The 72,089-nt window shown below is 40.6% G+C and overlaps 2 long non-coding RNA genes across 2 annotated transcripts in view, besides 2 other annotated features; both read left to right on the top strand.

Annotated features, from left to right (window-relative positions):
- LOC105374262 (uncharacterized) overlaps positions 1-3,897 on the top strand; it is a 13,165-nt gene extending 9,268 nt beyond the window's left edge. The window contains exon 6 of the long non-coding RNA XR_007096211.1: positions 3,726-3,897. This is a non-coding gene — a long non-coding RNA (uncharacterized LOC105374262). The remainder of the gene's footprint in view (positions 1-3,725) is intronic.
- Positions 6,718-7,462: an enhancer, noted in NCBI's record as "OCT4-NANOG-H3K27ac hESC enhancer chr3:187237003-187237747 (GRCh37/hg19 assembly coordinates)". NCBI's record gives its function as "activates a minimal SCP1, AML or CMV promoter by ChIP-STARR-seq in primed H9 embryonic stem cells {active_cell/tissue: H9 hESC(primed)}" and the evidence as "EXISTENCE:reporter gene assay evidence [ECO:0000049][PMID:30033119]".
- LOC124909471 (uncharacterized) lies at positions 18,801-49,193 on the top strand. The gene is made up of 2 exons (XR_007096210.1): positions 18,801-18,911; positions 48,259-49,193. It is a non-coding gene; the product is annotated as an uncharacterized LOC124909471 (long non-coding RNA).
- Positions 59,584-60,424: an enhancer, noted in NCBI's record as "OCT4-NANOG-H3K27ac hESC enhancer chr3:187184041-187184881 (GRCh37/hg19 assembly coordinates)". NCBI's record gives its function as "activates a minimal SCP1, AML or CMV promoter by ChIP-STARR-seq in naive and primed H9 embryonic stem cells {active_cell/tissue: H9 hESC(naive and primed)}" and the evidence as "EXISTENCE:reporter gene assay evidence [ECO:0000049][PMID:30033119]".

Raw genomic sequence — 72,089 nt, 5'->3', positions numbered from 1 at the left:
ATGGCTATGTTCCAATAAAACTTTGTTTACAAAAACAGGTGATGGGCTGGATCTGGCTTGTTGGCTGTCTTTTGCCAACCTCTGCTACAGACCATGAAGTTATGTCAAAAAGACAGATCCACTAAACAAATGAAAATGGTAAACAAGGCCAGGTGCAATGGCTCACTCCTGTAATTCCAGCACTTTAGGAGGCTCAGACAGAAGGATCACTTGAGCCCAAGTGTTCAAGACCAGTCTGGGCAACAGGGCAAGACCTCGTTTCTACAGAGAATTTAAAAATTAGCCAGGCATGGTGGTGCATGCCTGTAGTACCAGCTACTTGGATGGCCGAGGTAGGGAGATTGACTGAGCCCAGGAGATCAAGGCTGCAGTGAGCTGTGATTGTGCCACTGTGCTCCTGCTTGGGCAGTAAACAACAGAGCAAGACCAAAAAAAAAGAAAGAACGAAAAGAAAAACAATAACTTAATAATCAAAATCAGCTAAAAGAAAAAAGAATGAGTCAAGTCTGTAAATTTAATCTGTAAATATAGTGGGCATGGAGAAATGTCAGGAGAACTGATAATCTTAGGCTATAAAACATCCTCAATAAATTTCAAGGAAGAGAAAAAATAGAAACAGTACTCTCTGACCATAATACATTAAAGGTGAAAATTTAATTTAAAGGAAAGATCCTTCTACTGATGAATTTTTAATGCTATTAAATAATTCCTGGTTCCAAGAAAAGATAAAAAAACAAACTATAGACTTTCTGGAAAAATTACTAATGTGACCACAATACAAGTCAGAATCTATGAAATATAGCTAAAGCAGTTACCAGAGGAAGTCTAATAGTATTTAATATCCATATGAATAAAAATTAAAGAATAAAATAAATAAGCTAAATACTCAAGAATTTAGAAAAAGAATAAGACAGTAAGCCAAAGGAAAGAATCAATGCAGATCAAAGTAGAAATCAATGAAACATAAAACAGAAAACCAGTAGAAGTAATGAATAAAGGTAAAATCTGGCTCTTTGAAAAAAAAACAACAACAACAAAATGTTTAAACCGCTAGCTAACTCTAACCCAGGTTTTACAAAAATGGGAGTATAAATATACAAACTTAGAAATGATAAGATAAATAATCAAAAGGCCAGAAAAATATTACAAATTTATGAAACTAATCATGACTTATAAAAATGTACCCCAGTAAAAATAGAAAGACTAGAAAGACCAAATACCACAAGAGAAATAAAGCATTTAAAGAACACAAAAGGCCCGGCATGGTAGCTCAGGCCTGTAATCCCAGCACTTTGGGAAGCCGAGGCAGGTGGATCACGAGGTCAAGAGATTGAGACAATCCTGGCCAACGTGGTGAAACCCCGTCTCTACTAAAAATATAAAAATTAGCTGGGCGTGGTGGCACATGCCTGTAGTCTCAGCTACTCGAGAGGCTGAGGCAGGAGAATCGCTTGAACCGGGGAGGCGGAGGTTGCAGCAAGCCAAGATCACGTCACAGGTCACTGCACTCCAGCCTGGCAACAGAGCTAGACTCCGTCTAAAAAAAAAAAAAAAAAGAACACAAAAGCACCAAGACCAGGTGGTTTCTGTTTCTGTCAATAGACTATGTTCTCCTTGAAAGGCATGTTTGCTTCCATTGTATACCCCTCAAAGTTTCTAGGAAGATCTTTTATACAAAAGATCTCTGTTCACTCACATTCTACGCGTATTTACTCGAGCACTTATTAAGTGCATTTTTGTGAAATTGACGCTAGCTGGGGGGTGGTTACAAGCAGCAGTGGTGGTAGCAGTTGGGGTCTGCGGTGGCATGGTAAAAACAAAAAAGCTGCATCAACCAAGAGAGCAGACACCTGCAACTAAAAGGAGCATCATCACTGGGCAACTATGGGCTGGGCAGACCTAGCTTTGAATTCCGATTCTTTCAGTTTATAGCTTTATGACCTCGGGCAAGTTATTTAATTTCTCCAAGTGTTACTCCTCTTACCTCTATGATGAGAATAATAAAAGTACTGACCTTATGTAATTGGTGTGAAGATGAAATGAAATAAAGTGTATAAAGTGCTGGGCTATGCAGTGCCATGAAGTACCCACTCAGTGGATGTTGGCTGCTGTCATCATGACAGGTGTGAGAGTGATAATAATGTGGTGTCTTGAATCGTGTTTCAAGGTTCACAAATGGGAAAAGCAAATTGAAATATGCATTTACTTTCAAAATCCAATCCCTTCAAGCTAGAAGAAACATTGCAATCTGAAACCTTCTCTTCTTGCCCACAGTCTTCCCAATTCAAGACATCTTCCTTAGGGAACACTGGGTAAAAATGATGAGTTGAAATGGACACATTCTTTTGCTCCATTCCTGAACCCCACTAAAACAATAGTAAAGATACATATTTTTAAAGGATATAATTCATAATTAGAGAAACTGAGAAGAGACACAAATTTACAAGAAATAAAATTTTGAAGGGTAAAATGCAAATGAATGAATGCTAACTAATTTAGCTGTACAGGAAAAGTTGAATCTTAAACCAGCACTGGTAAATGTTAAACAAAAAAACTATTTACATGCAGAACCCCTCAAAATTTTACTAATTTGCACTAAGTACCTTAGGAATTGTGAGTGAACAGGCTAGCTTAAAAAGTCTGCTTTTGACAATTATATCCTCTCTACCTTGCAGCCAGGTGAACACCCACCTGGTAGAAGACTAGAAATGTGGTCTCTGAACAGGGTAAATGGATGTTCCCTAAACTAGAGGGCACCAGGCACAATTGAGAGTGGGCTACCATCCTGAAGGACAATAAGAAAATATAAGTGCTCCAAACATTGAGGTCTCAGCTGACACTGCCAACACAGTTACAAAAATGCCAACGCAAGACCAGAGGATCCTTCCCCAGAAATAAAATCAGCCTAAGGGGAAAGATTTACAGATATTGATAAAAATTGGCCCAAACTCACCATTAGAGCCCACAGTCAACCTGTCCCACCCCATGAATCCAGAGCTTCCAATAAACTTTTCTTGTGACCTAGTCTAGTTAGTTTTTGTGGTTCCCCAAGGATCACTATTTGTAACTTGAAATACAGAGACCAAAACAAACACAAGGCACATTAGAGAAAAAAGAAAACATACAGGGAGAAGACAACTGAAAAATAATATATCTTTGGAGAGTTAAGAGATGATATTGCATCCATGCAAAAAGAAGAAGATGCAATTAAAAAGCATACTCAGAGACAAATAAAAGAACACCTAGAAATTGAAAATATAACAGCAGATAAATGAAAATTTAATAGAAGAAACAGAAGTTAAGGTTGAAGACATATATGATAAAATAGAAAAAAATGGCAAACAGAGAGATAGAAGAAACAACAGCCCTCAAAGTCTAAGGTCTAAATAACAGGGCTTCCAAAAGAAGGGAAGAGAAGAAATGGAAGGGAGAAAATCACCAACCAAATAAGTCAGGAAAAGGTCCTCTAACTAAATGACACTAGTTTCCAGATTGAGAGGGCCTGGCACCATGGATAAAATCGCCATAATGGGGGAAAGAGAGGGGAAGAGGGAGAGGGTGAGGCAAGGCCCTGATAGAGACAGAGAGAGAGAGAGAAAGAGAAAGAGGAAAAAGATGGAGAAGTGGGGAGAGAGGAGAGGAAAGAAGGGGAGGAAAGAGAGGGAAAAAACCCAATAACATACAAAGACTCATGAATTTGAATAATTTCAGACTTCTCTCAACAGACATGTTAGAAGCTAGAAGATTATGGAAGGGAGACTTCAACATTCTGAATGAAATGATTCCTGATGTGGAATGTCATAACCAATGAAATCATCAGTCAGGTGTGAGAATTAAATAAAGACAACTTCAGAGATGAATGTTCTCAAAATTTTACCTGCCCTATATTCTTTTTCAGAGAGGTTTGCTCTGCCAAGGGATGTAGTTCCTTTAAAGAAGGGAGAAAACCAATAAAGAGGAAAATATGGATACAGAAAACTGGGAATCAAAGAGAGGTGAAGGGGATCCTAATGATGACTTGAAACAGGAATTAAAAGAAAATAAAGAACATGTAAGCAAAAACTCAGTTGTATGTAAGAAAACCCAATTCCCCCTTAAGAAGAGAAAGAGCTGGCGTCCTTTAAAATTAACTGCCTGTTTTTCTGTGGCTAGTGACCCTTATCTCTCCCTTTCCCAGGCATTATGAAGACTGTTTCTCTAGCTGTGCAGCTGCAAGGTCACCAGACAGATAATCTCAAGTCATAAACCATGTTGTTCCTTAAAAAGTAAGAAATGATGTAATGCACGTCTCAATTAAATAAGTGTCTTTGTTTCTCCCTTCTGTAATATGCTTCCCCCTGCACAGATCTCCCCCCACCCCACAAAATGTTTAAAAGGTAGCTTGACTCTTGGTTTGGGGCTCAGTCGTTTGGATGTTAATCCGAGTGGGTCAGTGCACCTAAATAATTAAATAATTCCTCCTCAGCCCCTCGGTCTCTCTGATTCCTTAATTATCCCCCACCACAGACTGACCAGGCAGATCCAATGATGCAGCTATGCACCCAGCAAAAAGGTTAAAATCAGCACTCTGGAATCCAACAGAAGGCCCCCAAAAAATTCTTCAGAAAGTTATCATTGATAGAATAACTGATACTTTTGAACATTTTGAGAGAAAACCTGAATAGGTGGCAGAACTTTGGATGAATTAGGTTACCTACATTGAAAAAAATAAGCAAATTAAAAACTATAAGACCATCATTGGCTCTAAAAAATAATAAAAAGTTATTCAGAAAAAAGAATCAGTTGAAAGTACATGTTTCACTGTTTAAACAGTGTTTGCGCAGTCAAAATCATAAAGAGGATTTAAACCCCTGGCTAACCCTAACCCAATTTTTTACAAAAGAGGAAGTATAATATATAAACTTAGAAATGACAAGATAATCAGCGAACCAGAAAAAAATGAAACCTTATGAAACTAACTTATGAACTCTGTGCAGACACATTTAAATCTAGCCCAGGTTAGGACATAATTGTCATGAGAAGATTTGGATAGTATGAAAGGATGTGCATATGTGATAATGGAAGAGGGAGAAAACTGAAAAAAACATAAGTATCTCTATCCTGAATCAAATACCAAAAAGTAGTGGCTAAAATAGGTGAAAGTGGTGTGTTGGAGAGGTGGACATGAAAGAAAGGGGGAGAAGGGCGCTACTGCTTTCTGAAACGAATCTTGTGGACTTGTCAACCATCAGCGTATGTATAATCCTTATTAAAACAAGTACACAAACAAAAACTGAAAAACTGAAGTAAATCTCAATTGGGGCATAAGCTCTCTGCTTGTGAACTTCACTTCTGATTCTGAAGGGTTTCTAAGCAAGCCTAACACACGGTATATTTTCCCCACCAATCTTTTTTTTTTTTTTTTTTTTGATGGAGTCTCACTCTGTCACCCAGGCTGGAGTGCAGTGGCGTGATCTCGGCTCACTGCAATCTTCACCTCCCGGGTTCACGCCATTCTCCTGCATCAGCCTCCCGAGTAGCTGGGATTACAGGCGCCCACCACCACGCCCAGCTATTTTTTTTTATTTTTAGTAGAGACGGGGTTTCACCGTGTTAGCCAGGATGGTCTCAATCTCCTGACCTCATGATCTGCCCGCCTCAGCCTCCCAACGTGCTGGGATTACAGGCATGAGCCACCGCGCCCGGCCCCCACCAATCATCTTTTAAGCAAAAGAACGTGAGGGAGGATGTGTTTGTGAATGTGGTACACCTACGTAGCCGTATGACAGTGACTGGTGTTTGAAAACAACCAGTTTTTATATGTGCAAACGCCACATAATGTTTTCTAAGCAGTTATCCCTTATTGCCTACACTCAGATTTCTAGGCAGCTGCCCTGCGGGTGGAGGGCGGAAAGGAAAAGACTCTAACAGAGGGGAGTGGCCACGAGAAGCATCTAGACAACCCACCAGATAGCAGTTAACAAGGTGGTAACTGCCAGTGGTCAGAATAATATAAACAACAGCAATGACAACATTCATGGGAGTGTAGACATCTAGTTTACAAAAGACTCATATCCTTAAAAAAAAAAGTCCTAATTGAGGCAAGCATCGTTGTGTCTGTAAGACAGCTAAAGCATGGGTAATCTGGGTCAGCAATTCCATGTGGGCTCCCAGCCAATGGCCAGGATCATCTGCCAGCTGTGTGAGTGAACTGTCTTGGATGTCCACCCCATTTGGCTAGGTGATACCAAACCCAGCTTCTCTCTGACTATAACTCCAGAGAACTTCATGTGAGACTCTCCAGGCTGAGCCTATCAGTGCAGAGAACCATGAGAAGTAATAAGAAATTTCTGTTTTAAGCAACTAAATTTTGGAATGGTTTCATGCAGCAAAAAATACACAGAACAAGGATGATCTACACTAGTCCCCTCATTTTACCACCAGGACAATCAAATCCAGAATAGAGGGCGGCCTTCCCAGGGTCTCAGAATAGCAGGGTGGAGGTTGAGTCTGGAACAGATTCAGGCCTCCATGGCTTTAGGCCATGCGTTCATTGTCCAAGGCTATTTAATCTACACTAAATACTGCCAGTATTTTTTCCCCTTTCCCTTCCTTCTCCTTCTCCTCCTCCTCTCTCTCCTCTTCCTCCTTCTTCCTCTTATAACTCTTTATTTTGATACGTCAAAATTAAGAAAAGTTTCAGCAATAATGCAAGAAACTCCCATACACTCTTTACCCAAATTCACCAATTGTTGGCATTTAGTCTCCTTTGCCAATGTTCTTTTAAAGAGAACATTTTTCCATAGGAAGGCTGCCCACAAAATGAATTCCCACTGAGTGGTTAGTCACCAATCAGATAGATCATCCCAGCAGGAATGGGAGCAAGAATAGGCACCCAGGAATGCAAGGCACGTAGGAGGGAAAGCTATGGAGAAAAGAGGAATGTTAATCAGGAAGAAAGAGCATAAAAGGGAGACCAGAATCACCATAGACAAATTTGTCTGCAAGACATAGTCCCCAGGAGTTTCCTGAACTAGCCTGCCTTCCTGAATACACCACGAACCTGAAGTCTGCAGGCACACTCTTGAATCTTACCACTAGCTGCATGGCCTCGGGCGAGTTTCCTTCCTATCCGGGAGCCTCGGTTTTACCTCTCTTTATAGGCCATATTAAATAAGTCGACGTTACGTGGAAAGGCTTTATGAATAGTGCTGAGTAAAGGAATTTTAATCATTTGCATCTGATAGAATCACTTCACTTGGGGAGGCATTTGTTTGGTTGGTTGTTTGGTTGGTTTTTTGAGACAAGGCCATACTCTGTCACCCAGGCTGGAGTGCAGTGGCATGATCTCAGCTCACTACAGACTCAACTTCCTAGGCTCAAGCAATCTTCCCACCTCAGCCTCCCAAGTAGCTAGGACTACAGGCGCACCAACACACCCGGCTAATTTTTGTACCTTTTGGAGAGATAGAGTTTTGCCGTGTTGCCCGGGTTCACCTGGGGAGCTTGTGAAAACTTTTGGTTCTATATCCCCATCTTTGGAAATTCTTATTTAAGTGGCATGGGGTGGAGTCCAGGCACTACTGTTTGTTTGTTTTTTTAAGCTCCTGAATAGTTTTAAATTTTCTGCCAAATTTGAGAGATGGCTGAGATAGTCAATATGACTATCATCCAGTATCTGCCTAGACTCCCAGAACTCTTGCAGACTGGGCTAGATGTCCTCTGCCCTTTGCCCACTTCTGTTGCCACCCTCATCACAAAAGTGAAACATGATAGTTAGATGGGCTTCCTATTTCATTTCTGCATCCTCTGATAATTTGCATCAGAAAGATTGCTTCCTGGAAGTGCCTTGCAGATTGTCAGTCTCTCTGTAACTAGTCAGTTTAATCCTTGCGCAGAGGTTTTTTGTTTCCGCCACAGTTTAACAGCTGTCACTCTTCCCCTCCAGCAGTTTATAAACCTAATTGCTACTGTACAGATCTATGTAATTTGGGATTGACGGGAACTGACTCACATGCAAATACCTCTGTAAAGAAGTGTGGGAGGGATTTTATATTCCTTGGTGGTCTTAGGAAGGCAGAATAATAATTTCTCAGATGAATATCACTTTTTTTAGTTACAAAAATATCCTTTCTGATGCATTTATTTCCCTCTTTTTTTTTAACTACAAATATCTTTGAGATGAACTACTCATACATTTTGAAGTTGAATCCTTCCCTTTCTCCCTCCCTCTCTCCCTCCGTCCCTCCCTCCCTTCCTTCCTTCCTTCCTAGCATTTCTTGAGCTCCTGCTTTGTTAGGCATAGAGGATGCAAAGATGAATAAGAATGTATTCTACCTTCCGTGAGACTCATAGTCTAAGGATAGAGAGAGACAAACACAACACAATTTGAAAGATGTTATAATAGAGGTACACAGACTTCTGTAGGACCATCCTTTGATTAGGATATTTACAGGAGAGAGGAGATATTTTATTTGAATTTGGAAGGGTGAACTTAAGACTTCTTCAGGCAGACATCTGAGGAACGATATTCTGAGCAAAAGAACAGTATGTGCAAAACTCCTGGGCATTAACTAACAGAGTGTGTTAGGACAATTGTCATGGCAGTCCAGAGAACAGAAGGGTTTTCTTGGGAGAAGAGATATGATGAATGAGGATTATTGCCTAGCACTTGCTACTGAAGGAAATTCTTAAGGGAAACATCCATCTTAATCCAATTTATCTCGAGGTCTGGTTGGTCCCCCATTTCTCAGGTCCCCAAACTATTTTCTTGGCATCCATAGAGGCTCTCTGATTTGGATTTCTCCAACCTCACCTCATACTGCTCACCCGTATACTCACTGTGGTCCAAGCACACAGGCCTTCTTTTTCTTCCTGACTGTCCACTCATTCCTGCCTCTAGGCCTTGGCTCTTGATAATCCTTTTGTCTAGAATTTGGTTCTTCACATGGTTGCCTCCTTCTTGTCATTCAGGTCTCAACTCAAATATCACCATCTCCAGGAAGCCTTTCCAGAAGACTCCATCTACAGTTACCCTTCCCCATCCACTCACTTTCTGTGAACCTGCCCATAAAACTTTTTCTAAAGAGGTCATCATTATTTAAACTAATTTTGTTTACTTGTTCATATGTTACTGTCCATCTCCTTCTTAGAGAATATACACTCCATGAAAGGATGCTCTTTGTCTTATTTTCCTGCTGAATCCCCAGCCCTTAGCGAGTCCATGACACTTGGTAAGTGTTCAACAAATTTGCTGAATAAAACAGCTGACCCATATTTTTTATTGAAGCTATCTCTTCCCAGGGGCCAGAATACCCATTCTTCTACCCTCATTTTCTAGTATCAAGGTATCTCAGAAGTAAGATCAGAATTGTTATTGATGAGCATGGAAAGAAAACAAAGAAATTGAGAGCCCTAAGAATTATGCTCTGGCTAAATGAGGCCTGAGGAAATGTCCCTACCTTACCACAGGAACAACCCAGAGTACTGGTATCTCCCATCCTCTGCCTCTCTTCCTCCAGGCAGTGCTGGGGGCTCATCTGCCTCTGTGTCCTCATTTTCTAGTTTACTGCATCACTTCTGGTAGATTGGCTCCTTCACTCTGTCAGTTCTACAGTTGCATTGCTATGATTGTGACTCTGAAAGGCGCCACCTCTTCATACTCTCAGGATTCATGCCATGTGCACAACGTGACCCACGTGAAGGGAGAGGGAGCACGTTCCATGCCATATGGGGATGCGGGTGACACAGAGTCACAGGAGGCTGGAGTGAGGAGGGGAAGCCAAGGACGTCTATCACCCTGAGTGACTTGACTGTCTCATTAGTTGTTCATTTCTAACAAATTTTGAGGGTTTTAAGACTGTCCTTTTTTTATATACTTACAATTTAAGTAAATCCTATGAGTGAAAGCACTTTCCAAATTCATTTTCTTTGGTTAAAATGGAAATCAATTCAAAAAGCATATTTTAAAAAGAAAAAAGCAAAATAATCTAAGGAATGTGTTTATTTTATCTTGCATCCAAGGAAGGAAACCTTGCATCAGCTAAAGACAGAGTCTTCTCTTTCTCGGCCTTGGGTACTCAGGAGTGAATCCCGTAGCTAAAGGCAAACTTTGATTTCAGCCTCCTAGATGGCCTTAGTTACCTGGTGAAAATCATGGAAGGTGATGCCAAGTGGTATTTGAACTTGTCAGTTTCTTTTACTGCTTTGGGGATATAGATATTTTCCACTCTAATGTGGCAAAATATTCAATCAGCTTAAATTATGCATGCATTCCAGATCAAGCCAGCTAGATGTCAGGAGCAATTCAATATTTTTTTTGAATTTGGAAGCCTGAAAGCCAGCAAGATAAAAGTTTAGGAGAGCTAGACACAAATTAACCCTGCAAAATGAAGAAAAACAAGTACAGAAGTGAAAAAACTTTTACTCCCTGGCTGTGCCAATTAGTCACCGGGTACTAATGACAGTGGTAATACCACCACAGTGACAGTGGTATTAGTACTAATGACAGTGGTATAGTGGGATCACTAGTGGGTATTAGTACTAATGACAGTGGCACAGTGGGATCATTCTAGTAATATTGAACAGCCAGTTTTAATTTCCAGTGCCTGCCTCAAATTTCTGAGTCTTCTTCATTTTTAAAAATAGATGTCAGGTACATGTTACATTGTCACTTGCTTTGTGATTGTCACAATGATGTCACTTCTCTGTGTCAATGCATTCATTTTTCAGTGGAGGACACTTTATCAGGGTCAATTTAGCTATATAGAGGTGGGCACTGGTGTTTCTGGTTACCTTAAGTGGCATAATTTATTAATTCTGGGAATTCAGGAAACATTTATAAAACATCTACTGTGTGACAAGAAACTGAACTAGTGTGGACATAGATGAGACATTGGCCCTGCATGCAAGCCATCTCTAAACTCTTGATATATAGCCCAGTAATGCTGGTGCAAAGTAGAGTGGGGTAAGTCTTATGGAGGCAATGCAAACTAGGGGCTTGTGGTTGGGGCATGAGGAAAGGAAATTCATTATAAGTCGAGGATCCAAAGACAGTTTGGATTTTAGCTGAGATTGTTAAGAATATGTTAAATTTCAACAACATATAATGGCAGGGGAGAGTGTTCCAGAGAGAAGAAACTGCTTGAGCAAAGACATGGGACTGTACAAAAACCAAGTATCTTGTGATAACAGTGAATGTGGTTGGAGACCAGGATGTTAATGACACCAGGAGAGGCATTGAATGAGGGAAAGAGAGATGAGCAGAACATAGTGAACTGCTAAAGGGTTATAAAAAGCATTGAATGGTAGACTGAAGCATTCGGTCAATGTTTAGTAGGTACGAGAGTCTCCTAAGGCTCCTGTTTTAGACTATATGCTTGCGTCCTGTGATGTTTAGTACTGAGTGCCCACTCAACTGGATTGAAGAATACAAAGTATTGATCCTGGGTGTGTTTGTGAGGCTGTTGCCAAAAGACATGAACATTTGAGTCAGTGGGCTGGGGTAGGCAGATCCACCCTTAATCTGGTGAGCACAATCTAATCAGCTGCCAGCGAATATAGAGCAGGCAGAAAAACGTGAAAAAGAGAGACTGTCTTAGCCTCCCAGCCTACATCTTTCTCCCATGCTGGATGCTTCCTGCCCTCAAACATCAGACTCCAAGTTCTTTAGTTTTGGAACTCGGACTGGCTCTCCTTATTCCTCAGCTTGCAGACAGCCTATTGTGGGACGTTGTGATCATGCAAGTTAATACTTAATAAACTCCCCTATTTATAGTTCCTCTCTATATATACAGTTAGTTCTGCTCCTCTTTTAATTGGAACATTTAGCCCATTTACATTTAAGGTTAATATTGTTATGTGTGAATTTGATCCTGTCATTATGATGTTAGCTGGTTATTTTGCTCATTAGTTGATGCAGTTTCTTCCTAGCATAGATGGTCTTTACAATTTGGCATGTTTTTGCACTGGCTGGTACTGGTTTTTGCTTTCCATGTCTAGTGCTTCCTTCAGGAGCTCTTGTAAGGCAGGCCTGGTAGTGACAAAATCTCTCAGCATTTGTTTGTCTGTAAAGGATTTTATTTCTCCTACACTTATGAAGCTTAATTTGGCTGGATATGAAATCCTGGCTTGAAAATTCTTTTCTTTAAGAGTGTTGAATATTGGCCCCCACTCTCTTCTGGCTTGTAGAGTTTCTGCCAAGAGATCCACTGTTAGTCTGATGGGCTTCCCTTTGTGGGTAACCCGACCTTTCTCTCTGGCTGCCCTTAATATTTTTTCCTTCATTTCAACTTTGGTGAATCTGACAATTATGTGTCTTGGAGTTGCTCTTCTCAAGGAGTATCTTTGTGGTGTTCTCTGTATTTCCTGAATTTGAATGTTGGCCTGCCTTGCTAGGTTGGGGAAGTTCTCCTGGATAATATCCTGAAGAGTGTTTTCCAGCTGGGTTCCATTCTCCCCGTCACTTTCAGGTACACCAATCAGACATAGATTTGGTCTTTTCACATAGTCCCATATTTCTTGGAGGCTTTGTTCGTTTCTTTTTACTCTTTTTTCTCTAAACTTCTCTTCTCGCTTCATTTCATTCATTTGATCTTCAATCACTGATACCCTTTCTTCCACTTGATCAAATCAGCTACTGCAGCTTGTGCATGTGTCACGTAGTTCTCGTGCCATGGTTTTCAGCTCCGTCAGGTCATTTAAGGACTTCCCTACACTGCTTATTCTAGTTAGCCATTCGTCTAATCTTTTTTCTAGGTTTTTAGCTTCTTTGCGATGGGTTCGAACATCCTCCTTGAGCTCGGAGAAGTTTGTTATTACTGATCATCTGAAGCCTTCTTCTCTCAACTCATCAAAGTCATTCTCCATCCAGCTTTGTTCCATTGCTGGCAAGGAGCTGTGTTCCTTTGGAGGAGAAGAGGTGCTCTGATTTTTAGAATTTTCAACTTTTCTGCTCTGGTTTCTCCCCATCTTTGTGTTTTTATCTACCTTTGGTTTTTGATGATGGTGACATACAGATGGGGTTTTGGTGTGGATGTCCTTTCGGTTTGTTAGTTTTCCTTCTAACAGTCAGGACCCTCAGCTGCAGGTCTGTTGGAGTTTGCTAGAGGTCCACTCCAGACCCTGTTTGCCTGGGTATCACCAGCGGAGGCTGCAGAACAGGAAATATTGCAGAATGGCAGATGTTGCTGCCTGATCCTTCCTTTGGAAGCTTCCTCTCAGAGGGGCACCCGGCTGTATGAGGTGTCAGTCGGCCCCTACTGGGAGGTGTCTCCCAGTTAGGCTACTCAGGGGTCACGGACCCACTTGAGGAGGCAGTCTGTCCGTTCTCAGCTCTCAAACTCCATGCTGGGAGAACCACTACTCTTTTCAAAGCTGTCAGACAGGGACATTTAAGTCTGCAGGAGTTTCTGCTGCCTTTTGTTTGGCTATGCCCTGCCCCCAGAGGGGGAGTCTACAGAGGCAGGCAGTCAGGCCTCCTTGAGCTGCAGTGGGCTCCACCCAGTTCAAGCTTCCCAGCCACTTTGTTTACCTACTCAAGCCTCAGCAATGGCGGACGCCCCTCCCCCAGCCTCGCTGCTGCCTTGCAGTTCGATCTCAGACTGCTGTGCTAGCAGTGAGTGAGGATCTGTGGGTGTGGGACCCTCTGAGCCAGGCGCAGGATATAATCTCCTGGTGTGCCATTTGCTAAGCCCATTGGAAAAGCACAGTATTAGGGTGGGAGTGTCCCTATTTTCCAGGTACAATCTGTCATGGTTTCCCTTGGCTAGGAAAGGGAATTCCCCCAACCCCTTGCACTTCCCAGGTGAGGTGACGCCCAGCCCTGCTCAGTGTGCTGCATCCACTGTCCAACAAGCCCCAGTGAGATGAATCTGGTACCTCAGTTGGAAATACAGAAATCACCTGTCTTCTGCATTGCTCACCCTGGGAGCTGTAGACTGGAGCTGTTCCTATTCGGCCATCTTGGAACCTCCCCCATTAGTTCTGTTCCTCTAGAGAACCCTAATACATGTCCCTTCAAAATTCACATGTTGAAATCCTAACCTCTAGTGTTGTGATATTAAGAGGTGGGGCCTTTGGGAAGAAATTAGATAATGAGTGTGGGGCCCTCTTGAATTGGATTAGTGCCCTCATAAGAAGACACATGAGTGCCTCCTCTTTCCCTCTCTGCCCTCTGCCACCTGAGGATACAATGAGAGATGGCTATCTACAAACTAGGAAGAGTGCCCTCACCAGACACCAGATCTGCCAGCACCTTGATATTGGACTTCCCAGGCTTCAAACCTGAGAAATAAATGTTTGCTGTTCAAGTCACCCAGTCTATGGTGGTTTTGCTATAGCAGTCTGAACTAAGTTTCTGAGCCAAAGAATGACAGAATTGCTTTTGGAAAATAATTTAAGCTGCAAGGTCACAAGGGCTTGGGCTAAGGGAGTGGCAGTCAGAAAGGCATGGAGGACTGACAGCTCTTATTGCTGACCCCGTTTTCATCTGTGAGGACTAAGTGCAGGACACTAGGAACATGAGATAAATAATAAAAAGTTTAGCTTCACGATGTTTGCAGTCGACTAATATAATGTCCAACCAGCGTTGTTTCCAAGGACTCCTGCTCCTATAACTGAGGACCTTCTGATTGTATCTCTAGAGCTAATAACGAATGCTTAAACAAAAAGTGAAAATTTCGAACGTTCACCCAGAACTAGTATTTGCTAAAAACACATAGTTTGATATTTTGAACATGACCAAAAAGGAGATTGTGATTATTCTTTTTATTCAAGTATTTGCTAAAAATGAACACCAAAACCCAATAAAAAGAAGGCTAAATCTCCTTTATCTCCAATAACTTGGATTCAGGAAACCTGTGTTCTAATTGTATAATTTACCCACTGTGGACTTCATTTTTCTTGTTTGTAAATTAATGATAATACTTGGTCTTTCTGCTTCAAATAGGATGATGGATATTGTGTCAACTGTGAATATTAAAGAATGATCATAAGTGGTCAAATTTTTGGTAAAATCAAAGCTCCATTTTAAAATGTCTACAGAAAAAGATGAGCTGAGTTCCCCATTCCTTATCACACTGTTTAGGAGCTTGGATACTCCTGATCAACCTTCTATTTCCAAGTTGTATCCCCCTAAACAGACAGTAAGGTCTACGCTGCTAAGAATCAAGCCTGTTATTCACAAATATATCACACAACATCTAGAACAATTTTTGGCACATAGTACGCACTCAATAGAGGTTGATGGAGTGAAATAAAATGATGACTATGAGTGCCTTTTTCTTCACATTAGATGCAGGCTTTTTATTTCTGGCTTTTTAACCATTCAGTTATCAACCTGCATTCACATTATCTTTATTTTCATTCAAAAAAAAATTGTTGAATATCTACTATGTGCTGGTTACTATGAAAGTGGTAAAAAAAAAAAAAAAAGGCTTGGTGTCTGCCTTAATGGAGTTTTTAATAATTACATTTTTATTATAACCAGACTTATGAATCCTATCTTTTCTAAATTAATTCTATATATTATAATTTCTATGAAAATTACTTAAAATTAAGTTACATTTATGTCCTTTGAGATCATCTGAACCATCTTGGGATATCCCAAGCCCAAACTGAGAAAAGAAAAGAAATTTTATCCAAGGAATGCAAAGCTTTTAAATGATCAGGCCCAGAGAGTCATTAAAACAATCACATCCTGCCTCCCACTTGAGCTACATATTCATCTCTTGACTGCTTGCTATTGCCATGAATATAAATTAACCTAATAATGCCACACAGACACTAATCCACTATAACCTTGTAGCTTAACAATGTATATAGCCGATCACTAATCATTGTTATTTCTGTAAACCAATGAGAATTCCTGACAAATAACTTTGTATCAACCCACTCCATTTTTCCCTTTTAAAACCCACTTGTTACAAAGGCAAAACATTCTTCACATCCAAGGTTATTTAGATCTGAGTCGTCAGGGCAGCTGTCCTTATTTTGGCTCAAGTACACTCTTTAACTTTTTTTTTTTTTTTTTTTTTTTTTGATATGGAGTCTCACTCTGTAGCCCAGGCTGGAGCTGGAGTGCAGTGGTGCGATCTTGGTTCACTGTAACCTTCACCTCCCAGGTGTCCGTTCAAGCAATTCTTCTGCCTCAGCCTCCTAAGTAGCTGGAATTACAGGCATGTGCCACCATGCCCAGCTAAGTTTTGTATTTTTAGTAGAGCCGGGGTTTCACCATGTTGGCCAGGCTGGTTTTGAACTCCTGACCTTGTGATCTGCCCTCCTCGGCCTCCCAAAGTGAAACTCTTTAAATTATATTTTGTATCTCAGCCTCTTCCTGTTAAGTCAATAAAGTTTTTTTAAAAAGCAAAATAACTCTGTCATAATGATTAATAACCATAGGTTTTTTAAATTACCATAATCAATACACTACTGATACTTAAAACATAATTACATAAAAGTTTTTTTTTGGTTGAGGCTTTTTAAAAATGGATTTTAATTATTGACAGAGTCCTTTATGCCCAGGCTAACACTAAAAACCGATTTTTTGAATTTAGCTTCTTTTTAAAATTGAATTCTATCAAACAACCAAAGAGTGAGTGTGCACATACGCATGCTATATGGCACTTGAGAATCAATTTATGAAACACTGACGCTTCAACCAAATATTTTGGTTCAAGAAAATAAAACATAAAGCAGAGTGTTCCAGAAAATGATGAGATATAAATTTATCAAAATTGCCAATCAGCAAAACCTAAAATAAAGATTTGAAATACATGTGTGGATGAAATAAAAATATTTCACCCCCAAACATACTTCTTTGACATATTTTGAGATGACCCTTCAGAGGGCCAGCAAACAGCAGTAGCCCTGCAAAGCTGTCTTCTGTGGTGGAGATTTGCACCTGTAGACAATCTGCACTGATGCAGCTGGGCTTTCTTTGGAGCCCTCCCTTGTCCAGGTAAAAAAAAATTAATTTAGAGTCTGAAACCTTTAAAATTCTGAAAGAAACGCTTACCATCGCTGCTACCTGCAAGGTTCTATCTCCGTAAGAAGACCACCTTTGCTAGCCAAGCCTCTCTCTCACCTCTCTCTCTCTCTCTTTCTCTCTGTCTCTGTCTTTCTCTCTCATAACCTGTACTGCCAAACCATAACCTGATTTTCCACCATAACCTGTTTTTGGCCATGCACTGAGTCCCCATTCTATCTGTAGCCTCAAGATGGTTTATAAGCTTCTGTACCCCACTGGGAGACTGGGATAATCACTGATTTCCCCTCTTTGCATGTTAATAAATTTGTATGCCATTTATCCTGTGAAAGGAAAATAAGTCTCAGCACCCCAAAATCACTAAGTCAAAGGGAAAAGTGGAGCTGGGAATTGTGTGGGGCAAACCTCCCATTATGCCTCCCATTCCTAAATAAGATAGGTGTAAAGATTGTAAAAAGCTACATACCTCCGTCACAATTTGCCCACTAGAAAATTCCTTGTGGGCCTCAAATCTTTACCCTAAAATGGTTCTGTTGAATTTTACCCTGACAATGTAAATTGATAGCTTATCTTCACAGGTGTGGGACAAAAGACAGAACTCTAAGTCATCTCTCTGCTCACCTGAGACAAAAGGGCATCTGATTGATTCCTATGATGTAAAAAAGCAGATTCACTGAGCCAGACTAAGGCGGAAGTGACTATTCCTCTACCCCCACTCACAGGAAAATTGTGTATTCAATAAAAGCCTGATCAAAGACTCAAAAGAACACAACCATTTGTCTCTTACCTACCCATACCTTTAAAAATTTCTTCCTCCTTCCCAATATCCACCGTTTCTCCTTTAAAGGTTGAAATATTTCTCCAAAGATGTTTGGTTTACACTTCTATTAATCTGCCTCTTTTCAGCTGATTTTTCAGTGAATCTTAGGGTGAAGGGGACATTTTCTCTTAGCCCTTACACATGTTGTTAGAAGAATTTCTGCTTCCAAAAATCCACTTTCTTAATATAGATGTCAAACTTATTTGCACTGTGATCAGAGAATGTAACCCAAAAACTCATGAGAATTGTATTGAGACCTCTCTGGTCTAACATGAGGCCAATTTTCTGCAAGATTCTATGTGAGATCAAAAACAAGTACTTTCCTGTTGCTGGATGTTGAATACATGTTTTTCAATGCTTAAAAGGTCAGAATTATCTTTGTGGAGATCTGTAGTTTTCAAAATATTTAAGAAACCTCTTTATCTCTGGCAATACTTTTAATATAAAGTCTACCGTTTTGACATTTCCCTAGAATTTATTTTTCCATCTGCTTATTTTAATGTCTTTATGCCTTTGTGTTTTAGTTATGTCTTTTGTAAACACCATATAGCTAAGTTTGTAAGTTTGCTTTTAAATCCACTCTGAATATTCCTGTCTTCTAACTGGAGTTTATTTCACTCTCATTGATTGTGATAACTGATATGTGTAAGTTAATGCAACTGAGCTTTTATTATAAAGGTCATAAGATGTTTGTTTTACTTATTTTCCTTTTTCCTTGCCCTCTTCTTCCTCCATGCATGATTGCTTGCACGTAGTCACATTGGTAGAGGGTAGTCACTGGTCATTGATTAACTTCATATTCTGACTCCTTGCGCTGCCCACAAGATTGATGAACTTGTTTTTCTTTACAAGAACAACGATCCTTAGGTCATGCAGACCTCCTTGATAGCATCCAGAAATTTAATCAGGACCGATGAAATCTAGAGTCCAAGGGATGCAAACAACTTTGGTCATCAGGGGGTCCCATTTCCCGTATCCCTATCTTACTCATAAAAGCCTTCAGTTATGTTGAAAGGCAGATCAGATTTGAAAGACTGCTTCTCCTGCCTTCTCACTTTGGCCAAATCAAACAAACCTTTCTCTGCTCCTGAGCGCTGATCTGCCAGTGTTTGGCTTACCATGTATCAGGTACATGAACCTAAATTTGGGGGTTCAATAACGTTGATTTCTTTCATCTTGTTTCATAATTTCCATTTGTTCTTCTTTTTACTGTTTCTTTTAATTCTTTTTTCATGTTTTGGATTGATTGTGTCCCTGGTTCCCACTCCATTCAACTTATTTTCCTCCACCAGTTTAGGAGTTTTACATTCCACTATTCCAGCTACCCTTAAAATTTTACATGTCCATTTAACATAATATTGTCCAAAGTAAATGGTCTTAGCATATTTGTCTTCTGAACAACAAAAGGAAAGTGAAATGGCCTGAGGCAATCACCCTGTTTACTTTACATGCCATTGCTGTTTAAGATATGAGTTTTGTCTTGATTTTTTTTAACACTACAAATTGAACGACATTGTTAATTTCTTTTACAGTCAATATCTGTTTAGTTTTAGCCACACAAGTCTACACTTTGTTTGGTATTCCTTTCATTTCTCAGAACTTAATTCTGGGATTCTTTTTTTTTTTTTCTCTGAAGAACATTACCTAGATTTTCTTCTATGAGAGTTTGCTGGAAGTAAATTCAGTTTTTGTTTGTTGAAAATGTCTCTATTTCTCAATTGTTCTTGATGGATGATGTCGTTACACATACAAAATTATTTTGACAATTATTTTCTCTCAGTACTTTGAAGACATGTCTTCTGATTTCAACTGTTGCAGTTGAAAAGTAAATTACCAGTTTTGTAGGTAATATTTTTTTCTCAACTGCTTTTAAGATTTGTTTGTGTTCTACAGTTTCTCTACAGTGTGTTTCAGTGTGAATTTCTTTTCATTTATTCTGCTTGGGATTTATTAGGCTTTCTGAATCTAAGTCCTTATTAATTCCAGAAAATTTCAGCCATTACCCTCTCAAATATTTTCTGTCTTCCATTCTATCCATTCTCTTGAAATTCTGCTAAGTACATTAGAGACATGTACTCCAGCCTCTGTGTGTCTACATTTTTTTAAATGTTAATTTTTTTGCCTCTCTATTCTTTCTATCACTTCATCAAGTCTGTCTTACAGTTTAGTAACTCTTCCTTCTGCTGTGCCTAATACACTATTTAACCCATCCATTAATCTTCTAATGCCAATTTTATATTTTTAATAAATAAAATTCATAATTAAGATCTTCAATTCCACCTGGTCAAACTTCATAATCTTTACTTTTCTTATTTTAATTACGCTTTTTTTACTTTAGGAATTTTAATGATATCTATTTTATATTCTGTTTCCGGTAACTCTAATATCTGCCATTCTCATGGATAAGACGTGGGAGCTTGTTGGTTTTGCTAATTCCCATATAAACTAACCCATGTGGACAGTGCTTTCTGCATGTGAGGTCATTTTCCTTGAGGATTCTGTGTAGAAATTCTTTGCTGCCTGAGTTTAAAATGCTTTTCTTCAGAAGACTTGTATTTGCTCCTTCTAGCCATCAAGAGGCCCTGTCACCCTAGGACCACACTTTAAACTCAGTTTTTGGCTTGGATTTTTTTGGTGCCACATGGTAGGGTAAACTCAGGCCTCCAACTCATTTGAACACTGCCCAGGTTTAGGAATTGTGAGAAGAAACTTTTGTTTTCTTTTCTGTATTTTCTGCTCTACCCAGAATCAAGCCTGTTGTCCATTACTTCCCTCTGCAAGTTGTGGAGATCTTCCCCATCGGAGAATTTAGGTTTGTGTGGTCGTCTGCAACCCCAGTCCCCACTCTGCTCAGGCTCCAGCTTTGGCTCCAGTTAGGAGCCCAATCTTAGGTCACCCATGGTGAGAGGTCACACAATGACAAAACTGTCCCGGAAGATCCACACCGTCTTTCACGTCTGGCCTTCTTTACTTTCCAATCTCATCCATACATTGAATTTTAGGTGGGTTATACCATGAGAGGTTTATCTAAACATCTATTTTACCAAAGGTTGGTCCTCAACCTTTCCCTTAAAACCCTCTTCTTGGCCGGGCGCAGTGGCTCACGCCTGTAATCCTAGCACTTTGGGAGGCCGGGGAGGGCGTATCACCTGAGGTCGAGAGTTTGAGACTAACCTGACCAACATGGAGAAACCCAGTCTTTACTAAAAATACAAAATTAGCCGGGCATGGTGGTGGGCGCCTGTCCCAGCTACTCAGGAGGCTGAGGCAGAAGAATGGAGAATCGCTTGAACATGGGAGGCGGAAGTTGCAGTGAGCCAAGGTCGTGCCACTGCACTGCACTCCAGCCTGAGCAACAGGAACAAAACTCTATCTAAAACAAACAAACAAACAAACAAACAAACAAAACACCTCTTCACTTTTTTCCCTCTCTGCAAAGACATCATTAAGGAAAAATAAAATGCAGTTTATCTTGCCATAACACAGTTTTAATTTGCTTGCCGCTTGTTTGAAGGAAATTGTCTACCATATGCATGTTTGTAAATTGCTGTTCTACTGTTTTTCCAGTCCACTGTTTGTGGTGAGGATGTGCTTGTTGGCTGCTCTCAAGCCACTTTTGTGTCTGCTGCACCTGTGTCCACAGATCTAACCCATCTCTTCTTTTTCATCAACCTCTGGTGGACCTGCCACCAAATTTTTGTAAAAACCCTTACAAGAAAGACGATCACTCTCCTAGGTTAACACTATCTTTTCAATGTCTACTGACGTATTTACCCTACAAGCTATTTTGGGGGGTTAACCTCAATAAGTGAATACATGTCATAATGCCATGTACCTAAAAGGCATTTGCTGTTTAAGACAAACAATAATGGCTTATGGTAAATATGTAGCCCGTGGATATACACAGCCACTGTCAATATTAGTTCTAAATTCCATGTCCCTACAACTTCTAGATGCCTTTGCTAATATCATTTTTCTACTTTCTAGAAGATTCCAAACACTAATTATGTTCTAGGTGGCTGAGCATGGTAGCTCATGCCTGCAATCCCAGCACTTTGAGAGGGTGAGGTGGGAGGATCACCTGAGCCCGGAAGTTTGAGACCAGCCTGAACAACATAGTGAAACCCCATTTCTTAAAAGAAAGAGAAATAATAATAATGTTTTAGGAGTGGAAAGTGAGACCAGAAGAGGGGCCAACAAGCATTTATGGAATGACTACTCTAAGCAGGGAATTATGCTTCATGTTGTCAGCATCAGGGATGAGTAATAGTCTCTGCTCTTAACTAACTTACAGAGATAAGGACTAGCAAACACGGTATCTAAAAACCTCTAGGATCCATTTTTATTCATCTCACAGTCTCTGTAGGAGGAAAGACGTAAGAGATGGATGTTGAGTGGGAAATCAGCAATGCCTACTACCAGGGATTGCAAATGGTATATCTGACAGGTTGGAGGAGATTCTGGAAAAAGCTAAATTGCAGTGATGGACAACGGGCTCATGGAATACAGAAAACTCACTGTTACATAAAATCTAGCAAGGAGGCTCCTACTCAGTAGTAGGCCCCAAAGAGAAGGAACATAGACATCTGGGGAAAACAAAAGAAAACAAAACACAGATGTTGTAGTTTAAATCCTTGCTGCTCAAAATGTGGCCCTATCCCAGACCCATTCTATTAGAATCTGCATATTAACAAGATTCCCCTACAGTCCAGAGCAAACCAAGGTAATTGTTCACCCTACAACAGTTTCTCAAATTTTAATGGGCTTAATGAACTCTGGGGATCCTGTTAATATGAAGATTCTAATAGAATGGATCTGGGGAAAGTCAGTGCTAAAACTGGATAGTCTCAGGCAAACTGGGACCTTGGTCACCCTAGAAGTACTACTTTACACTGCCTCATCCTGTTTCCCAGGATGCCTATACACTGGGTGAGAGATAACTACATGTGAAAATATAGAATTTTCTCGCTGTGAATCCAAGTGGCACACAGGAAGGAGAAAGTGTATTGTGAAGGGAACCAAAATATTTCATCCCAAAATATACTTTTGATATATTTTGAGATGGCTGTTCATAGGGCCTGCAGACAGAAGTAGTCCTGCAAAGCTGTCTTTTGTCAGGAGATCTACACCTGTAGAAGAGATAAAGTGAAGTCAACAGCAGATACAACAAACTTTCTTGGAAGCACCCCCCTAGTCTGGACTTAGGAGAAATTAACTGAGAGTCCGGTTAAGAGATGGTAAAGAAACATTTACTGTCTATTCTCTCTCGGTGCTGCTACCTTTGAGGATTAATCTGTATAATAAGACCACCTTTGTTAGTCAGGCCTCCTTTTCTCTTCCTCCCACAAACTATGTTGCAAGTTGAAATTTAAAAAATAAAAATAAAAAAACCAAACACCTATCTTCCAGCCTGAGCAACATGGCAAGACCCCATCTATACTAAAAATAGAAAAATTAGCCAGGTGTGGTGGCATGTACCTGTGGTCCCAGCTACTCAGGAGGCTGAGATGGGAGGGTCACTTGAGCCCACAGGCCAGAGGTTGTGGTGAGCTGAGATTGCACCACTGCACTCCAGCCTGGGCAACAGAGTGAGACCCTGTCTCAAACAAAACAAAACAAAACACCTATCTTGCCACCATAAACTGGTTTACCACCATAATGAGTTTTTTTCCATGCTCTGAGCCCCTATTCTTTCTGTAACCTCAAGGTGGCATAGAGGGAGTTAGCTCCCCTATCTCCCAGTTCCTGTGGGAGGGTAAGAGCCTAATTTCAGTGGAGACTTTCTTACAATCTGCAAAACTACCTCTTGTCATAAAGATATAGGAAGTGTGGTTTCTTCTTCAGATAAAGCCAATTAGACAACGCAGGTGGTCTTCTCAATGACCATGGTAAAGTTAGAATGAACCATGTGTGACAAAAGGTCCTGTCAAGTTTTCTTACTTGAGAAATAATGATAGTTTATCTTGACCATGTGTATGTAATGGGTTGTGTGTGCTTGACTATATAGGGGGATGAGCTTTCTTTCCGTCTTTGCAGTCCTTTAGCAAACTGCCTGCGATGTCCATCACATTCTGGTTGAATGCTTGTTCAATAATAAAAAGTGTTTTCTTTCTCTTCTATTTCTGTGGAATTGTTATCTGGATTGAGAGGCGATTTTGTTTTTAATTATATTTCCCCAACACCTTTAAGAAGGTGGGTGTCCCCACCCAAATCTCATGTCAAATTATAATCCCCATGTGTCAGGGGAGGGGCCTGGTGGGGGCAGATTTCCCCTTGCTGTTCTTGTGATAGTGAGTGAGTTCTCATGAGATCTGACGGTTCAAAAGTGTGGCATTTCCCACTTCGCACTCTCTCTCTCCTGCTGCCATGTGAAGGTGTGTCTTGTTTCCCCTTCACTTCTGCCATGATTGTTAGTATGCTGAGATCCTCCCAGCCATTTAGAACTGTGAGTCAATTAAACCTCTTTTCTTCATAAATTACACAGTCTCAGGTAGCATCTTTATAACAGTGTGAGAATGGACTAATACACCCAAATAAACTCCTTAAACATGCCTGGACTTCTTGGTTTCTTTCACTGAGCTTTAATGTCCAGGTGCATGGCTTCTTGACAGTAAAGTTCCCTGTTAGCAATGCCTTGCAGGGGGGTGTAAGCACTTTTCTCTATCCCAAGATGCCTTTCAGAGGCTAAAGCAGAGACAGAATTTGAGCTGATAACCAAATGGCATCCCATCACAGGATTTTATTCAACAAAAACTTACTGTCTTTTGTGTACCCGCCAGTGTGCTAAAACTCAAATATGGTCCAATCTACAAGCTTACTGATTTTTTTTTTTTGAGACAAGGTCTTGCTCTGTCACCCAGGGTGGAGCACAGTGGCACAATCTTGGCTTACTGCAGTCTTGACCCCCTGGGCTCAAGCAATACTACTACCTCAGCCTCCAAAGTAGCTGGGACTACCGGTGCACACCACCATGTCTGGCTAATTTTTGTATTTTTGTACAGATGAGGTTTGACCATGTTGTCCAGGCTGGTCTCGAACTCCTGAGCTCAAGCAATCTGCCAGCGTTGGCTTTCCAAAGTTCTAGGATTACAGGTATGAGCCACTGCACCTGTCCAGGCTTGCTGATTCTTAACCCAACATAATTTTTTTCTTTTGCTATTTAACAAAGCTATAATAAACGTTTGTGTCTTTTGGTCTACATAAACAACATACCACATTAAGCAGATTAACCATCAGCTCTATTTTGACATTTATACCGTGTTTTTTTTTTTTTTTTTTTTTTTGACAGAGTCTTGCTCTGTCACCCAGTCTGGAGTACGATCTCGGCTCACTGCAACATTTGCCTCATGGGTTCAATCAATTCTCCGGCTTCAGCCTCCCAGATAGCTGGGATTACAAGTGTGTGCCACCATGCCTGGCTAATTTTTTGTATTTTTGATGGAGACAGGGTTTCACCATATTGGCCATCCTCGTCTTGAGCTCCTGACCTCAGGTGATCCACCCACCTCCCAAAGTGCTGGGATTAAAGTGAACCACCACTCCCGGCTTATACAGTGATTTTTTTTCTTTCTTTTATTTTTGAAACAGAGTGTCACTCTGCCACTCAGGCTGAGTGCAGAGGTGTGATCACAGCTCACCACAGCCTAGGCCTCCTGGGTTCAAGCAATCCTCCTGCCCCAGCCTCCCAAGTAGCTGGGACTATAGATGCCACCACACCCAGCTGATTTTTTTTATTTTTTTTGTACAGAGAGGGTCCTGCTCTGTTGCCCAGGCTGGTCTCAAACTTCTGGCGTCCAGCAATCCCCCAACTCCAGCCTCCTAAAGTGCCCAGATTACAGGCATGAGTCACCTCACCCAATTGATTTTTTACTTTTATCAAATTTATTCTGATGTATTATAACATTTGAGTGTCACAGAGCTTCAATAGGCAGGGTGGATGTTATTATCCCTGAGTGTTAGGTGAATGCACTGTTTCAAAGAGAATAACTTTCTCCAGGAAAAACAACGAGTTAATATTATAATAAAGCCCAACAAGCAGGTCTCTTGACTGATCTCAGGGCTCAGACTCATTCTGCAGAGCCAAAAGGCTCTAAGTTTTTTAACTCTTTAAAAGTAAGAAGTAACTTACTAATGAATGGGTGCATGTCTTCACAATGACAGATAAGAAGAATGGAAAATCCCAAGGCATTTGAACTCTTGACAAGATGAAACTTTGGCTCTCTAGTGGCAGGCAGTGATAGGTCTTTCAACAGTGCTGTGATAGGATCCACGGTGATGCTTTTATGTTTCCTTTATCTTCACTGAGACCTTGGGAAGAGGTTTGGAAGCCCGAGGAAGATTTGTTATTGAAAGAGGAGACTTTTCTGGAGAATCTGGCACACAACTTTGTTTTGCTAGGCTTTCAGGAAATTAATAGTCAGGCTGCATTCCAGCCTCAGGACCTGGGCTGGTGGCAGCTGCTAGATATTTGGTCTGGCAATTAAAAATGTCACTATTAGAAACCTTTTGCAAATTAAGACAAATACTAGGTTTGTTCCTGCTTGCTGGGGGACACACTTTTGCCTTTTCAGCTAGAGCTAATTATCTGCACCTGAGAAAATTGCTATCCAAGTGATGATCAGCCTGGGGGATCTGTGAACTGCCCTCCAGAACTTTCTGTTCTCAGCAGTCTTTATTACCTGAGAAAGCTAAAGAATTTCTACATTGCATGGAAGACCGTGTGAGAGAACGACTTTCCTCCTTATGTGTGTGTTAACTCATCTATCTGATTACACACTGAGTTAAGCTGATGATCTATACCACAGCTTTTGTGAAATGCTTGTCTGATGATGGGTGAGAGTAATTGATGGATATGGTGGACAGAGTTGATTATCTGAATCAAGGAAGTTTGTTTTGCCTCAGCAAAAACTGCTTTTGGGGGCCAGGCACGGTGGCTCACACCTGTAATCCCAGCACTTTGGGAGGCTGAGGCAGGCAGATCACTTGAGCCCAGGAGTTGGAAAGCAGCCTGGGCAACATGGCGAAACTCCAACTCTACTAAAAATACAAAAACTAGCCAGGCATGTGTAGTCCAAGCTACTCAGGAGGCTGCGATGGGAGGATTGCCTGAAGTTGAGGCTCCAGTGAGTCGAGACTGCGTCACTGGACTCCAGCCTGGATGGCAGAGTAAGACTCCATCTCAAAAAATAAAATAAAACAACCAAAAAAAACTGCTTTTGAATTCAACTTTAAAGTGAGAATTGACCTCCAAGGAGGTCATAAATGTTTGAACCTGAAAATAATTTGTCTCCTAAAAATAAAGACCACTTGGGCTTACTGAATGAGGGCAGGATCTCGGTATTATTTATTTCTGTATGCACAGCTCTGTTCTTGACACATGATATACTTCAGTATGTGTTCATTGCTGATTGTTTACAGACCTGGGGACATGTTCACCAAAGTTGGTATTGGGTACACAGAGCAGAGAACCCCTTGGCAAGGCTGGGACCACTGCAAGGCTCTTAGAGAAATGTCTGAGGACTCTGTCCACTTTTCAAATGTGACTTTCAAGAGGAAGAGGTGGGTGCCCGAGAGCCCTTAGGGTAACTGAGAATCAGAATGAGGGGACACAGAATGGAGTGGATCTTAGGAGTGGCATAGAAATTACTAATATCAATGTTCTTCCCCGGGTGCAGCAACTCGTTCTGAAACTGCTCAGACACTGGAGGCAAGGTAGTCTGCTTTAGTAATGATGGCCATCCATCTCCTCATGAGAAGCCTTGAAGAACTTCTACTTATTTATGCTTTTATCCAGTTTCACCAGAGAACTGTGCTAACAATGAAAGACTCACAATAGGCTGTGCTCAGGAAAATACTCAGTTTCCTGGCAAAGCTGCCTAGAGCCCCACCAGCAGCCTTGCCAGGCTGACCTATGATCTCAATGAGAAACCCTATGAGAATGCATGGAACACAAGGGAACCCATCACCACTTGTGAAAACAATGTACCCATTTAGAATCGAGGTATTGAGCAGCCTTCAGGTACAGGCCCAGGAAGGGTAGGGGTGAGAGATGGGCAAGGAGCTTATTACCTAGTAGGTAGTATGAGACAGGTATCTGATAAACACAAGACATGGTGGAAAGCATTGAGTACCATGAAAAATACACTAGAAAAATTACTGTGAGATGGTGGCAGAGAGAGAGAGTAACTGAGGATTCTTTGGAGATATCATATTTCACACAGGCTTTAAATGATTAGTAGAATTTGTACAAGCAGCTTTGGAAGTAAGAGGCAAGGGGATTCCAGACAGAGAAAAGAGAATGCGTCAAATTACTGAAGTGAAACAGCACAAACTGTGCTTTGGGATAAGCAAGCAGTTTCATTTGGCTGGAACATATGTCGGATGAGAGAGGGTATTGAGAGACAAGATTAGAAGGCTTTAAACATCAGAGGAAAGCAGTCAGCTCTTATTTGGAATCAAATTGAAAGGCACATGTGGGAATAGTCACAGGTCAGCATTTTTATCCATAGTAGAAATTTATCAGAGCTTCTACGGAGCTCACAGCTCTTTCCAATGAGATTTTCACCAGTCTCTCTGAATCTTTATAAAGAAGAACAGAGACTGTGATTAACCTTTTCTCATTTCAGGAGGAAAAGAAATAAGGTAAACTTTGAGCATGGAATATTAGATGCCAGTTATTTATCAGAGTGGATTCTGTTCTTAAGGGTATGTAGCCATCTTTTTCAGATATTCAGGCCACACAGGCAACCACTCTGTTCCCTAGGGTAAAACTAGCACTGGAATTCAAGTTCCATGTCTGACCTTTTTTTATGTCAAGCTCTTGAACAATGAAACTAGAACAGCCTCACCTAAGGCAGTGGCAGTGAAATTGGGGAAGAGGAAACAACTTCAAGAAAGAGTTTGAGGATAGACTCAATAGAACTTGGAATGAAGGAATGAAGAATGTGCATGTCAGTTCAAGTCCTCTAGAAAGTGGATGGATAAGACAGAGTTAGAAGTGCAACAGATTCATTAGCAGTAATGTCTATGAAAGACAAAACAGAGGGAACAGAAAGGGGTAGGAAAAGTCTTTAGACCATGAGGTAGGTCTGATATCTGTGAAAGGAGAGGAGAAAGGAAGGTTGATTAGATAGGAAGAGCCTCAGATTTTGGTGAAGCTCTGAGATTTGACCAACTTATTGGAGAGCTCTGATCCAAGGAATGTCAGGCAAGGAATCCTTCATTGGACAAAAATGGTGAGGCTCATTCATTGAGTAGGTGCTACAGGAAAGAGAATGACCTCAGCTCAAATGTTGTGATGGATGAAAAGGTGCTACAGGTGTAGGCTGTCAGCTAACTGCACTCCTTGCCGCAGACTTCTCTTGAGGGAAGATCTGGAAGGGTCTCTTCCATGGCTGCCACAGGGGTGAGAAGAGATAGGAATCAAAGATCAATCCAAAGCTCCTGGATAGATGGCTGGATAGTTCCTGATATTATGAACACATTTTAGAGAAATGGGCTGTGGAACACTGTCTTCTCCAAATGCCTCTGAAATAAACCTTGCTTGGAGGTAGAGAATGTGACAAGGTGACACTTTTAAGCCTGTGATTTAATATTCTTTTTTCTTGTACTCTGCACAGCATCATGTGTCATATTGCAGCTCATACTCTAAAACCACAGCTTAAGCCTCTTCTCAGATTACCTCTTCCATAAAGCTAATCCGAATGAACCCAGGATTTAAAAAAAGGTTGACACAATGCTATTGATTCAAAGCCCTTTTTAATAGATCATTGCTTTTTCTTGAATTCTCTTTCCACCAATTCCTCAATATCTTTCTTATATGCCTTTCTCACTGAGAATTCTGTCTAGCCCCCTGCCAAAAATTTGTCTCCCTTCCTTCCTTCTTTTGTTTGTTTTATAAAGGCATTTACAATTTTATTAAGGGATAAATATGTATGATAAACTGTATATATTTACTGTACAAAATTGGACAAATGTTGTAATATGTATAGACCCTGTAACCATGCCACAATTAAGATGAAAAAGATTTCCATTAACCCAGAAAGTCTTCTCATGCCATTTGGTAAAATATTTATCTCTCTTTCACCAGGAAAACATTGAATTGCTTTCTGTCACTGTAGATTAGTTTTCATTGTCTAGAATTTTATACAATGGAATCATATAATTGTACTTTTTGTCTGGCTTCTTGGACTTAGTATAATTACTTTCAACTTTATCCATCAATCAATAATCTTGTTGCCAAATACTGTTCCATTTTATGGATTTACCACAATTTGTTTACATTAAGCCATTGATAGACATTCAGTGGACTTCAATTTTTGGCTGATAAAAATAGTGCTGCCATAATTATTTAAGTGCACCTTTTCTATGAATGTATGTTTTCATAGCTCTTGGAAAAATATTTACTTAGGAATGGAATAGCTGGATTGTATGGTAAAAGAATGTTCAACTTTTTAAGAAAGTGCCAAACTGTTTTCCAAAATCGTTGTACCACTTTATATATTCAAACCAGTAGTATTTGAGAGTTCTAATTTCTCCACATCATGTTAACATTTGGAATTATCATTTTGTTTCATCATATTTTTAAATTTTGGCCATTCTAGTCAAAGTGTAGTTGTATCCCATTTCGGTTCAATTTGCATTTCACTAATAACTCATAATGTTCAGCTTTTTTTTGTATGCCATCTATGTGTCTTCTTTGGTAAAGTGCCAGTTGAAATCATTTGCCCATTTAAACAAATTATGTTCCTTGTCTTCTCATTTTACAGTTGTAACAATTCTTTATTCTGGATAAAAGTCCTTTGTTAGATATATATTATGCAAATATTTTCTCCCAAATCTGCAACTTAGATATTATTTTATTTTTTTATTTCAGTAGGTTTTGGGGAAACAGGTGGTTTTTGGTTACATGAATAAGTTCTTTACTGGTGATTTCTGAGTTTTCGGTGCACCCATGACCCGAGCAGTACACACTGTACCCAATGTGTAATATTTTATCTCTACCCTCCCATCCTTCCCCTCGAGTCCTCAAAGTCCATTATACCATTCTTATGCCTTTGCATCCTCATAGCTTAACTCCCACTTATAAGTGGGAACATACGATATTTGGTTTTCCACTCCTGAGTTACTTAGCTTAGAAAGTGGTCTCTAACTTCATCGAAGTTGCTACAAAAGCCATTATTTTGTTCCTTTTATAGTATTGCATGATGTACATATACGACATTTTCTTTATTCACTTGTTAGTTGATGGGCATTTAGGTTGGTTCCATATTTTATCACTTGTGAATTGTGCTGCTATAAACTTGTGTGTGCAAGTGTCTTTTTCATATAATGACTTCTTTTCCTTTGGGTAGATAACCAGCAGTGAGATTGCTGAGTCGAATGGTAGAAGTACTTTCAGTCCTTTAAGGAATCTCCATACTGTTTTCTACAGTGGTTGTACTAGTTTACATTCCCACCAGCAGTGTAAAGGTGTTCTCTTTTCACCACATCGATGCCAACAATTATTATTTTTTGATTTTTTAAATTATGGCCATTCTTGCAGGAGTTAGGTGGTATACTGAATTGTGGTTTTAATTTGTATTTCCCTGATAATGAGTAGGTGTTCTTTCCCTACTTCATGTTTTTGAATGCTTTGTCAATGATCAAGTTGGGTATAAATCTTTGGCTTTATTTCTGGGTTCTCTATTCTGTTCCATTGGTCTGCATGCTTATTTTTATACCAGAACCATGCTGTTTAGGTAAGGATAGTCTCGTAGTATAGTTTGAAGTCAGGTAATGTGATGCCTCCCAATTTGCTCTTTTTGCTTAGTCTTGCTTTGGCTATGCAGGCTTTTTTTTGGTGGGGGGGGTTCCATATAAATTTTAGAATTTTTTTTTTAGTTCTGCAAAGAATGATGATAGTATTTTGATGGGAATTGCATTGAATTTGTAGATTTATTTTGGCAGTATGGTCATTTTCACAATATTGATTCTATCAATCCATGAGCATGGGATGTGTTTCCATTTGTTCACGTCATCTATGATTGCTTTCAGCAGCTTTTTGTAGTTTTCCTTGTAGATGTCTTTTATCTCCTTGGTTAGGTATATTCCTAAGTTTTTGTTTGTTTGTTTGTTTTGTTTTTTGCAGCAATTGTAAAGGGGGTTAAGTTCTTGATTTGATTCTCAGCCTGGTCATTGTTGGTATGTAGCAGTGCTACTGATTTTTGTACATTGACTTTGTGTTCTGAAACATTATTGAATTCATTTATCAGATCTAGAAGCTTTTCAGATGAGTCTTTAGGGTTTTCTAGGTATACAATCATATCATCAATGAACAGCGACAGTTTGACTTCCTCTTTATCGACTTGGATGCCCTTCATTTCTTTCTTCTGCCTGATTGCTCTGGCTAGAATTTCCAGGACTACGTTGAATAGAAGTAATGAAAGTGGGCATCCTTGTCTTGTTCTACTTCTCAGGTGGAATGCTTTCAACTTTTTCCCATTCAGTATAATGTTGGCTGTGGGCTTGTAATATATGTCTTTTATTACCTTAAGCTATGTCCCTTCTATGCCAATTTTGCTGAGGGTTTTAATCATATAGGGATGCTGGATTTTGTCAAATGCTTTTTCTGTGTCTGTTGAGATGATCACGTGGTTTTTGTTTTTAATTCTGCTTATGTGGTGTATCACATGCATCAACTTGCGTATGTTAAACCATCCGTGCATCCTTTGTATGAAAGCCATTTGTTCATGGTGGATTATCTTTTTGATATGCTGTTGGATTTGGTTAGCTAGTATTTATTTGATTTTTGCATCTATGTTCATCAGGGATGTTGGTCTATAGTTTTCTCTTTTTGTTATATCCTTTTCTGATTTTGGTATTAATGTGATACTGGCTTCACAGAATGATTTCGAAGGATTCTGTCTTTCTCTATCTTTTGGAATTGTTTCAGTAGGATTGGTACCAATTCTTTGAATATCTACTAGAATGCAGCTGTGAATCCATCTGGTCCTGGATTTTTTTTGTTGTTGGCGATTTTTTTTATTACTGTCTCAATCTTGCTAATTGTTATTGGTCTGTTCAGAGTTTCTATTTCTTCCTGATTTAATATAGGAGGGTTGTATGTTTCCAAGAATTTATCCATCTCTCCATTTTTTTAGTTTGTGTGCATAAAAGTGTTAATAGTAGTTTTGTTGACTTTCTGTCTTGATGACCTGACTAGTGCTGTCAGTGGTGTATTGAAGTCCCCCACTATTATCTCAGCATCATTTGTCTGAAAAACTTGGTAGTGGAGAATTCTCTCAGCATTTGTTTGCCTGAAAAAGACAAAGGCCAGGGAAGTCGTCCTCAATTATTCCCTCAAATAAGTTTTCTAAAGTTTTAGATGTCTCTTCTTCCTCAGGAACACCAATTATTCTTACGTTTGGTCATTTAACATAATCCCAGCTTTCTTGAGAGCTTTGTTTACTTTTTTATTATTCTTTTTTGTTTGTCTCTGTCTAATTGGGTTAATTTGAAAGGCTTGTCTCTGAGCTCTGAAGCTCTTTCTTCGACTTGTTCTAGCCTATTGTTGAAATTTTCCATTGCATTTTGTATTTCCCTAAATGTTTCTTTCATTTCCAGAAGTTGTGATTGTTTTTCTAATGATATCTATTTTTCTTCAATATTATGCATCCGTATCCTGTATTTTTTTTAATTTCTTTAAGTTGGTTTTCACCTTTCTCTGATATCTCGTTGAGTAGCTTAATATTTAACCTTCTGAATTCTTTATATGGCAATTCAGAGGTTTCTTCCTGGTTTAAATCCATTGCTAGAGAGCTAGTGTGATCTTTTGGGGGTGTTATAGAACTATGTTTTTCATGTTACCAGAACTACTTTTCTGGTTCCTTCTCATTTGTGTAGACAATTTCTTCAAATTGTTCTTGAATTCTTTTTTGATTGGACTGTGTTTTGTAGATTTAATTTTCTTTTCTTTTTTGTGTTTTCCTCTTAAGAATCAGACTTCAATGTTTATTATAGTCTAATTTGATTCTTGGTGCTTGTAGGGGTAAAGACTCTGTATGAGTTCCTTAGTTATAGAGAGTCTTTGTGTGCTGGTTTTCCCCAATGTTGGTTGTAGTAGTTATATTCTTGGTGTGTGGGTGAGTTCGACGTCTCCTCTCAAGTTGAAATGGCAGGGATCTCTTGAAACTTATCTCGTTCCCTAGTGGTGTACAATTTATTTGTTTATTTATTTTTTCCCAGTGTTTTATTTACTGATTTGATGATTCAGGCTTCAGGTCAATAGGAGAGGTAAGCCTGGTTAGGCTCCAGGTGTGGCTAAGGCAGGTGGGAAGATATAATACCCAGTGGTGGGCCAAGGTCCAAGCCTTGATGAGTAACTGGGGGCACTCTCAATTAGACGAGCTGAGGTTTTACCTTGGTGAAGAGTGGGAGCTACCTCAGCTCTCTTGCCAGGTCAGCAGGAAAGCTCTTCACCTCAAAGCCTCACTCCTGTCCTAGTGTTGCAGCTCTTCAGATGAGACAGGCACCTCTTTTAATCTATAGGAATGTTGAGTTCCAAGTAGGAAGGAATTGTGACACTGCCGCTTGTATAGGCCTGAATCTGGGGGGGTGCTCCTCCTGTGGGGCTCCACTCAGCCTGGATTGTTCCAGAAATGCTGCCTACAGGTGCCTCCACACTGCATTCTTGTGGGGGAAGCCCCAGCTGCATTTGTGGTGGAGTGGCAGTAGGGAAGAAGGACCCCTTCTCCAAGGCCCTTCACAATCACAGAGGCAGCCTGCCTGTTGGTGTAGAGGTGCAGACTTTCCCTACTGTGCCCAGCACTGCAATTGTATCTCTTCTGTGAGAAACTACCCACCAGTGGAAGGATGTGGAATTCAAGGCCTGCTGTTCAGATTCTTTTGTCCCATGGGGTGATCCCTTGATGTGGTGCTCTCCCCCTTCCTCTAGAGATGGGGCTCCCTGAGAGTTGGACTGCAGTGATTGTTATTGCTTTTCTGAGACTAGTCACCCAGTGGGGCTATGGGGCTCCAGACTGCTGCTGATGAATGTCCACAAAGAGTTCAGTGATGTGATCATTTTTCAGCTCTCCCAGCTGTGGATACCAGCACCTGCTCTGGAGGAGGCATCAGAGGAGTGATGAGATTCTTTGGTTGTAGAGAGGTTTAGTGTGCTGGCTTTCTCAAATGCTGGTTATGCTAGCAGTGAAGTTGGCATGTGGACAAACTCAGGACCTCTAGTTAACTAGAATGCTGCAGGTGGTGGAATTAACTATTGTTTTCTCTTTCCTGAGAGCAGGATCATTCTGTCATGAGTTGCTATAATGGCCTGAGTTGTTTGGCCTCCAGCCAGGAGGTGGTTCTTTCAAGGCAGCACCAGTTGTGGTATTAGCAGTGGGATTTAAGCTTGCCCTAATTTGGCCAGGGGAGGTATTCTGACTTCTCAGGCACTCGGCAGGGCCATAAAGCTCCCAAGAGCTATAGTTTTTTGTTCAGCTACTAGGGTGGATAGAGAAAAGCCATCGGGTGGGGACAGGGTTAGGTGGGTCTGAGCTCAGACTCTCCTTGGGCAGGGCTTGCTGTGGCCACTGTGGAGCATGGGGGTGGTTCTCAGGCCAACGGTGTTATGTTCCAGAGGGAAGTATGGCTGCCTCTGCTGTGTCATATGGGTCACCAGGGAAGTGAGGGATAGCAGGTAATGATAGGCCTCACTCAACTCCCATGCAGTTGTCGAGGCCAGTCTCACTCCCACAGTGCCCCACTAACAGTGCTGAGTTGGAATCCAGGCAGCCTGCAAGCAGAAATCAGACCTGCCCCAGGCTATAAGCTTCCCCATCGAGAAAGCAAGCGCGGCTTTCGTGACACACTCCACCCCATCTGCTCATAATGGCTGTGGCTCCTGCACTTGGATCTGCAGCAGTCCCTGTTCACCCCCAAGATTCTGCTCAAGGAAGTTCATGCCCACTAGAAATTATCACAAAATTCACTTGGAAGCTTCTTTCATCTGGGCCCCTCCCTAATTCTACCAGCTGCCTTCCCTGAGGGCCTCTGTGAGATAGTCAGATATAGTCAGGGACGGCTTCCCTGGGCTTGAGCTGGAGACTGGGAATGCCTACAAAGCTCTTCCTGCTGCTGCTTCTACTTTTAAATTTTGCATGGCTCCCTAAATCTTTTCAAGCTTTAAGTAAGGTTGAATCCTTCTCCTCTGATCTAGATTTGCAGATTCCCTAGTGAGGAAGTGTGTTCAGAGGCAGGGCTCCCCCCTCACACTTTGGGGACTCACAGTTTTTTGCCTGTCTCATGGAGTTTGCAGTGGTGTGCTGCTGCTTGTTTCAAAGGCTTCGTTTATTCTTTTGGTTTTCCTGGTGCATTCCTGTGGTGATTCTTGAAATAAAAGTTCACAGTGTGAATCTCCACAAACTGTTCTATCCATCCAAGTGAAAGATGCATGTTAGCCCTGCCTCCTATCCACCATCTTCCAGCTTTTATTTTCTTACCAGTAACCTCTGAAGAGCAAGCTTTCAAAATTTTGATAAATTCAATTTATTAATTTTTAAATCTTATACTTTACACTTTTAGTGTCCTATTTAAGAAAATATGGGATAACTTAAGGTCACTAAGATTTTTCCCTCTGTTTTCTTCCAAATGTCTTATAGTTTTATTTCTTGCAATCAGGTATATATTCCATGTAAGTTAATTTTTGTATATGGTGTGTTATAAGATTTGAGGTTAATTTCTTTTTTTTTTTTACACTTGGCTATCAAATTGTGCCAGAACAATATGTTGAAAAGACTTCCATTTTCCCCATTTAATTTCCTTTACACTTTTGTCAAAAACCAGTTGACCATGTATCTATATGTGGATTTACTTCTGTACTCCATCTTGTTCCATTAGTAGGTTTCTCTAACTTTATGCCTATCCCACATTTTCTTGATTATTGTAGATTTATAATAAGTTCTGAAATCATGTAGCACAAGTTCTGAAATTTTGTTCTTGCTTTTCAAATTTGCTTTGGCTATTTTAAGAGTTTTAAATTATCTTCCAGATTTTGGGATCAGCTTGACAATGTACAGAAGTATGAATAATACTTACAGTTGGCTGGGCATGGTGGCTCATGCCTGTAATCCCAGCACTTTGGGAGGCCAAGGTGGGCAGATCACTTGAGGTCAGGAGTTAAAGACCAGCCTGGGTAACATGGTGAAACCCTGTTTCAAAAATTACTAAAAATTCAAAAATTACCCAGGTGGTGGTACACACCTGTAATCCCAGCTACTAGGGTGACTGAGGCACAAGAACTGCTTGAACCCAGGAGACAGAGGTTGCAGTGAGCCAAGATTGCACCACTGCACTCCAGCCTGGGTGACAAAGCGAGACTCTGTCTCAAAACAAAAACAAAAACAAAAAAATGCCTCCTGGAATTTAATTGGAATTGCCTCGAATCTATAGGTTAGTTTAGGAAGAATTAGTCTCTTAAAAATATTTAGTCTTCCTATTCCTGTGTTTTGTATATCTTCATTTCTTTAGATATTTTTAAATATGTCTCAATAATGTTTTATAGTTTTCAGTGTATAAGCCTTGCACATTATTTGTCAAATTTATCCTTCATTACTTAATATTTTTGATGTTATTGGAAAAGTTGTTTTTCAGTTATTTTTATAATTGTCTATTGCTTTTATGGAAATAAAATGATTTTTTATGTGTTTATCCTACAAACCTGATAAACTCACTTATTGGTCCTAAGTTGTTTTAGAGACTCCTTGGGATTTTTTCCAAAGACTTTATGCCATCTGCCAATAAAGACAGCTTATTTTCTTCTTATCCAATAAGTTTGGAAATTTTCTTATCTTATTGCAGTGGCTGGGACTTCCAATACAATGCTAAATAAAAGCTTTGCAAACAGATGTTTTTGCCTTTTTCCTCAATTGCAGAAGAAAGGAATTAATCCTGTCACTATCAAGTATGATGTTAGGTATAAGTTTTTCATAAATCTCTTTATAAGATTGAACAAGTTTTCTTCTATTTCTAGATTTCTTGGCACTTTTATCACAAATAGACATTGAATTTGGTCAATGCCTCTTCTGTCTCTAATGAGATGATCATAGTCTATTAATATAGAAAATTCCATTGATTGATTTTCAAATGTTAAAAGAAACATATTACTGAAATAAACCTCACTTAATCATAAAATGTTAACTTATTTTTGTATTGTTAAATTTAATTTGCTAAAATTTTGTTGAGAATTTTTGTGTGTAGGCTTAGGAGGAATGTTTATAGTTTCCTATTTATGCAATATTTTGGTCTGATTTAAGTATTAAGGGCAATCCTGGCCTCATAAAATGAGTCAGAAAGTACCCCTTCTGCTACCATTTTTGAAAGAGATTGTGGAGAATTAGTATCATTTCTTCCTCCAATTCTTTGTAGAATCAACCTGAGAAACCATCTGGGCTTGGTGATTTATTTTTTTGGAAGATTATTAATTATTTAATTTCCTTAATAAATATAGAGATATCCAGGTTATCTTTTGTGTGTGTGTGTGTGTGCACTTTAGTAGTTTGTGTCTTTCAAGGTATTTGTCTATTTCAAACAGAATGTAACATTTACTGGTATAAAGTTGCTGTATTAGTTCATTTTCATGCTGCTGATAAAGACATACCTGAAACTGTGAACAAAAAGAGGTTTCATTGGACTTACAGTTACACATGGCTGGGGAGGCCTCACAATCATAGTGGGAGGTGAAAGACACTTCTTACATGGTGGCAGCAAGAGAAAAATGAGGGAAAAGTAAAAGCGGAAACTCCTGATAAACCCATCAGATCTCGTGAGACTTATTCACTATCAGGAGAATAGCATGGGAAAGACTGGCTCCCATGATTCAATTACTTCCCACTGGGTCCGTCCTACAAGATGTGGGAATTCTGGGAAATACAATTCAAGTTGAAATTTGGATGGGGTCACAGCCAAAACATATCATTCCACACCTGGCCCCTCCCAAATCTCATGTCCTCACATTTTAAAACCAATCATGCCTTCCCAATAGTCCCCCAAAGTCCTAACTCATTTCAGCATTAACTCAAAAGTCCAGTCCATTGTCTCATCTGAAACAATACAAGTTCTTTCTGCCTACGAGCCTACAAAATCAAAAGCAAGCTAGTTACTTTCCAGATACAATGGAGGTAGAGATATTAATGTTAATCTTGGGGATTAACATTAGGCTCCTTGCTACTTATGCAAATTTCTCCAGCTGGCTTGAATTTCTCCCCAGAAAATGGTGTTTTCTTTTCTATCACATGGTCAGGTTGCAAATTTTCTGAACTTTTATGCTCTGTTTCCCTTTTAAAGCTGAATGCCTTTAACAGTACCCAAGTCACCTCTTGAATGCTTGCTGCTTAGAAATTTTTTCTGCCAGATACCCTAAATCATCTCTCTTGAGTTCAAAGTTCCACAAATCCCTAGGGCAGGGGCAAAATGCCGCCAGTCTCTTTGCTAAAACATCACAAGAGTCACCTTTGCTCCATTTCCCAGCAAGTTCCTCTTCACCTGAGACCACCTCAGCCTGGATCTTATTGTCCATATCGCTATCAACATTTTGGGCAAAGCCATTCAACAAGTCTCTAGGAAGTTCCAAACTTTCCCACATTTTCCTGTATTCTTCTGAGCCCTCCAAACTGTTGCAACCTCTGCATGTCACCCAGTTCCAAAGTTGCTTCCACATTTTCAGGTATCTTTTCAGCAACTCCCACTCTACTGGTACCAATTTACTGTATTAGTTCGTTTTCACGCTGCTGATGAAGACATACCTGAAACTTGGAACAAAAAGAGGTTTAATTGGACTTACAGTTCCACATGGCTGGGGAGGCCTCAGAATCATGGCAGGAGGCAAAAGGCACTTCTTACATGGCAGGAGAAAGAGAAAATGAGGAAGAAGCAAAAGCAGAAACCCCTGATAAACCCATCAGATCTCATGAGACTTATTCACTATCACCAGACTAGCATGGGAAAGATCAGCTCCCATGACTCAATTACCTCCCACTAGGTCCCTCCCACAAAACGTGGGAATTCTGGGAAATACGATGTGAGTTGGGATTTGGGAGGGGGCACAGCCAAACTGTATCAGTTACTCATAATATTTTTTATCATTTTAATGTATATAGAATTTATATTGATGCCCTTTCTTTTATTCTTTATTGGTCATTTCTGTATTCTTTTTCTTTTCCTAATTAGCGCGACTAGAGATATATCAATATTTTGTAATCTTCTCAAATCAGTCATTTTCTCTATGTATTTCTGTTATCTATTTCATTGACCCCTACTTTGATCTTTATCATTTGCTCTCTGAGGTTTATTTTGCTCTTTTTAAAACATTAAGGTGGGAAGGCAATTAGATCTCTGTGACTGTTATGGCCCAAAAGAAAAGTTTCTCTGCTCAAATTTGCCCTGAAATCATCTTCACTCCCACACTCTTTCCAATCATGGGGCATTTTATCAGTAATCATGCTCTAAGTTGAAAGCATTATAGATGTTGGAGTGTGGGCAGAGGCATTTTGCTTGGGTAGTGAGGGAGTTTACACAGATCTAAATGGAGAAACAGGGAGATAATTGGGAACCTTAACTTAGAGAAGGTGCAGAATAATGGTCATGTAAGCAATCCACCCCTACCTAAAGAACTACTTTATAGAATGTGTTAGACTTCTTCTGGTGGTCTTAAAGTATCACTGGATCAATGGGTACAAGCTACAGAGAGGCAAGTTTTACTCCAATCAGAATGTTCCAAATGGGAGTGATCTCTGTGGAGAGGGTGCGAGTTCCCAGTCTCCAGAAGAAGTGGATAGAACTCATATTTGAACATTTGTCAACCTTAAAATTTCCATTTCTGAAGTCAGAAAAGGTATATGTTGAGACTCCACTGTCAGCATATACCAATTGTGTGATCCTGAGCCAGTTACTTAACCTGAGTCCCAGCTTTCCCACATGTTTACTGTAAAGTAAACATGCCTACTTTACAGAATTGCAGAGATTAAATGAGATATTACATAAAAATATGGTTATCAGACTGTTTGATATATAGTATGCACTCCATAACTTTTATTTATTTATTATTAAATTAGTATCAGGATACACTGAAGTCATAATTATACAACTTTGGAACTGGGAAGAACCTTGTAGTTCATTTAGTCTAAACCTATTATTTCATGGCTGGGGAAGGTGAAGCAAAAGCAAATGGCTTCCCAAAAGCCCCATAGTTTGTCATTTGATAAAATGAGCTCTGGAGCCCAGGTATTGAGATTTATGGTCAACTGACTTTCTCCCCTCTCCACATCACATACTACATAGTGGACTCAGGAGGCAGGAAACTCAGTTCTAAATTCCAGCTTTTTTGTTGGTGAACTATGTGATTTTGGGCAAGTCCTTTCTCCTCTCCAGATCTCAGTCTCCTCATCCATAAAGGGAGACAAGCCAATATTTCCAAAGGCTTTCCTGAGTTCAGTGTCTTGTGTTTTAAAAAGGTAATTTAGGCTGATATGGAAGGAATTGGTCCATTTAAATTGCTTTTCTTGAGAAGGCACTTCCATTGCTTTGCCCACAGTGGAAAAAAAAAAAAAGAATGCTTTTGTTTCATATTTTATTTTTAAAAGTAACTCTATCATTCATTTCTAAGCTTGCTTGTTTACAGCTGCATTGAGTGAAATAGCATGCCAGGCTTAAGGCAAGCCAGCGCTTCCCGGGAATGCAGTGTAAGGCTGATACTTTGCTTTCCTTATCTCCGTTTAGGGTGCTGATAATACAGCCTGCAGCATGCCTGTCCCCATCCTTGTCATTGGCTTAGGGATTTGCAGAGACCACACTGTTCCTTCTGTTCCTGGGACCCTCGTCACCAAGTTAGAGATAATCACTCATTCCAGCTGTTCCCACTTTGATGGAAAGCTGGCTCCACTTGCCTGCCTAATGAATGCCTATGTTTACCCACAAAAGAGAAGCAATATTCTAAAAAGACATGTCAATTAACATGCTGCCTCCAAACTTTCTTTGGCTGCTATGAAAGAGATAAATCTTTCCGTTTGTCTTATAGTGTTCATTTTGCAAGTTTTTCTCTATTGTCACGTTAAGTAGATATGCAGCCTATCAGATATGTGTCCTCCCTCCAGGATGTAGTGGGCACCCACGCTGTGCCCAGTGCTCTGCCAAGACTCCGTGCCTGTCCTCAAGTAACTCAGAGAGCAGGAGTAAGGGGAAAATGAGGAATTCTTGGGCTTGCATTGGTATTTTAACGAATATAAATTAAGTGCTAAGAGAATACGGTGTAAGAGGGAGATGAACTCTGCCTGCAACTCAAGAAAGGCTGTCTGGAAATGGTGAAATTTACAACTTTAAAAGATTAGTAGAATATAAAAGAGCAAAAAGAAAAGTCTGCACCACTAGTTTCTTTAACAAATGTCATAACTGATATTAATTGAATGTCAACTTAGTGGCATGTTCTGTGCCAATGAGTTGTTGGAGGGCTTACTTTAGAGAGGGAAAAGATGAACCTTGTGGCCTAAGACAGCATCCTCCCTGAATGGAAGGCCGTTGCACACTTCATGTAGGGAAACTGAGGCAGTCTAGGAGAATTGGCCTATGTAAGGTTTTCTGGCAGTCCAGAGGAAGGAAGGAATAAAGGAGGAATATCTTGCCTTTCCAAGTGCCAGACTAGGGTTTGTTTGTTTGTTTGTTTCGAGACTGAGTCTCATTCTGTCACCCAGGCTGTAGTGAAGTGGCGTGATCTCGGCTCACTGCAACCTCTGCCTCCTGGGTTCAAGCGATACTCATGCCTCAGCCTCCTGAGTAGCTGGGATTACAGGCGCCCACCACCATGCCCGGCTAATTTTTGTATTTTTAGTAGAGATGGGGTTTCACCATGTTGGCCAGGCTGGTCTTGAACTCCTGACCTCAAGTGATCTGCCTGCTTCGGCCTCCCAAAGTGCCAGGACTATAGGCACAAGCCACCGCACCCGGCCCAGACCAGGGGTTTTCAACCTCAGCCCTGTTGACACTATCAGTAGATACTTCTTTGTCGTGGGGATTGTCCTGTGCGTTGTGGAATGTTTAGAAGCATCCCTGTGTTCTACCAACTAGATGCCAGTACAACCCCTCCCCAGTTGGAAAAACTGAAAATCTCTCCAGACATTGCTAAGTGTCCCTAAAGGGCAAAATCACCCATAGTTGAGAACCACTTTGAGATGCAGCTTGATACGCTGGAAAGATCATAAAACCAGGATCAGGGGACCAAGCCTTTCCTTTTTATAGTTTTTGACAATTCACTTCCAGTTTTGGGCCTCAGTTTCTCCACATTAAAAAGAAAGGAGTTGTACTAGACTTATTCACACATTCATTCATTCACTCAACCATTATTTTTAAGTTTCTGCTTTGTTCCAGACACTGTTCTAGGTGCTAGGGATATAGCAATGAACAAAGAAAGCAAGTCCCTGTCCTCAGATGCTTGCATTTTAATTGTGGAAGGCAGATAATAACCAAGTAGACATATACAAATGGAATACAATTTTTTTTCTTTTTTTTGAGATGGAGTGTCCCTCTGTCGCCCAGGCTGGAGTGCAATGGCACGATCTCAGCTCACTGCAACCTCCTCCTCCCCCTGAGTTCAAGCAATTCTCCTGCCTCAGCCTCCTGAGTAGCTGAGATTACAGGTGCCCGCTGCCACGCCAGGCTAATTTTTATATTTTTAGTAGAGACGGGGATTTCACCATGTTGGCCAAGCTGATCTCGAATCCCTGACTTCAAGTGATCCACCCGCCTTGGCCTCCCAAAGTGTTGGGATTACAGGCGTGAGCCACTGTGCCCAGCCACAAATGGAATACAATGTCAAGTAATGATGCATTCTGTGAAAAAAATAAAACAGGGCAATCTTACAGAAAGTGTCTGAGGGTAGAAGGTTACTATCAAAGAATTACTCTGAGATGACATTTGGACTGAAATGTAAGTGATGGAAGGAGTCATCCATGTGAAGCTCAAAGGAAAGGATAGTCCAGGCAGAGAACAGGACTTGCAAAGGCTCTGTGGTGGGAATGACCATGGCCTGTCAAGAGCGTGGTGAATAATGAGGAGAATGCTGAGAGATGAGGTCTGAGGAGTTGACAAGGGCCAGGTCCTACAGGGGCATGTAGATCTTATGTGGATTATTGGATTTTAATTCAATTGCAATGGATGTCACTGGAGTATTTTAAGCAGGTGAGTGATACAATCTAATTGTTTATTTTTATAAAGATCATTCTGGTTGCTTTGGGGATAATGGATTTTAAGGCAGCAAGAATGGGAGCAAGAAACCAAGGTATGAGAAGGTTGCAGTAGACCAGGAGAGAGATTTTGATAGCTTAGCCTAGACTTACAGTAAGGGAGATAGAATTGGATATAGTTAGAATGTCTTTTGGAGGTAGAATCCAATTAGATTTGCTGATGAATTGGATGTGAGGGCCAAGGGAAAGAGAGGTATCAAGGATGATGCCTAGGCTTTGAGGCCAAAGAATTGAGTGGATTGCTTTCCTTTTCCCATTTACTATCAGAGAAAAGCAGATTTAGGTATGAAAGGCAAGATAAGTGTAAAATAATTTCCAACGAGACTTTGGGAGGCTGAGGCAGGAGGATGACTTGAGGCCAGAGGTTAGAGAACAGCCTGAGCAACAGAGCAAAACCCCATCTTTACAAAAAAATAAAAATAAGCTGGGCATGGTGGTGCACACCTGTAGTCCCAGCTACCTGGGAGGTCAAGGCAGAAGAAATGCATTAGCCCAGGTGTTTGAGGCTGCACTGAGCTATGATAGCACCACTGCACTCCAGCCTGAGTGACAGAACACAACCCTGTCAAACAAACAAAAAAAAAATCCAACCAGAAAATTGAATTCTATAATTCAGTATTGTGTTTGTTTTGCTTTCTCCAGAGACCTCAGTCTACCCCCTCTCACTTCCACAACACACAGACACACACCACAGATGCACACACAAAAAAAGTGTAACAAAAACAAATACTTGGGACAATGTAATAGCAGGAAATTAGTGTGGTTTTAAAACTACTTCATGCAAGCAGAGATAGTCTTGTGTCTGACAAGCAATAAGGGACTTTGGAAAATCATATTAGATGAGATCTTGTCAATGGGAGGTTTTGCTATCAAGAAATCTAATGAGGCTTAAAGAAAACTGATAATTCATTAGCATTCTTGAACGTGCCCCCACTTTGCTGCGTGGTAATTATTGAGTAGCTACAGACCAGCTCAGAAATATAGTGACAAGATAGACTACTCCATCCATCAAATCCCAACAGCTATAATCATCTAATGAATGCTACACGAATCAGACAGTGGAAAATAATAATAATATCTTTGCTCCCTGCTGAGCTGTTCAGCACAATTTCCAGTCTACAGTGAATAGACTTACTGGAAAGTTTGGATCCCTCTAGGGTGCAAGGCCACAGCTGTCTAACATCTATAGGACAATGGTACTCCTCAGACCCAAGGCAGAAAGGGGATGGAAGAGGGGAGATAATCTTTCAGCTGAAGAGAAAGCAATCCTTCAGCTTCATCATAGTAGGAAAGCAAGAAATCAGGAGCAGTAATGGCTCTTATGTGAGGCTTGGGGTTTTCAGGATTCCAAAACAAGAATGGGCTTCTCTTTATGGATGGCAAAAGATAGATATTCCTAAAAGCCTTAGATCCATTCCATCTAGCACTGGATGGAGAGACTGCATTGAATGGTGCCAAGCCCAGTGTCTGGAACTCCGAAGACATAAGAGCAAGCCCTAGCTCAAACTCTTCTGACGTAACTGTAGACAAATGACTTCTATTGTCTAAAGCCTTATTTTGTATCAGTAACATGGAGATACTAAAATGTACTCTAAGTTGTCATCATGGAACTGCATATACTTTAGAAATATTCAAGTTTTAGAAAATGTAAAAGGTGTTTATGATGGCTACTTTTTAAATCAGAACAACCTTTGTAAAGAATGTACCACTGATTGACAACAAATCCTTGATACAGAAAATTCTCATGCCCATTCCCCCAATATATTTTTTTCCTTATCAGCTGTGCATCAAAGCCCAACAGTTACATCAGAAAAATATACAGATCTTGGGGTTAGAAACTACATTTCTGTGACCTTGGATAAGTCCTTATTACATACAAATATGTTACCTAGCAAGGGCAACACATTGACCTGATTGATGCCATTTTTACTTTGGCAGAGGTGAGTTTCTCAGAGCATCTAACAGGTCACCCAAAAAAGGAGGATGGAAAGAGACATCAAGTCAGAAGAATGGCACTCACATTCTCTCTCTGCTGGAGATTAACCACATGCCCTTCTATGATGATACAACTGCAGATGAGCAGAGACCTTTAAAATATGAGCTCCAGTCCCCACCTTCCTGGCCTTGTTGTGGTATAGGCATTACGGCCCTGCTCCCCTTCTTTCCTGAGTCAATCCTAGAGATCTGGCACATCCTTCAGGGGAGATCTAGAATAATTCACCTTCTTTGACATGCTATTCACTATGCCTAGGTGAACTCTTTTCCAGCATGCTCCCTCACTCAAGCTACAATCTTTACTTGCTTCTAGCTATGCTTGCCCAGTCAATATAAACACACTTTGATACCATAATTTCCTGCTGAGTCTGTAATGTTTATATATACTAGCCACTGTGACTAGGCCTCCACACTCTGGGTCTGGACATTCTCCTCCTCTTGGGTTACTAGATCCTTTTTCTCCTGCCCACCCTATTTCCCTCCAGTTGGTCCTGGGGTCCTGCTCAAACAAGCTGTTCATCTGGACTGTGTCACCATGTTGTTGCAAGTACCTGAGTCAACATCACCATTGCCTGGGTGCTCCTGATTCATGCCCCACAACTCAGGTGGAACTTTGTATTCTGGCTCTACCAGCTCATATGAGTTGAGTTCTCACATTCATCTAGACCATGCAGTTTGAACTGACAGCCACCACATTCAGTCAGCTTGCAAGTCAGGTAAACTCCCAGAGTGGCCTGATTCTGTCCCTTCCACCATCAGTTTCTCTCAAGGTCCTTGGCATGGGATCTCAAAAGAGTCTACCCATAATCTGGCTTTGAGAGAGTGATTCTGACTCTTTTGCAACTTTTTTCTGGAACTCTACTCTGAAAATTGCCATGCAAACAAATCATTCTCATTGCTTTTAAGATACGCCTCTTCTATGATGAAGATGAAATATCTTTGCTTTCTCAGCCCACATCTCCCTTTTGTAATTTTCTCATAAGCATGGGAGAATCTGAATTTGAAGGGCAATTCAATGTATTACCATTTCTGAGACATCCTGTCATCATTGCTCAATAAGTTAGTATTATATTTAAAATAGTTAATGAAATGCTAATTTGCTCTTGGTCAATCCTTTTATTGGATGGAGCTGAGCAACTTCAGCAAGTTTAACACTGCTAAATATATTCTTAAAAGTATAGATAATAACAGCATCATAGGCTGAGATTGCAAAGAACTATAGTGCCATCTGAAATAATGTCTGAGATGAACAGCACTCAAATGGGAGATTGCATTAGTCTGTTCTTGTGTTGCTATAAAGAACTACTTGAGACTGGGTAATTTATAATAAAAAGAGGTTTAATTGGCTCATGGGTCTGGAGGCTATACGAGAACCATGGCTGGGGAGGCCTCAGGAAACTTACAATCATGGCAGAAGGTGAAGGGGAAGTAGGCATGTCTTACATGGATGGAACAGGAGGAAGACAGCCAAGGGGGAGGTGCTACACTCTTCTGAAAACCAAATGTCATGAGAACTCACTCACTATCATGAGAATAGCATGGGGGAAATCCACCCCCATGATCCCATCACCTCCCAACAGACCCCTTCTCCAACATTGGAGATTATAATTCAATTGCAATTTGGGCAGGGAAACAAATCCAAACCATATCAGAGGTGTATCCAGTCAGTGTGGCAGAAAAGACTGCTTAAATCTTCTTGGGGAAGCTGGTGGTATTGCAGTTCAGATTTCAGATATTCCTCCTTTTGTGTGAAATACACTTCAAGAAAACCCATGGATCATTAAGCTTGTTGTAGTTAAAATTTTCTAATTGTTACACAGGGTTGCTATAATAGCTCAGGGCAGTATTCTATGTCTGGGTCACCACACAACTCTTGACCCTCTCTTGGCCTCAGTTCACTCATATATAAAATGAAGGTGATGGGCAATGTGATCTCTCAAGTCCTTCCCACTCTAAGATATATACATATTTTCTGGTTCATTGGCCATGGCAGCCTCAAAAATTCAGCTTAACTCCACATCAGAGTTAGCCTCTAAGTTAGATGTAGGCATGTCTTCAGATTACACCTGGTGGTAAGTTTCCCAAGTTTTAAACTCTTTATTTGCTCCTAAAAATTATTAGACTCACAATACATATAGGACACTAAGTGTTTTGCATGTTAGAGAGTTGTTGTGGAACTGAATATAATTTTCATTTAGCATCTGTTGCTTCAGGGCTCAGAGACTGATCCAGCTCACTCCTTCATAAGACAATCCTTCCAACTTGAAGACAGAGCTCCTTTCTCTCCAGAGAGAATCAGAAAGAGCAGAAGGCAAGGAAGACAAGCTCCATCCTAAACTCCAATCTGCACTGTTGGATTCATATTCTTCCAGAGCTGAAAAAGACTTGTGAAGTCCTATGATCTGTTGCACTGCCTCATTTTACAGTAAAGAAATTGAGGCTCAGAAAGAAATAAAATGGTTAGAACATTGGTGTTTAGAACACAGCTTGAATCAGACAGACCTGGGTTTGAGAACTGGCTCTGAAACTGTCTTTGCAAAAATTATATCAGTGAGAAAAATTATAACAGTAAGCTAAGCCAACTCTCCCCACCCCTTGCCTTTCCCTTAATTATTTCTGGGCTGCTGGGCTAACTTTGGAAGACATTTAGGCGACAGTGTAAATGATAATAGGCCTTGCCCAAAACTCAACTGCTTTTGTAAAGCTAATGGGAGGCCTCCATACTTGGGGGAGGAGAGGGGCCTGAGTCCTGCTAAGGCACAGACATAAATGAAGGCCAGCCATTATTCCGGAGGTTATAAGATATGTAACTTCCCCAATTATTCCTGAAAATAAAACCACTATTATAGATTGGCCTTTTGAGATATCTTTCCAGGTTTTTTTGTATGTCTGAAATCCATGGCTCCAACCCCCTCCTGTGCCCAGAAGCAAAGCAATTCAGAAGGACAACTTAGACTCCCTATGATTTTATCTCTACCCAGCCAATCAGCAGCAAGCACCTGTTACCTGGCCACCCCCACCTTTTCCCTCAAACTGCCTTTGAAAGTCGCCTAACCTATGAGCTTCTGATGAGATGATTTGAGTAGGAACTCCATCTCCCATGTGGTGTGGCTGGCCTTGTGCCTATTAAACTCTTTCTCTACCACAATGCCATGGTCTTTCTTTATGCATTGGGCAGGAAGAACCCCTCAAGCAGTTATAGCTCCATCAATTATTACCTCTATGACTGTGAAACCCCAAAATTTGAGAGAGGTCTCAGTTAATTTATAAAGTTTATTTTGCCAAGGTTGAAGATGTGCACCTGTAACACAGCCTCAGGAAGTCCTGACAACATGTGCCCAAGGTGGTCAGGGCACAGCTTGGTCTTACATATTTTAGGAAGACATGAGACATCAATCAATATATGTAAGAAGTACATTGATTCCCTCCAGAAAGATGAGGACAACCCGAAGCAGGGAGGGGGCTTCCAAGTCACAGGTAGGCAACAGGCAAATAATTGCATTATTTTGAGTTTCTGATAAGATTTCCCAAAGGAGGTAACCGGATATGCATTTATCTCAGTGAGCAGAGGGATGACTTTGAATACAAAGGGAGGCAGATTTGCCCTGAGCAGTTCCCAGCTTGACTTTTTCCATTAGCTTAGTAATTTCGTGGCCCCAAGATTTTCCTGTCACATTTCCCCTCTTTTCTTTTAAAAAATCTTTTGGAGAAAGCATTTTAGAAGGAAATTAGTTTCTGGTCTCAGGTTTCATCTGATCTCTCATGGCTAGGACAGTTTATTTCTAGATGGGTAGCTCCTGAAAGCTCATTTTTAGCAGATTGTGAAGTCTCATGTCCTATGAAGAGAAAGGAGGGGGAGGAAAGGAGAAAAACAACAACAAACAAAAGAAGGATCCTGGAAAATTGATATAGGTCACATTACTCTGAAGTCCATACATTAGTAGGCAGATATGAAAGTGGCTTATGTATGTAAATAGGTTGCTGTTATTTTCTTCTGAAGTTTAAGGTGTCTGGCTTCAGTTCACAGGGTTTTAAGAAAACACAGCTTTGTTTTCAGTGATTTCAAATTAGGACAAAAATGGGGGGAAAAGGAAAAGAAAGAAGAAAAAAATTAAAAATATTATTTTGAAAACTTGTAGCCAGGAAAAATTATAATTTAGCCCAAACTGTAGAAAATAATAAAAATTGAAAAACATTAGGAAAGACTCAAATCTAACAACAAGTGTACAATAGTTTTTGAAACATAATTTTTCTCTCTCCAGTTTTCCATTTTTACTAAAGACAAATCATGGTAGGACTGATTTGCTTTATTATATTTGGTCAGATTATTTGTATAAAGTGCAGCAAGAATAATTATTTTTCACATATGTTTTTAAAATTTGGCTTTGATGGAAGTTTTTACTATAGAAGGAATCTCAGATAAGACTTTTAAAGCTGAACCCAACCATGGACTTGTACCATCAAATACCTATGAGTTGGGTGAATTTCCCCTCCTCTTGAGGTTCCAAGATAAATTTGGGGCTCCTGGGCCTTTCTGAAAATGACATTCTTTACTTACCATAGGTCAGAAACCCTGTAGAGGGACTGTGTAAACTATGAGGCCAGTTTTCCCAAGGACTTTTTTGGTTCCATGAGTCAAGTTTGATTCCTTAAAGGACAACACACCATTCCAGTCAAAGCCTTGGTAAAATAACAAATTTCTCCAATTGTGTCCTGTTACAAATGAAAACAAATTCTTGTTGCACTTATGCAAATAACTGGATTGCCATAAATTAAGAATACTCACAAATAGTTTCCAAATTCTGGAGAAATCAGGTAGAGAGAAACAAATGTGCTCCAAATTTTGTTCATAAGAGTATACTAAATTGCCAAAACTGTCAATAGCTCAGAAGAAAAGTTTCAAGACTCTGAAAAACAAAACAAATGATCAGCAACATTTTAAGCAAAAAGTCAAAAAGATTAGTTCAGTCCATGCAGTTAATTCCTGTTCTGGTTGATATTCATGAACATTTTAGCACTCTATGCATGAGTCCTGAAAGTTTTTCCTTTATTCTGATGTCACAGTCTCCAAAGTTATCAGAAACCTGCATTCGAGAGCACCTGTTATAGTTTTATAGATGATTATAAAACCACCTTCCAAAGAGGACCAAAACAACACAACCATTGTCCAAGGATGACAAAAAGTTTTAGGGAACCCATAGTCAAAGACAAAATTGACAAGGAAATTTGTTACCTCTGTGGCAGACAATAATTTTAACAATTATCATTATTACTGGTAAAGTCATATCAGAATTACAGGAGTGTCCCAAAATTTTAGAATACATATCAACAACGTATTTATACAAATTAACAAAGAAAACCAAACACCATTTTATATTTGATAATGCTTCCTATATAATTTTTGTACTACTAAATGTCAAAATTATGTCATTTTTGGACTTTAGGGAAACTAATATCTTAGAGGATTAATTAAGTCAGAAAAAGACATAATTTATAATTTGATTTTGAAAAGTTTGTCAAATATCAAAGGTTTAAAACACTTGATATCACAAAATAGGATCACAAGTCATTGTAAAATAAGTCATTCTTTTAACCAAAGTAATAACTCAAAGATTTCAAAAACAGGCAAAACCTTTATTCTTTTAGAGAGGAGATTTAATTTCCCAAACAATAAGCCCTAATAAAAACAGTATGAAGCCAATTAAATTTGTTTTTCAAAATGTATAAACAATCTATAACATTTAAATCTTTACCATAAGATATAACTTCCAGAAGCCTTTTATAACCTTTATAACCATTATTAAGGAATCAGTTAATGCCTCAAGAAAACCTTGTTAATCTGACACAGGGGCCCATATGCTGGTCTTGCATCAGTGTGCCTTTGACATTAATGATTAATTTATAGAGAAACTGAACTTATTTTTATCTTTTAAAGTTGGCCCTTACAATCTCACATGCCCACCTCTACTGAAATAGTCCCTGGGCCTTGAAGAGCTGAATAGATTTAATTTCTGGCCCTGGGTCTCAGTAATGCAGTTAATTTTATGTGCCATCTATTACAGGGCTGTCAGTGTTTAAGATTTAGCCGGACTTGGTGGCCGTTTTAGATCCAGGAGTCAAAGTCCTGTAACTCAATGTCACAAGGACTTTAAAAGCACATACAGGAAGATACATGAATATAATAAACTTAATTTTTTAAAAAAATTAAATTTCAGTTTTTTCCTGGGAAGCAAAACAAAGTTAATAATAATGGCATACTAATTATTTTGATAAAACATAAAATCCATTACACAAGTTACCAAAAGGCAAAAGAAAATATCTTCCACAGTGCACAGAATATTATGTTGGAAGAAAACATTTCCCTTAGACCTTTAAGAAAATGTACCTTTTAAAAGGGGAGAGAAACAGCAAGATGCAACAAAAGTTAAACTTTGGGTTAAAAAAAGAATTAAAATCTCTTATAATTTATTAAGAGTGAATCAACCTCTTAAGAAAATGTCATTGTTCTAATCAATAACTTAGTGTATAAGTGGTTTTTTTTGCATCAAGCCAAATCTCTAGAAAGAGCATTATAATTTCCCTTTAATTATAAACAACTTGATCATATAAAAGTTTTGGGTTTTTTAAAAATTTTATTTAAGAAATACTTATTGTGACTTACACATACCATTCATGACATGCTTGGACTTTCTGGTTTGTCCTGAACATCTCTATTTCTTAAACAACCAGACATTTTATTTTAGGTCTAAATTTGCCATACAAGATTATTTCTCATATAAAATTATTTCTCTTTCTTTTTTTGAGATGGAGTCTTGCTCTGTCACCAGGCTGGAGTGCAATGGCACAATCTCGGCTCACTGCAACCTCCACCTCCCAGGTTCAAGCGATTCCCCTGCCTCTGCCTCCCAAGTAGCTTGGACTACAGGCGCGTGCCACCACACCTGCCTAATTTTTTGTGTTTTAGTAGAAACAAGGTTTCACCATGTTGGCCAGGATGGTCTCGATCTCCTACCTTGTGATCCACCCACCTCAGCCTCCCAAAGTGCTGGGATTACAGGCGTGAGTCACTGCACCTGGCCAAAATTATTTCTCTTTAAGCTTTCTTACCACAAAAAAAAACCCTCTTTTTTTTTTATAACTTTCTTTACGTCCCTCTTATTTCCTGGTTCCTTTACCTTGTTTTATACATAACCTTTAAATAAGCTTTGAATTAGACAAACTTGTTCGCCTTTTCTTAAAAAGGACAGAGGACACACTATTTTTTTTAGCAAGAATGTTTTCCAACAACATATATTTATTGGAAAATACCCAAATAATGAAATATCTATTATTTAATTTAATATAACTTTATATTCTAAATTATGAAAAGTTAGTCTACAAGTGTTTATCCCATTACGTTTACCTAATTGTTATTTTAATTGTTTACCTAGATTATTTATGAAAACTACGATAGTCATAATTTAAAGTTATGAAACTGCCATTGCAAAATTATAACTGAGGCAGTGAAAAAGATTTGGCCTAGCTGAATCTGTCTTGCTTTTAACCTCCAAGCTGTCCTTGTTCATTCCTGGGCATAGGCCAAACTAAATTTAGGAGGAACTTAGTTTATAGTTTAGCTTTGAAACAAAGATGGTAACAGTTGTTTCCCAAAACAAACCTCCTTACTGCCTGTGGACTAGACTGTCTAAAGCCATGGGATGAGAAGTTATGGTAATCTTACTAAATTTAAGATGCAGCTATTTTCATTAAACCTGTATCAGTGTCTTATTTCTTAAAAATTACATAAGCAAAAATCATTCTGTTTGGGGTTGGGTTTATAGTTTTGTTACCCCATGCCACATTTTGACACCTTGTAGTATTTGGAAGGGATAAGTATGAAATTGCTTGATCAATAAATGCAAACAAAAATGTATGCTGGCAATTCTTAAGACATTTCTAACATTACCAATAATTTTAAAGCTAGCTTATTTATTAAAGATTTTACTTAAGTTACATAAACTTGAAAAAGCATTTAACTAGTCTTTTCTTTTTTTCCTGATAAACCATTCAAGTCAAGTGCTTTTATTTTCTTAAGCCAATTAATTAGAACTCTTTCTATATTTTCAGTAGTGACGCATGTATACAACACATAAATACATAGATGTATTAGACATGCCAATAGAAGCGTATCTTACAGATTTCTAAGACTTCCTTTTTTTTCCTATCTTAGACTTGCAAACTCTTGATAACCTGTTTCCTTACTCTGGCAGTTGTCAGCTAAATAGCGCTAAATCTGTATATTGAAGGAAGTAACTCTTAGATGAAAAATCAGATGGCAAAATTTCCATCTCAAGATTCACAGAGAAAAAGTCTGGTGGTGCTAGAAGAAGACTAAGATTGATGCCAAATCAAATATAAAATTATAGAAATTTTTCAAAGAATTGTATAAGGAGACCAATCTTATTTTGGTAGAAACTACCTTTAAAAAAAAAAAACAAAACTGGGTCTCTGAGCTGTGGGCAGAGCCCACACTGAATCCTGGGTCTCCAAAAAAGGAGAATAATTATGAGGCTAGACCATGTGATGTTTTTACAGTGCATTTAAAAAGTTTTTCTTTAAACAAAGACATTTCTAAGTGTCTAAACTACACTCTGTCAGCCCTCTGAGCCCAAGCTAAGCCATATCCCCTGTGACCTGCATGTACACATCCAGATGGGCAGTTCCTGCCTTAACTGCTGACATTCTACCACAAAAGAAGTGAAAATGGCCTGTTCCTGCCTTAACTGATGACACTGTCTTGTGAAATTCCTTCTCCTGGCTCATCCTGGCTCAAAAGCTCCCCCACTGAGTACCTTGTGACCCCCACTCTGCCCGCCAGAGAACAACCCCCCCTTTGACTATAATTTTCCTTTACCTACCCAAATCTTATAAAATGGCCCCACCCCTGTCTCCCTTCACTGACTCTTTTCGGACTCAGCCCACCTGCACCCAGGTGAAATAAACAGCTTTACTGCTCACACAAAGCCTGTTTGGTGGTCTCTTCACACAGACGTGCATGAAATTTGGTGCCATGACTCGGATCGGGGGACCTCCCTTGGGAGATCAATCCCCTGTCCTCCTGCTCTTTGCTCCATGAGAAAGATCCACCTATGACCTCAGGTCCTCAGACCAACCAGCCCAAGAAACATCTCATCAATTTCAAATCTGGTAAGCGGCCTCTTTTTACTCTCTTCTCCAACCTCTCTCACTGTCCCTCAACCACTTTCTCCTTTCCACTCTTCAATCTCTCCCTTCTTTTAATTTCAATTCCTTTCATTTTCTGGTAGAGACAAAGGAGACACGTTTTATCCGTGGACCCAAAACCCCAGCGCCGGTCACGGACTAGGGAAGGCAGCCTTCCCTTGGTGTTTAATCATTGCAGGGACACTGCTCTGATTATTCACCCAGGTTTCAGAGGTGTCAGACCACGCAGGGATGCCTGCCTTGGTCCTTCACCCTTAGCGGCAAGTCCTGCTTTTCTGGGGTAGGGGCAAGTACCCCAACCCCTTCTCTCCATGTCTGTACCCCTTCTCTGCCTTTCTGGGGGACAAGAAACCCCCAACCCCTTCTCCTTCACTTTTAGTGGCAAGTCCCACTTTTCTAGAGGAGGGGCAAGTACCCCAACCTCGTATCTCTGTGCCCCAATCCCTTATTTCCATGCCCCAACCTCTTACATCTTTGTACCCCAATCCCTTATTTCTGTGCACTGACCTCTTATCTCTGTGCCCCAATCCCTTATTTCCATGCCCTGACCTTGTATCTCTGTGCCCCAACCCCTTTCCCACTTTACTGGAGGGTAAGAACCCCCAAACCCCTTCCCTCCATGTCTCTCTCTTTTCTCTGGGCTTGCCTCCTTCACTATGGGCAAACTTCCACCCTCCATTCCTCCTTCTTCTCCCTTAGCTTGTGTTCTTAAGAACTTAAAACCTCTTCAACTCTCACCTGACCTAAAATCTAAGCATCTTATTTTCTTCTGCAATGCCGCTTGACCCCAATACAAACTTGACAGTAGTTCCAAATAGCCAGAAAATGGCACTTTCAATTTTTCCATCCTACAAGATCTAAATAATTCTTGTCATAAAATGGGCAAATGATCTGAGGTGCCTGATGTCCAGGTGTTCTTTTACACATCAGTCCCTCTCTAGTCTCTGTTCCCAATGCAATTCCTACCAAATCCTCCTTCTTTCCCTCCCACCTGTCCCCTTAGTCCCAACCCCAAGCGTCGCTGAGTCTTTCCAGTCTTCCTTTTCTACAGACCCATCTGATCTTTCCCCTCCTCCTCAGGCTGCTTGTCACCAGGCCAAGCTAAGTCCCAATTCTTCCTCAGCCCCTGTTCCTCCACCCTATAATCCTTTTATCACCTCCCCTCCTCACACCCCGTCCGGCTTACAGTTTCGTTCCTTGACTAGCCCTCACCTGCCCAGCAATTTACTCTTAAAAAGGTGGCTGAAGCTAAAGGCATAGTCAAGGTTAATGCTCCTTTTTCTTTATCAGACCTCTCCCAAATCAGTGAGCGTTTAGGCTCTTTCATCAAATATGAAAAACCCAGCCCAGTTCATGACTCATTTGGCAGCAACCCTGAGATACTTTACAGCCCTAGACCCTGAAATGTCAAAAGGCCATCTTATTCTCAAAATACATTTTATTACCCAATCTGCTCCCGACATTAAATAAAACTCCAAAAATTAAATTCCAGCCCTCAAACCCCACAACAGGATTTAATTAACCTCGCCTTCAAGGTGTACAATAATAGAAAAGAGTTGCAATTCCTTGCCTCCACTGTGAGACAAACCCCAGCCACACCTCCAGCACACAAGAACTTCCAAACGCCTGAACCGCAGTGGCCAGGCGTTCCTCCAGAACCTCCTCCCCCAGGAGCTTGCTACAAGTGCCAGAAATCTGGCCACCAGGGCAAGGAATGCCTGCAGCCCAGGATTCCTCCTAAGCTGTGTCCCATCTGTGCCGGACCCCACTGGAAATCAGACTGTTCAACTCACCTGGCAGCCACTCCCAGAGCTCCTGGAACTCTGGCCCAAGGCTCTCTGACTGCTTCCCAGATCTTCTTGGCTTAGCAGCTGAAGACTGACACTGCCCGATCGCCTCGGAAGCCCCCTAGACCATCACGGACGCTGAGCTTCAGGTAACTCTCACAGTGGAGGGTAAGTCTGTCCCCTTCTTAATCAATACCAAGGCTACTCACTCCACATTACCTTATTTTCAAGGGCCTGTTTCCTTTGCCTCCATAACTGTTGTGGGTATTGACAGACAGGCTTCTAAACTTCTTAAAACTCCCCAACTCTGGTGCCAATTTAGACAATACTCTTTTAAGCACTCCTTTTAGTTATCCCCACCTGCCCAGTTCCCTTATTAGGCCGAGACACTTCAACTAAATTATCTGCTTCCCTGACTATTCCTGGATTACAGCTACATCTCATTGCTGCCCTTCTTCCCAATCCAAAGCCTCCTTTGCATCCTCCTCTTGTATTCCCCCACCTTAACCCACAAGTATAAGATACGTCTACTCCCTCCTTGGCGACCGATCATGCACCCCTTACCATCTCATTAAAACCTAATCACCCTTACTCTGCTCAATGCCAATATCCCATCCCACAGCATGCTTTGAAAGGATTAAAGCCTGTTATCACTTGCCTGCTACAGCATGGCCTTTTAAAGCCTGTAAACTCTCCTTACAATTCCCCCATTTTACCTGTCCAAAAACCAGACAAGTCTTACAGATTAGTTCAGGATCTGAGCCTTATCAACCAAATTGTTTTGCCTATCCATCCTGTGGTGCCCAACCCGTACACTCTTTTGTCCTCAATACCTTCCTCCACAACTCACTATTCCGTGCTTGATCTTAAAGATGCTTTTTTCACTATTCCCCTGCACCCCTCATACCAGCCTCTCTTTGCTTTCACTTGGACTGACCCTGACACCCATTAGGCTCAGCAAGTCACCCGGGCTGTACTGCCGCAAGGCTTCACAGACAGCCCCCATTACTTCAGTCAAGCCCAAATTTCATCCTCATCTGTTACCTATCTCGGCATAATTCTCATAAAAACACACGTGCTTTCCCTGCTGATCATGTCCGATTAATCTCCCAAACCTCAATCCCTTACAAAACAACAACTCCTTTCCTTCCTAGGCATGGTTAGTGCGGTCAGAATTCTTACACAAGAGCCAGGACCGCACCCTGTAGCCTTTCTGTCCAAACAACTTGACCTTACTGTTTTAGCCTAGCCCTCATGTCTGCGTGCAGCTGCCACTGCCGCCCTAATACTTTTAGAGGTCCTCAAAATCACAAACGATGCTCAACTTACTCTCTACATTTCTCATAACTTCCAAAATCTATTTTCTTCCTCATACCTGATGCATATACTTTCTGCTCCCTGGCTCCTTCAGCTGTACTCACTCTTTGTTAAGTCCCACAATTACCATTGTTCCTGGCCCAGACTCCAATCCGGCCTCCCACATTATTCCTGATACCACACCTGACCCCCATGACTGTATCTCTCTGATCCACCTGACATTCACCCCATTTCCCCATATTTCCTTCTTTCCTGTTCCTCACCCTGATCACGCTTGATTTATTGATGGCAGTTCCACCAGGTCTAATCGCCACACACCAGCAAAGGCAGGCTATGCTATGGTACAAGTCACTAGCCCGCCTCTTAGAACCTCTCATTTTCTTTCCATCGTGGAAATGTATCCTCAAGGAAATAACTTCTCAGTGTTCCATCTGCTATTCTACTACTCCTCAGGGATTATTCAAGCCCCCTCCCTTCCCTACACATCAAGCTCGAGGTTTTGCCCCCACCCAGGACTGGCAAATTAGCTTTACTCAACATGCCCTGAGTCAAATAACTAAAATACCTCTTAGTCTAGGTAGACACTTTCACTGGATAGGTAGAGGCCTTTCCTACAGGGTCTGAGAAGGCCACTGCAGTCATTTCTTCCCTTCTGTCAGACATGATTCCTCAGTTTAGCCTTCTCACCTCTATACAGTCTGATAACAGACCAGCCTTTATTAGTCAAATCAGCCAAGCAGTTTTTCAGGCTCTTAGTATTCAGTGAAACTTTTATATCCCTTACGGTCCTCCGTCTTCAGGAAAAGTAGAATGGACTAAAGGTCTTTTAAAAACACACCTCACCAAGCTCAGCCACCAACTTAAAAAGGACTGGACAATACTTTTACCACTTTCCCTTCTCAGAAGTCAGACCTGTCCTCAGAATGCTACAAAGTACAGCCCATTTGAGCTCCTGTATAGACGATCCTTTTTATTAGGCCCCAGTCTCATTCCAGACACCAGACCAACTTAGACTGTGCCCCAGAAAAACTTGTCATCCCTACTATCTTCTCTCTAGTCATACTCCTATTCACCGTTCTCAACTACTCATACATGCCCTGCTCTTGTTTACACTGCCGGTTTACACTGTTTCTCCAAGCCATCACAGCTGATATCACCTGGTGCTATCCTCAAACTACCACTCTTAACTATTGAAGTAAATAAATAATCTTTGCTGGCAGGACTATGCTGAATCTCCTCAGGCACTCTCTAATCAGATGTCCCGAGTCGTCCCAATATTTAGACCTTTTATACCTGTTTTTCTCCTTATTCCATTTAGTTTTCAATTCATACAAAACTGTATCCAGGCCATCACCAATAATTCTAAATGACAAATGTTTCTTCTAACAACCCCACAATATCACCTCTTACCACAAAATCTTCCTTCAGCTTAATCTCTCCCATTCTAAGTTCCCACGCCGCCCCTAATCCCGCTCGAAGCAGCCCTGAGAAACATCACCCATTATCTCTCCATACCATCCCCCAAAATTTTCGCCACCTCAACACTTTACCACTATTTCATTTTATTTTTCTTATTAATATAAGAAGACAGGAATGTCAGGCCTCTGAGCCCAAGCTAAGCCATCATATCCCCTGTGACCTGCAGGTACACATCCAGATGGCCGGTTCCTGCCTTAACTGCTGACATTCCACCACAAAAGAAGTGAAAATGGCCTGTTCCTGCCTTAACTGATGACAGATTGTCTTGTGAAATTCCTTCTCCTGGCTCATCCTGGCTCAAAAGCTCCCCCACTGAGTACCTTGTGACCCCCACTCTGCCCACCAGAGAACAATCCCCTTTCGACTGTAATTTTCCTTTACCTACTGAAATCCTATAAAATAGCCCCACCCCTATCTCCCTTCGCTGACTCTCTTTTCGGGCTCAGCCCGCCTGCACCCAGGTGAAATAAACAGCTTTATTGCTCACACAAAGCCTGTTTGGTGGTCTCTTCACACCGACGCGCATGAAACACTCTTCCTTAAATTATTTCTCTTTAATTTAGAGAAAAAAAAAAGCTGGGTTTGACTATATGGTAGGCATGTGTTTGGTGGGTCATTACATTTTGTCATATAAATAAAGGCTTACAAACACAAAAGTAGCCTCTGTTGCAATAACTGTTTTAGTCAAAAAATCAGGTGAAAACCAAATTCAGTCAACAGAGAAGAAAAAGAAACTTTTGCTCAAAATAAGACAAGGTCCTAAGAGAGAAAAACAAAAACATGAAGACATGAAGGCCTTTTAAATACAAACATGCACATACACACACAAACACACACACATCTTGGATGTTAACCTTTTAATAAAGGTGACTTTTAACCATTGAGCTCCTTTAAAATATACTTTTAAACCTTTAAATGCTTTACTCCTAAGTTTCTCATTTGTAAAATGGTGATATTGAAACTGGCTTTGCAAAAATTATATCAGTTAGAAAATTATAACAATAAGATGAAATGTCACCCCCCACCTTCTTGCCATTCCCTTAATTATTCCTGGGCTGTTGGGCTGAGCTAACTTTGGAAGACATGTAGGCTATCGTTTAAATGATAATAGGCCTTGCCGCAAAACTCAACCACTTTTATAAAGCTAATGCGAGGCCATCAGGCTGTGGGGCGGAGAGGAACCTGAGTCCTGTAAAGGTGCAGGCATAATTGACATAAGATTGTTAGCCATTATTCCAGAGGTTATAAAATATGCAAATTCCCCAATTACTCCTGCAAATAACACCACTATTGTAGATTGGACTATTGAGATATCTTTTGAGGTTTTTGCATGTCTGATACCCATTGTTACTGGGAAGGAGTCCCGATCCAGACCCCAAGAGAGGGTTCTTAGACCTCATGTAAGAAAGAGTTTGGAGTGAGTCCATAGAGTAAAGTGAAAGCAAGTTTATTAAGAAAGTAAAGGAATAAAGAATGGCCACTCCATAGGCAGAGCAGTGGCATGTACTGCTCAACTGAATATACTTCTAGTTACTTCTTGATTACATGCTAAACAAGGTGTGGATTATTCATGAATTTCCTGGTAAAGAAGTGGGCAATTCCTGGAACTGAGGGTTCCTCTCCTTTTTAGTCTATACAGGGTAACTTCCTGATGTTGCCATGGCATTTATAAACTGTCGTGGTGCTGGTGGGAGTGTCCTTTAGCATGCTAATGTATTGTAATTAGCATATAATGAGCAATGAGGACCAATGGTCACTTTCAACACCATCTTGGTTTAAAAGGGTTTTGGCTGGCTCCTTTGCCGCATCCTCTTTTATGAGGAAGGCCTTCGTGACTGTATCTTGTGCCGACCTCCTATCTCATCCTCTGACTAAGAATGCCTAACCTCCTGAGACAGCAGATCAGTAGGTCTCAGTCTTATTTTACCCAGCTCCTATTCAAGATGGAGTCACTTTGGTTTGAACACTCTGATACCATGGCTCCACCTGGACCCGATGGCTCCACTTGAACTGCCAACCCAGCTCCTGTGGCCCACCCAGAAGTGATTCAGTCTTCAGGAGGACATCTTTGAGCCCCATGATTTTATCTCCACTCCAACCAATCAGCAGCAAGCAGCTGTTACCTAGCCACCCCTACCCCTTCCCTCAAACTGCCTTTGAAGATCCTCTAACCTAGGAGCTTCTGGCAAGATAATTTAAGTAGGAACTCCATCTCCCATGTGGCGTGGCATGCCTCGTGTCTATTAAACTCTTTCTCTACTATAATACTGTGGTCTTTCTTTATGCAATGGGCAGGAAGAACCCCTTGGGTGGTTACAATAATAACTACCAATTTAAAAGAGTTTTGTAAGGATGGATAAGAAAGTGAAAATAAAAATATAATAGAGTGCCTAGCATATCTAAAAACACTAAAATAAAGATTAAATGTATTTATCAGATGCCTTAGGACGAAACCTCTGCCTCTTGCTCCCTTTGATTACATGATGGAGCCCTCTGTTTTATGGATGCAGAAGAAAAAGCTAAGAGAAAATGCCAGTGTCTTGAGTGTCAGAAATGGTTGATTTTCTTGAGATCAAACACCTAAAAAAATAAAGTGAGGCCAATGGCTAGAATTTGATATAAATAAACAGTCCAAGCATGAAGACTGCTGATGAATTGCTTGTAATTGCAGAAGTTGCTGGAGGAGACATCAGGGTGATCTTCTAGAAACAGTTGCAGAGGACATGAGAGGGTTGTGATAAATGGACCATAGGATATGCAGGGTATGGAGACAGATGGCAGTCCTGGCATGTGACTTGGGGAAGGAGAGTGGTAAGGCAGGTGTCTGAAATGGGCAGACAATGGTGGCGACATCAGTCAGCAAGTCCCGGGACCTCAGATATACAGTTGGAGAAAGGGTTGGAGAGAGACGACAGAGCTTTAGTCCTAAGGAGTTTGAGACCTCAAAGCTTGTTTATACATTCCAGTGGGAAAATGTCCAGTTATCATTGACTGGAAAGAGGCCCCCTTCCACAGAGAAGGGCAGCCTTCATGTCCAAGCACTGGAGGAACCCACTTGAGGCAATGAGGAAGGAAGGAGCCACCTACTTAAGTAGTCTGAAGAGTGCAATAAGCCCTGGTCCTAGATGAAGACTCAGATGTTTCAGCCAGATCCCCTTCTTGTTCATCCCAAACAGAGAGAGATCAGTGTACTTTCCAGAGAGTCTGAGCAGGACCCAAGGCAGAGGCTGTAATTTCTGGACCAATTATATGAGATGGGGCTTGATCAGAAGAGTTGGGCAGGAGGAACCCATTTAGAGAGCATGGATCTACACAGGATGAGCCGTCAGGCTGTCTTGATGCCAAGTGTCCTGCACTGCTGGCATAAGAAGCCATAAATCCCCCTTACAGTGATAAGAGTTGGTCTCTGGGTCAGATATGGGACAAGGTCAGCAGGAAGCTAGTGAGAATAGAGTGTGAGGGACCAAGAAGAGTAAGTACCAGGATCAGAAAAGTGCAGGGACCCAGGCAGCCAGTACAACTGTTCAAACTCTGCTTCTTTACAGTACTTTGTCTATATCCCAACTGCAATAATCATTATAATCTACCATGACTATTTGTCTGACTTTCTGGACTATGAAATACTTAAGGCAGAGATTTTGAAAGGCGGTGGTTAATAGTATCCACTCTGGAGCTATACAGCATAGATTCAAATTCCAGCTCTAAATGTCACTAGCTGTGTGATCTCAAACAAGTTTCTTAACTTTTCTGTATCTTAGTTTTTTCATCTGTGAAATGAAGATAATAATATGCCTCTTATTATTGGAGTGAAGATTAAGTTATGTATTAATAATAAAGCAATTAAACCAGTGCATAGCATGTAGTAAGTGTTGTGTAAGTATTTGCAAAATAAATGAAAGTTTACCCCCGTATTCAGCTTTTGACATGGTGTTGATTTTCAGTGCTTGATAAGTAATTGTTAGAGTGAAAAATTAAATGATAAGGCTGGGTATATTTGCTGAGTGATAGTTGGAAACCTAAGTCCTGGCCCACACTCTGTGACTTCACCTTGCCCCAAGACACTGGCAACTAAGGGACTGAATTGGGTGGATGACCCCAGTGCTCAGTCATGGAGGTAGCAGAGCTGTCACCATGAATTCAGTGGACACACACGTTTCAGCCTGTGCATCCCTGTGAAAAATCTATCCCATCAGGCTGCCACAGGAGACAATGGCTGCTGGTCCCCCAGCTCCCACCCCACTGGCCTTCTTTTCTCAATTGGATTCTGAACATGGGTGCAGGCAGAATTACAAGGGCTCTGCGAGGAGAATATCTGCAGTGCACAGTCTCTTGAGCACATAATGGGTTCATAATGAAAGAGCATAAATCTGGAAGATGAGGGAGATGGATGTCATTAAAGGCTAAAGCACAAAGCAAAAGGATGAATCCCACCACTACTCAGACAAGTCTTCACCTCACTTCAAAGGACTTTGTCATCTGAGCCTTCTGCCCCACTAGGGTTCCCTCTCCATGCCACTCCACTTTCCAGTCCTTACTTTTCCCATTTTCCCCAACATCTACCACCCACAAGATCTGCCACCCACCTGCAGAACTGGGCATGGGTCACTAATTTGACTTAGTTCCAGAACACAGAGCCTCAGCTCCTGCTACCCCATGTCTAATGGGGAAAGTGACACCTCATGGGACTCCAGTGAGAATGAAAGGTACTGCATGTGAGAAAGTTTTTTTAAAAGTGTTCAGTGTTGTGCAAATTCAGCACAACCATTGAAAATTGTATTATTTATATAGCCATAGCCAATGGTTCACTTTTTTCCCCCTAAATTAACACTCCTTCCCTACCATGGATTATTTCAGTTTGTATAAAACTAAATACATGGTTTGTATAAAACTGATAAAGTTCAGTTGTGTTTTGAATCAGAGTAGGTACAGCTATATATTACGTGAGTCAACATAAAGCATTTTTAATGGCGTCTTATACTGGCGAACACTATGTAAGGGAAGGCTAATATTCATGCAAAAATGACATGAACTAGAGGCTCCCAAACAGGACTCTAGATCTGATTCTGCGTTTCTGTTTATCTTTAAAAAAATGCTGATATGTGTACTTACCCTGCCTACTTTGTACATGGAGTAGTGTTCAGGAATAAATTAGCAATGTAGGTGGGTAAAATTCCTTTATTAACTATACTATAAACATTGTAAAGATAATACATGTATCTATGTTCATATGCCCCTCTTTTTTCAAATATTTCCATTTTTGCTCCCCTTTTCTTTGTTTTTGTTTTTTCTTTCTTTCTTTTTGACAACTGGAACACAAAATATCAATCAGAGTGATTAACCAAGTTTAAGACATTTAAAATTTACTATATAATAGCCAGGACTTGAAAACAGTACAGATATTCTCTCTCTCTCCATCTCTCTCTCTCTTACACACACACACTTTTGAAACACTGATGCTTACTATCCACAAGGAGTCAAATACTTAGCCTGAATGAGAGCAAAACAATAAAATCTTTCCCCTGCAGTGTTAATTTTGACCTACAATGTAATTGAACTTTGCCAGCTGAGTGGGGAATAGGAGTAAGCCCTTGATAGGATTAGAAAGCTTATCTAAGAATTTTTGCTTAATAACCTGATTGTTGAAATCTGTATTGCTTTTTCAAACACTGCACCTCCTGTGACCTTTCGCCACCCACCAGAATGGCTTCCTGGAGCTTCTCTATTCAGAGTGGTGTCAGATTGTATTCAGTACAGAAGTTGAGTTCTACCATGTTTTATTTTTCTAAGAGAAATGAATATTAAGGTTTAAGGATTCGAGGTTAGATGATAAAAGTGTGACTATGATCATAGGGATACTGGCATGACTCAAGTCTTAATGTACAACGTGATATTGGACTGGACAACAGAACACCCAGATCTCATCCAAGTATAATTGTTACTTAGCTGTGTGAGCTTGCGTAAGTCATGCACACTCTCTGAGCCTCAGTTTCATGAGTATCTGCAAAATAGAAACAACAGATAGTGTCAGCCCCACCTATTTCAGATTTGCTATGAGTGCCATATGAGATCCTATCCTTTGTTAACCAGACCCTGGAAACAAATCCAGAAGTTTATGAAGACACCCACACTTGCTAATAAAGAAAATGATTGCTTTGAAGAGCTCTCCTACTAGAGAAGGGAATTCTCATGATGCATGATTCAGTTTTCAGAGAAACTGAGGACAAGTATTGACCAGTTTTGGTCTTCAGAACAGCTAGAATTATTGCCTAAAAAGAGAGAAGTGCCGGGCATGGTGGTTCATGCCTGTAATCCCAGCACTTTGGGAGGCCAAGGTGGGCGGATCGTCTAAAGTCAGGAGTTTGAGACCAGCCTGGTCAATGTGGCGAAACCCCGTCTCTACTACAAAAAAAAAAAAAAAAAAATTAGCTGGGTGTGGTGGCACACACCTGTAGTCCCAGCTACTTGGGAAGCTGAGGCAGGAGAATCACTTGAATCTGGGAGGTGGAGGTTGTGGTGAGCCAAGATCACACCGCTGCACTCCAGACTGGGTGACAGAGCGAGACTCCATCACAAAAAAAAAGAGAGAGAGAGAGAGAAGCATGCTCCCAATTTTTCTCCAATTTTACCTATGGATCAAAAATATAATTCTCTTTTAGATTTTTTCCATGCATTTCATGCATTGGGGGTAGCTACAATGTAGAAGGTGTCTATTGACATAACAATGAACAACAAGGAACATTTAGTGAAGTTTTGAAGATACAGTAGTCATGCTTCCTGAACTGTGATGCGGCTGAGATGGGTCCTGCAGAGCACTTTCCTGGCTCTGCCTGGGTTAGAAAAGGTTTTATCCTCAAGGAGATTTGTGTTGGCAACACTACCAGGTAGATTGGAATTCTGGATGTGTCTCTCCCAGGCCTTTCTGTCTTCTGTCTAAGGCAGATGCCCAGACCATTACCTCTGGTGAAGACGCTGCTTGCCTGCAAGAGTCACAGAGATTCCTTCCCTGAAGACACCTCTTCTCTGACACCACATTTGCTCATCATGCTACCAGCTCCTCTGGGCCTGGGCACTGCCCTGAGTGTGTGTGTTTGTGTTTGGTGTGCACTGTCTCAAGGAACTCACAATACATGGGAAGAGACAGGCCTGTGGCCAAGTGTAGCCTTCTGGCTGCAGTAACAAGTGCTTATTCAGCCACAGTGGGGATCCCAGGAGAGAGTGACAGGTGGTGAATATGTTGAATAATAAGCCACTGTAATTTTTCTTCTCTATCAGATTGTCTTGGGATTCCTTTCTCAGTCACTTCTTTCTACCTTCCCTGCCTCAGCCCCAAGACAACTGCCAAGGGGAGAACCAAGTATAATGGATAATATTCAATTCTGAAATCACAAGAACTGTGTTTGAATTCCGGCTCCACACATTGCCAGCTCTGTAACTGTGGACAATTCACCTAAGTTCTCTAAGTCTCAGATTCTTCCCCGCTAAATTGTCAGTTGTAAAGATTAAATATGAACACATAGGAAAAACTCCTGGCCCTTGATAGAATCTCAATAAAGCTTAAAACAACAATAGTAAAGTGATCCTTCAGAATACCATCATTATAGTTTAACAACCTTTTTCACTTGCAGAAATAATAGGAGAGTGGCTCACCCACCGTCTGTATGAAGTGGATGAATGCTTGCATCAGCCCTTTGCAAACAGACTGATCGATGGAGCCAGTGATCAGGAAAATTGAATTCCACTGAATACACACTGCTGTCTGCCTGGCATCATCATATTTCAATGAAGTGGAATTGTAAATAGTGGGAGGTGTTTTTGATGAGCTATGTGTTTGGGAATAGGGGATTTTGAAATGTCATTTTGAGCTCAAATTAATCAAATTTTGAATAACAGAGTTTGGAGAAACAAGTTCAATAGCATCTAAGTAGGGAATAAGGGAGAATTTAGTCTGAGCCATAGAATAGCCACAGACAATAAGGACTCCTTCATGCTTCCTTGAACCTTAGGAAAAAAAGCCTATATTATATGCTTTTTATGTTATTCATTCTCCAAAGATTTATTTAGAGCATCCCATGTGCCAAGACTTGTGCCCAGAAAACTGGGATGCATGGAGATAGGCCCTTCCATCGGAAAACCCACAGTTCAGTGGGCATAGAGACTGCTTAAAAAGAATTCCGATAATGGATGCAGCCTCTCTGCTCATTATAGGTGTGGCCAAATCTGGCCTTAACACACATTCCACAACCTGTGATAGTCTAAAGCCCTCTCTAAGGTTTCTGTGAGAGCCCTCTGCTTATTCTTGTCTTTATGCCAGTGCTCATGTGACCTGTTTTTCCCTGCAATTCCCTGGACACAGACACACTGGCAGTGCCCTAAGAAATCTACTCTTATAAAATATTTTGTAATAATTTTATAGAATACACTCAGGATTTTGAGAAAATCATAGTGTAGGTCATATTGCAGAGTGGATGACCTCCTTTCTTCTCTCTGGAATGACTAGCAATCCCTCTTTGACTTTGAAAATGCATTTCTGAACTGTTTTTTACTCCTCTTGGTATGAAATTTTGCCCCAAGCACTCATATTTTTTTCCACAAGAAGTTCTTACAGCTGCCATGGCAGCCCCTCTCCCTCGACTTGTTATGCAGATGAAATGTCATAACATGTGAGGTTAGTGCTATTAGAGAATCAAGAGAAAAAGGGTTCATCTACCTGAGCCTGGGATAGTCAGAGGTGGCTGCGCAGGGGAGGAGAATTCTGCATGAGTTCTGGCAGGATAAGTAGGCAAGAGTAAGAAAAATGCTGCAGCAGGAGCAAATGGCAAAACAGTTTGAAAGACAGTGGCATGTGTGATCTTCTTTTTCCAAGACAAGGAGAAGCTATCCCAGGTGTCCTGCAGGCTTGGACAGAGCAGTGAGTAGCACATCAATGCCAAATGGAGACAGGTAAGAGGCATCAGGGCATCAGGAAAAATCCCAACAGAACAAGGAAACCTGCTGAGTGGACTCAGCCAAAAAATTAGAAAGAGAAGAAATTCCAAGATAGAAGGCACGGGATGGAAACTAGGTTAGGGAGAAGATTTGAAGGGATTTGGGGGAAAGTGGATCTAGAGCAGTGGTTCTCAATTTGGCTGCACATTGAAATCACCAGGCAAGCTTCCAAAACCCCAATGCCTGGGTCCACCTGGGGATCCCTACTTAATTGGTCAGGGGTTTGGCCTGGGCATCAGGATGATTGAAAGCTTTCCAAGTGATTCTAATATGCTTCCAAGGTTGAGAGGTACTCTTCTAAGAGGTATCCAAAGGTGATGCTAATGATAGTAGCAGCTTGTTTTAAACAACTGCCACTTTTGTCATGCTTGGAGACAGAGGAGAAGGGAAAGAAAGGGGAGTGGGACATTTTTAGGACATAGGCCTAACCTAGACAGTTTTGACAGCCATGAACCAAAGCCAGGTTTTCTATTTAATATATAATTCTCCAGCAATATTTTTCCAAGTATGATCATTGAATGACTTCATCAAAATCACCTGAGAATACTCACTAAAATGCATGTTTCAGGGTCACCCCTCAAAATCATTTGAAGTGAGATGAGACTGAGAATCCATATTTTTAACAAACTCCATAGGTGATTCTCATGCACGTTAGAATTGACGAATCACTATTCTATGGTAGTTAGTATATTTTATATTGTGGAGGATAACACATGACACCAAGAATAATGCCACCTTTAACTGAGCACTTACTATGTCCAAATGCTGTGTACACAGATCATCTCATCTTATCCTTACATAAATAATTTGAAGTAGGTATTTTTATCTTTGCTTTACAGATGAGAAAACTGAGGGTCAGAGAAGTTAAATACTTACATAGAACCATGGAGCTACTCTGCACAGTCACCTCTGACTGTCCCAGGCTCAGGTGGGGATGGACCCTTTTTTTCTTGACTCTCTAACAGCACTAACCTCACATCTTACGACATTTAATCTTTGTAACAAGTCGAGGGAGAGAGGATGCCACGACAGCTATAAGAACTTCTTATGGGAAAATATAAGCCAGCCACTGAGCCAGTGCCACTGTGTCAGAGGGCTCCTGCAGCCAGCCCACCGTGAGCTGGATTCTTGAGCATTTACTGGTGTGCCCTGAGTTGCTATATCCATTCATAAAAAAATCTGTTGCACAGAATTGAAAAGGGACCTCTGGCTTTGCTTGCCTGGGAGAGAGATGGACCCTTTCAGAAAATATAAATGACTTGGAAGCCTCTGCCTCCCTGTACCTTCAGCAGGGACACCAAGTAAGCCCAGTTTCCTTGTGGCCTGGCTTATTCTACCTAGTCCAAGCTACAGCCACGTGCTGTGTTCTCTCTTGCTTTTTTGCCTGAAGTCCAGGAAATGTCTGGCTCCAGGCCAGATTGGCCAGCTTTGTTGGTCTTCAGCTCAGCTTATTAAATGAGTTTAAGGTCCCTCTGGGACCTAATTCTCTTTCTCTCTCCATGGGTATTTCTAAATGTATTAGTCCCAGATTTGGTGCTTAGGAAGGCAGTCAATAGGCCTAAATTACATTCTCTGAGTCAGGTTTGACCAGATAGCCCCTTATCATGGATTATCAGGCCCCAGCCTCAGTGGCAAAGTGGCAGTTTTCTTCCCATGCTGCTGTAATTTAGTGTGTGTTTAGCAACATCCAAGAAACCTGTGCTCAAGACAAGAGCCAGGCATTCCTGCGTCATGGGCCAAAATATCCTCATTATGCAGCCAAAGCTTCTTTCTTTATTCCTAACCATGTCCGTATGTTTGCATCTGCCACATCCCCACGTCTCATTCTGACTAACAGACTTGAGATGCTGTTGTTGTTGTTTTGTTTTGTTTTGTTTTTTAATCTTCCCCATCCCCAGCTATTCAGTCAGTGCCTGAAACATAGCAAGGGCTCAGTGCTACTTGATGGGTTAAATAATGCCTGAACCTACTAACAACTCTAGTGAACACAATGCACACACACACAGACACACACACATATCACCATCATCATCAAAGGACAAAACAAGAAAAAAATTGATGCTAAGGGAATTTGGACCTCATGCTGTCATTTCTCAATTGGCTGATTTTGGTTGATTAAAATCATGAGGAGTCCAAAAGTGGAAGAATTCGTCATATTTGACGTGGGCATATTTTAACCAATTTTAAAGATTGCTTCCGCATCAGCAACATGACCAATTTACATGTACTTAGGTAATGAAGAAGAAAAGATGCAGACACTGAACGTGAGAGGCAGAATAACCAGTAGGGAGGCGAGAGGAGGGGCCATCCCGAAAGAAAGAGGAGAAAAAAATAAGAGGAAAGGAGGACAGGAAAATCATGTAAGACAATGAAAAACAGAGAGTAATGAAAGAGAAGATAGCAGAATAGACAAATGTCTCATCATTCAGATTAAGAATGATAGAGCAGCAAAGAATTTTAGATTCCTAATGTGTGGAAGAAGAAACTAAGGTAAAGAGGAAACACATTATCCAATGTCACTCACAGTGTCAGGGCTGGACTGCAGGTCTCCTGGTGACACAGTGTAGTGCTCTTTTCCCTAAATCAGGCTAGTGCCGTGGTACATCATAGCTTTTTTTTCAGTGTGACCAGTTCCTCATGTATGGTAAGTGCATGCACAATAATTGTTTGTGGAATGGAGAATACGATGGAACATGCTGGCATAGTAAGAAACCATTTGTATTATTATTGGACCACTGGCTTTTATTTTTTAAGGCAAAGATATTTTAAAAGGCATATGTTTCATTACCCCTCCACAGTGCCTTTCTGCTGTGCTTTACCAGGCACCCCTCTCCCATCCATGCCGCCGACTTCCTAATCTCCTAAAGCTCCTTATTTATTTATCCTTTTATATATTGTGATGGCCACTTTTTACCTGTGGTATCCACCCTTCTTTTTATGCATCTTGTTTTCCTTACTTGATAGTAAACCCTTTGAGATGAGAGATCCCATCCAGTTGTCTATGATACGGGGTCAACTGCATTGAATTAGGAGAGGTGGTAGAGAGCCAGCTTTGACCCCGTTAAAACTGAAGGTCAGTTTCCTCATCCATAAAATGCCGATAAGTAGTTTCTAGATTCTCCATCTCAGAGGATGCTGATGAAATTCACTTGCAACGTTGTGAACCGCTACAACAGTTCATTTGAATGTTCTAAATGAGAAGAGTGTGGTTGCTGTTGACGTCTGCTTCTCTTGTAGCACTTAGCATAAGTTAA

Source organism: Homo sapiens, chromosome 3, assembly GCF_000001405.40.
Source record: "Homo sapiens chromosome 3, GRCh38.p14 Primary Assembly".
Lineage (NCBI taxonomy): Eukaryota > Metazoa > Chordata > Mammalia > Primates > Hominidae > Homo > Homo sapiens.
The sequence above is the reverse complement of the archived record's forward strand: the minus strand, read 5'-3'. Positions and strand labels throughout refer to the sequence as shown.